General features: G+C 38.5%; 2 protein-coding genes across 6 annotated transcripts; one reads left to right on the top strand and one right to left on the bottom strand.

Annotated features, from left to right (window-relative positions):
* The first annotated feature begins 26,665 nt into the window (after positions 1-26,665).
* On the top strand, positions 26,666-32,715 carry LOC149833073 (protein yippee-like At4g27745). 5 transcript variants are annotated; one of them, XM_090012702.1, is made up of 4 exons: positions 26,666-26,793; positions 28,138-28,275; positions 28,541-28,764; positions 30,111-30,367. In XM_090012702.1, the coding sequence occupies exons 2-4, from the start codon at positions 28,183-28,185 to the stop codon at positions 30,163-30,165; spliced, it is 372 nt and encodes a 123-aa protein (XP_089868828.1). In that variant the 5' UTR covers positions 26,666-26,793; positions 28,138-28,182; the 3' UTR covers positions 30,166-30,367. The 5 variants fall into 5 exon arrangements, with proteins under 5 accessions (XP_089868828.1, XP_089868827.1, XP_089868829.1 ...); XM_090012701.1 differs by lacking the exon at positions 26,666-26,793 and adding an exon at positions 27,543-27,881 and having other exon boundaries at positions 30,111-30,368; XM_090012703.1 differs by lacking the exons at positions 26,666-26,793; positions 30,111-30,367 and adding an exon at positions 32,527-32,715 and having other exon boundaries at positions 27,652-28,275.
* Positions 32,716-53,742: 21,027 nt separating this feature from the next.
* On the bottom strand, positions 53,743-57,288 carry LOC149833072 (putative serine/threonine-protein kinase WNK6). Its single transcript, XM_090014880.1, has 7 exons — positions 56,582-57,288; positions 56,304-56,341; positions 55,981-56,208; positions 55,637-55,857; positions 55,387-55,544; positions 54,865-55,309; positions 53,743-54,731 (listed from the first exon to the last, which is right to left on the bottom strand). The coding sequence occupies exons 1-7, from the start codon at positions 56,684-56,686 to the stop codon at positions 53,944-53,946; spliced, it is 1,983 nt and encodes a 660-aa protein (XP_089871006.1). The 5' UTR covers positions 56,687-57,288; the 3' UTR covers positions 53,743-53,943.
* Between the last annotated feature and the right edge of the window lie 14,801 nt (positions 57,289-72,089).

Raw genomic sequence — 72,089 nt, 5'->3', positions numbered from 1 at the left:
TAGAGCATCTTGAGATTCGATTGCGACTAGAGCATAATATTAGTATTTGAGGTAAGAGATATTATAAGTAATTTTAGATGTAAATAAGCATTTTTACGTTGCATGTTATGGTTGTGAATTAATTTGATTAGCATTATAACTCTTCACTGTGAATATGATATGCATAAATTAACCATGCATGATATTATGGGATGATTGCATACATATGATAGTAGTGAAATATATGTTAGTTGTTATATGTCATGCATGTTAGAAAGATTATTTTGTGATAGCATATCTGTGTGATAAATTTTTAATAACATGCATTGTGATGAGATTATGTTTGGACTTAAGTTTGATTTTTATTCTATTAATATTGTATGAATGTATACATTGAGATTAACATGCATAACCCCTTAAATCCCGAAAGTTGTGACCTGTGATAAGGGCTACCTATTTCGCGACCATAGATAGCCTTCATGGTGCGCCTCTCCCCCTCAGTCGAGAAAGAGGGAGAGAGCAGCAGAGGGACGACGGAGAAAAACTTTGCAAGAGACTTACTAGATTCAAAGAAAAACTTTGCAGGAGACTTACTGGATTTCGGCGCTGGCGACGAGGTAAAACCCTCCTCTTCTTTTTCTTCTTCTTTGTTTTCTCCTCTTTTTTTTTAGCAAAGGGAGTCGGCAGCCATGGCTACCAGCAAGCTGTAGAAAAATGAAAAAAAGGGGATTACAAGAGAGAGATGCACAGTGAGCAACCAGCTCCTCTGTGTTTGTGAAGAAGGGGAAAGACGGAAGGGGCAATGCCCCTTCCGCCTGTGTTTGATTAAAGGGGGACTGGGTCAGTCGTGGAGTGACTCAGACCGAAACGGGTCGGTATGGATTGCACCCAGACCGAACCGAACTATATGGTCCTTTAAAAAAAAATTTGTCTATCGAAATCGTTCAGACCGAACCAATTTAGGTTGGGTCGTTTTCGACTGAACTGGTCTAAATCAAACCGGTTTGGATCAAAATGGTCATGGCCGAACCTGTTCAAGTAGAGTCCGTTCAAACTGAATCGGTTTGGATTAAACTGGGTTATACCAAACTGGTTTGGTCTGACTAGGTCTCAGATCCATATTGATTTGATGTGGACCAGATTGAATCTGGATCCAGTCAATCTAAATAAAGCTAGATCTAGGGAGATATGGGTCTAGATTCAGATTGACTATTCTGGATCCAGAACATAATTGAATCTGGTTTGGATCAGTTCTGAATCCAGATCAGTTCTGCATCCAGATCAGTTCTGGATTTGATTGAATCAATTATGGATTCAGATCAGAACTGGATCTGGATTCAGTCAGACAATTTGGAGATCAAGATAAAAAATGGATTTGGATTGGGTTATGATTATTTCAAATTTTAAGAACCATTTTCGAAATGACCAAAATGCGCTTATGAGTATCCAAGATTTATTTTAGTAAAATGGACATGACTTTGTACCCCAAACTCGAAATCGAGTGAGGTTTGGTGCATTGGACTCGTATCGTAGAGGAGAAATTACTTTTTGTCTTTTTTTGGTTAAATTAGAGGTACAAAAATTGAGGTCTCATGAGTCAATTCAAGAGGGATATTTTGATAATTTTATTAAAGTATAAGAACTTTTGTGCATTAATATGAATATGCTTGTGTAATGACTAGATTCTACTGTTAGAGTATCTTGAGATTTGATTGCGACTTGAGCACAATATTAGTATTTGAGGTAAGAGATATTATAAGTAATTTTAGATGTAAATAAACATTTTTACGTTGCATGTCATGGTTGTGAATTAACATGATTAGCATTATAGCTTTTCAGTGTGAATATGATATGCATAAATTAACCATGCATGATATTATGGGATGATTGCATATACATGTTAGTTATGAAATATATGTTAGTTGTTGTATGTCATGCATGTTAGAAAGATTATTTTATGATAGCATATCTGTGTGATAAATTGTTAATAACATGCATTGTGATGAGATTATGTTTGGACTTAAGTTTCATTTTTATTCTATTGATATTGTATGAATGTATATATTGAGATTGACATGCATAACCTCTTAAATCCCGAAAGTTGTGACTTGTGATAAGGGCTACCTAGTTTGCGACCATAGATAGCCTTCATGGTGTGCCTCTCCTCCTCAGTAGAGCAAGAGAGAGAGAGTAGTAGAGGGACGACGAAGAAAAACTTTGCAGGAGACTTACTGGATTTCGACGCTGGCGACGAGGTAAAACCCTCCTCCTTCTTCTTCTTCTTCTTCTTCTTTGTTTTCTCCTTTCTTTTTTGAGCAAAGGGAATCGACAGCCTTGGCTATCGACGAGTTGTAGAAAAATGAAAAAAAGGGGATTACAAGAGAGAGAGATACACAGTGAGCAACCGGCTCCTCTGTGTTTGTGAAGAAGGGGAAAGACGGAAGGGGCAATGCCCCTTTCGCCTGTGTTTTATTAAAGGGGGATTGGGTCAGTCCGGGTGCGACTCAGACCAAAATGGGTCGGTTTGGACATGACCCAAACCGAACCTATCGGTCTGGGTCACGCCATGACCGAGCCAAATTAAAAAAAAAAGAGGTTGGTTCGGCCCAAACCGAATCGGGTCTATCTGGATTGCACTCGGACCAAACCGAACTATATGGTCCTTTAAAAAAATTTGTCGATCAAAACGGTTCAAACCGAACCAATTTAGGTTGGGTCGGTTCAGACTGAACTGGTCTAAATCAAACCGGTTTGGATCAAAATGGTCATGGTCAAACCGGTTCAAGTAGAGTCTGTTCAAACTGAATCGGTTTGGATTAAACTGGGTTATACCAAACCGGTTTGGTCTGACTAGGTCTCACATCCATATTGATTTGATCTGGACCAGATCGAATCTGGATCCAGTCAATCTAAATAAAGCTAGATCTAGGGTGATATGGGTCTAGATTCAGACTGACTATTCTGGATCCAGAACAAAATTGAATCTGGTTTGGATTTGTTCTGAATCCAGATCAGTTCTGGATTTGATTGAATCAATGATGGATTCAGATCAAAATTGGATCTGGATTCAGTCAGACAATTTTGAGATCCAGATAAAAAATGGATTTGGAATGGGTTATGATTATTTCAAACTTTAAAAACCATTTTCGAAATGACCAAAATGCGCTTTTGAGTATCCAAGATTCATTTTGGTAAAATGGACATAACTTTGTACCCTAAACTCATAATCGAGTGAGGTTTGGTGCATTGGACTCGTATTGTAGAGGAGAAATGATTTATCATCTTATTTTGGTTAAATTAGAGGTACAAAAATTGAGGTCTCATGAGTCAATTCAAGGGGGATATTTTGATAATTTTATTAAAGTATAAGAACTTTTGTGCATTAATACGAATATGCTTGTGTAATGACTAGATGCTACTATTAGAGCATATTGAGATTCGATTGCGACTAGAGCACAATATTCGTATTTGAGGTAAGAGATATTATAAGTAATTTTAGATGTAAATAAACATTTTTACGTTGCATGACATGGTTGTAAATTAACATGATTAGCATTATAGTTTTTCAGTGTGAATATGATATGCATAAATTAACCATACATGATATTATGGGATGATTGCATACACATGTTAGTTGTGAAATATATGTTAGTTGTTGTATGTCATGCATGTTAGAAAGATTATTTTGTGATAGCATATCTGTATGATAAATTGTTAATAACATGCATTGTGATGAGATTATGTTTAGGCTTAAGTTGCATTTTTATTCTATTGATATTGTATGAATGTATATATTGAGATTGGCATGCATAACGTCTTGAATCCCGAAAGTTGCGACCTGTGATAAGGGCTACCTAGTTTGCGACCATAGATAGCCTTCATGGTGTGCCTCTCCCCCTCAGTAGAGCAAGAGGGAGAGAGTAGCAGAGGGACGACGAAGAAAAACTTTGCAGGCGACTTGCTGGATTCGAAGAAAAACTTTGCAGGAGACTTACTGGATTTCGGCGCTGGCGACGAGGTAAAACCCTCCTCCTTCTTCTTCTTTGTTTTCTCCTTTATTTTTCAAGCAAAGGGAGTCGGCAGCCATGGCTACCGGAGAGCTGTAGAAAAATGAAAAAGGGGATTACAAGAGAGAGAGATGCAGAGTGAGCAGTCGGCTTCTCTGTGTTTGTGAAGAAGGGGGAAAGACGGAAGGGGCAATGCCCCTTTCGCTTGTGTTTTATTAAAGGGGGACTGGGTCAGTCCGGGTGCGACTCGGACCAAAACGGGTCGGTTTGGACATGATCCAAACCGAACCTATTGGTCTGGGTCACGCCAAGACCGAGCCAAATTAAACCGGTTTGGATATGAATAAACATTTAGAGTATATTGAGATTCGATTGCGACTAGAGCACAATATTCATATTTGAGGTAAGAGTTATTATAAGTAACTTTAGATATGAATAAACATTTTTACGTTGCATGTCATGGTTGTGAATTAACATGATTAGCATTATAGCTTTTCAGTGTGAATATGATATGCATAAATTAACCATGCATGATATTATGGGATGATTGCATATACATGTTACTTGTGAAATATATGTTAGTTGTTGTATGTCATGCATGTTAGAAAGATTATTTTGTGATAACATATCTGTGTGATAAATTGTTAATAACATGCATTGTGATGAGATTATGTTTGGACTTAAGTTTCATTTTTATTCTATTGATATTGTATGAATGTATATATTGAGATTTGCATGCATAACCCCTTAAATTCTGAAAGTAGCGTCCTGTGATAAGGGCTACCTAGTTCGCGACCATAGTGCAACCACTATAAAAAGTTGGTCACTGATGGTTTAACGATGTAGATATCCTAAATCGTTATGTGCTTATTATGAGATAAGTGTAAGTCTTAATGTCATCTTGAGATTAAAGAATGAGATCTGTTGTGATCATTTCATTGGTATCACTTGTGAGAAAATTAGTGAAATATGAGTTTGAGAATGTGGTTGAATGTGTTGAACTTTGTTTATGACTTAGGGTTACACTCACACAGTGTTTGAGGACTCTAGATGATCAGAGATAGTTAAGAACTATCAAGGTTAGGATGTAGCATGAACCATACCAAGATTGAGATTGAACCTGACTTTTCGGCTAATTACCAGTGGGGTTTTCTTTTTGTTTCACTATAGTGCCTGGTGGTTCAAAAACCACTAGGAGTGTATGGTTCATTGTCTAGCCAACATGTAGAATTTGTAGGTTAAATTTGCACCTGTAGGTTAGATTTGCAAAAAAACTTACGAAAATCTTGGTTCCTACTCGTTTACATATTTCAGTTTTTCATATATATATACATACATACATATATATATATATATATATATATATATATATATATATATATATATAGTAGAGTGCTTAATGAGTTTTTCATAAATTTTTTTGTTTTATTTTTAAATTTGGACCATACATATGTGATCTATGTACTTGATTTTATAGGAAACAACTCTTGAACTGTTTGATTTTGACACATGGATGAGTTTTTAAAAGGTTTGAAAAATCAATAGTCCAAAATCTTCATAAATTTTTGAGGCTCCAAATATCAATTATTTTTTCAAAAACACATGATCCAGGTGTGGATTCCTCGTAAATCGAACATGCCCAACACATTTATGGGGCCAAAACTGCAAAAAAATACTGAAAGAGTAGAAAAACTCATTAAGCACTTACACTCTACTCTCTCTCTATATATATATACATAAAGGATGGGGGACCGTCCAACCAAAGGAAGGTCCAAAAATCTATAACCAACGATGATCGGACGGCTCCAATTCTCCAATGCTTGAGTATCTCAACTATCATACCTCATATATTTGTTTTTTATAATTTATTTAGTAAGAAATGTGCTTTGCATAAAGACTTTATGACATAGACATGTCTTCCTAACGTGAAAAATCGATGGCTCACAATGCATTTAAAACTTTATAATACAAAGTATTGTGAGCCATTGATTTTTAGGGCTTTCAAAAATACATCTAAACATAAAAAATTCATAATCCAAAACATATCGCTCACTAAATGATTGATAAAAATCCAATATGTAAAGTTTGATCGGTGAAAAACCCGATCGTTAGAAAAGGAACGTTGCCGATTATTATCGGTTATATATATATATATATATATATATATATATATATATATATATATATATATATATATATATATATATATATATAGATATAGTGGTGTGTATTTTTCGGACCATTTATCTCTCAAACGGTCTCAAACCTCTTTAAAAAAGAAATTCGCACAAGTTGTTTGCTTTATCCAAACATGCAAATGTGTTTATCATTGCCTATTTACTAAAAAGTCATGCTTTTGATTGAACTAATTTAACAACAATTCTTGATTTTTGGTTAATGAAGTTTTTGGTGTAATATATACCGTTGCTTTTTTCATTGAAATAAAAACACATCTAAACATCTAAAATTCTTAAACTAATATATTTTTTCTACGAAATAAAGTGTACAGATCACATCTATGAGTTTAGATTAAACAAAAAACACATTCAAGGATGTTTGTTTTGTAAAGGAGTCTAGGACGGTTTGGGAGATAAATAGTCTGAAAGATACGCTTCACTCTATATATGAGTGATGTGTATCTTTTAGACCATTTATCTCTCAAACCATCTCAGACCTCTTTAAAAAGCATATTTGCATAAATTTTTTCTGCTTTAGTAATGATATGATGCTTCTAGAGCACCTACTCCCACCTAATAAAAGCTTTAATCGTTTAAATTTGTTGTTTCTTTGTGTTGATCATATCCTATAGATGCGATCTCCATGCATTTTTTAGTAGGAAACATGTTTTATATAGTTTTTCTGAAATCTTCAAAAATCGATGGCCCACAATTTACCAAAAATTGATGACTTAAAAAGTCCTAATTTTATATTAAAAAAACATGATCCAAGACTTAATTATTATCAAATAAAATATGTTGAATGCATCGATGAAGTCCAGTTGAGAAGATGCAACTTACCTGTATTGTTTCTGTTAGGTGGGTGTAAGTGCTCCTAGAGCACCGTAAGGATTCTTCTGCCATTTTTTACCTTCTAAAAATCACAATTTTACATAAAATATGCTAGATCTGAACCATTAGATGTGTGTATCATTGTTTAATTAATAGAAAACATTTTTTGATTAAGGATCTTTATTAGGGGTGTCAATGAGTCAGGTTTACCAGTACCAAACCCTATAGGGTCCGGGTATGGTGATAAATAAGAAGATCCAATTAATACATAGATCTAGGTATAGTTTGTGAAATCCTATACCAGACTCGGGCCTAACCCAAGTTTGGATTATGACACACAATTTTTTAATATGAAAATAATAAAAAATATTATTTTTCTAGCTATGGCCCAGGTGTAGTTCATATAGTTCTTGTCTGGTCCGGGTATGGTTTCTCTTATGGTGGGTCCGATTAGACTCAGGTCTGGATCCGATACCATACCCAAAAATTGAGGTCAGGTTCTACCTGGGTTGGAACGAAATCCGACCCATTGACGCCCCTAGTCTTTATGCTCAGATGTTAAAGAGGTAAGAGGTAAAAAAATCAATAGTTGATATTATACTAAAATTTGATGTTTAAAATATTTACATTTTTACAACAAATCAATTTGAAACAAAACTTGCTTCTTAATCAATAAGAAATGATAAGCATGTCTAATAGTTCATATCTAACATAAAACACATAAAAGTATGATTTTTGGAGTCTTGACATTGACCTAATAAAAAAGAGGCATCACAATCTCCATATATATATATATGTATAGTAAGGGGTGGGTCCCTATGCTTTTTTGTGCCTACCGGGCTTTGGAAAGATTGTTTCTATTTTTTCTAAAATTTGACCAAACAGATGTTATCTACGTGTTTGATTCTGTGGGAATTGACTTTTGGATCCTCTGATTCCAAAGTTAGGTTTTTATAAAATTAAAAAATCAATGACCTATAATTTTAAAAAAAATCAATGCTTAAAAAACAATTTTTCTAAAAAAAACATGATCCAAGTGTGATTTCCTGGTAAATCGATCATGGATAACACATTTTATGAGATTAAAAAAAAAACTCTATCCAAACTCGATAAGTACAAAAAGGGTCATGCACCTACCTTTACTATATATATATATATATATATATATATATATATATATATATATATATATATATATATATATATATATGTGTGTGTGTGTGTGTCTTTGCCTGTCCGTTAACAGTGGATGTTAAACCCTACTCTCTCTCTCTCTCTCTCTATATATATATATATATATAGAGAGAGAGAGAGAGAGAGAGAGAGATGGGTAGGGTGCCAAATTGATATGTGCTAAATGAGTTTTTCTTTCCTTTTCATGTTTTTTGCAGTTCTGACCTCATAAATGTGTTGAGCATGGTCAATTTATGAGGAATCCACACCTGGATCATGTGTTTTAATGAAAAAAATGATATTTGGAGCCTTGAAATTTTACAATGATTTTGGACCATTGATTTTTTCAACCTTATAAAAACCCACCCATGTGTCGAAATCTAACACTTCAAGAGCTGATCCCTATAAAATCAAGTACATAGATCACATCTGTACGGTACAACTATCATTTTGCACCCATGCATTATATATATATATGATTGGTTTGTTAAGATTGGGTGTAGACAATCTTAAATCTTCATTTCTTTATATTTTTTAAATTATTTTCTTAGAGTCTAATCTTATAGATGTGATCTTTATGGTTTGTTGAGTAGATTCAACTCATAAATTATCCAATTATGACATCTAAGTAGGTTTTTATAAAGCATAAAAAATCAACGATTTATAATTTTTATAAAATTTTTAGCTTATAAAATCATATTTTTTCATCAAGAAAACATGATCCAACAACTGATTCCTATCAAATAAATTATGTTGTGGGGTCTAATTTGCAAAATATAGCTTGAAATATTAAAAATAATCAGTCCACGAGGAACCAATATAAAATATATATATACAAAAAAACTTGTATCATCACCGCACAATTAAAAAGGGCTTCTAGCAGTGTTTCTTGACTGCCACTAAAGACCTTTTTTCTGCACAGGTCTTTAGTGATGGTCAAGACTGCTGCTAAAAACTGTAATCAGCGCCCGGGTCTTTAGCCATGTTTTTTATTTTTTGAATATGTACTTGAAACATGACCTGAGTTGGATGAGTGAATTGTGTCATACCAAAACCCAGACAAACACCAAGTCCCGCTGGTTTGAATTGAGTTTAGTCCCAAAACGAGTTCAATCCAAGGTTGCCAAACTGGGATGCGGAAGCGAGAAATGATATGGGAAGCGGAATTGGGAAACAATACAAAAAGTGGAAGCGAGAAGATATGCATTTTAAAATGTACAGGAATCGGGAAGCGAGGAATAAGAAATAATAATATAAGAATTGAATGAAAAAAAAATGAAACACATAAAAACTAAAATAAAAGTTACTATTCCTAAATTTCATGATTTTTTTTGTGCAAGAATTAAATTTTTAAGAAAATCTAAAAATGATGATTGCTAATTTAGAAAAAGTACGTGGAAGTGAGTGAGAAGTGAGAGAGAAAACAAATAAAAAATATGAAAAGTAGAGTGAAAAACATATAAAAAGAATAGATGAAGCTTTTTAAAAAGCATAGGAGAAGCGTGGGAGAATAGCGATTCTCATCAAGTTTTAGAAGCGAGGAATATCGTGCTTCCAAAATGAGTTTTCGAGAAGCGAGTTTTCCACCTATCTAAGAAACTTCTGGTAACTCACTTCAATCTCTCAACTTGTTAACCTGTTTGAAAAATAGATCAAGTAGTTTTCTTACCATGATTCCATTACCTGTTGTAACATATTTATTGTTTTCAGACTCTGTTGTAATATTTTTGTTTTTGATAGTCAAGCTAGGGTTAGGCAGACCCTTACCCATTCATTAAAATAATAATTTTGTAGTATGTATGCAAAAATCATGCATTTAGCATTGGGTGCCAATCTGGGGTTCGATCCTTCCAAGATTGGGTCAACCCCTCTTGCTAGTTTAGCTAAAAATCTACATAAAAAATCAGCTCTACAATTGTTAAAGCTGATTTGAACCCCCTCAAATCTATACAGGATGTCTAAAAGCGGTTTGGGGATGTTAGTACCTGACTCTTGAATGGTGCTCATCCAGGACACTTTTTCCTCCATCATTCCTTCCTTTTCGAAGCATTGACTTTTACTATATTACCACCGCTGAATATTCTACATTCCACCCATCTTGGTAGCGCCTGTATATGTTAAATTTAACCAATTCCATGGCATGCATGTGATATAACATTTTCACATTATTATTTCTATTCCAATTTACACAATTATGAATACTACAAGAAAGACTCTAATTAGCAATAGATTTTTTTCATCACCAATTTGCGATGAATTAGCTAGAGAAAACTATTCATCGTTAACATTCAAATTATTTATGGACGGAAAAAAATCGTCAAGAATCCATCGCGAATTCGCGATGGATTCATGACAGAATAATTCCATCGCAACTTCGCGACGGCTCAGCATCAGAAATTTTTTGTCGCTATTCCATCGCACATTGGTAATGGCATTTGTGACGAAATTTTGCCATCGCTAATTCATCGCTAAATTTTTCGTAAATCCCTAATGCGAGTATCTTTTTCTTTTCTGTTTCGTCAATCGCCCGATTGTCGCACGTCTGCCTCCCATCGCCTGCCCGTCAACCTCCCGCCGCCTGCCCACCGCTAAGCAACCTTCCATCGCCCACCCGACCGACGACCTCCTGTCATCCGCCCGACCAGTGCTCGTTAACCTCCATTGGCCCGCCCGACACCCATCGACCTCTCGATGACCTATTCTCTCTCTCTCTCTCTCTCTCTCTCTCTCTCTCTCTCTCTCTCTCTCTCTCTCTCTCTCTCGTTGCTCCTCCTCTGAGCTTTCCAGCGAGCCCCATTCGCAGGTAACCCTGTCATCTGCCCCCTTCCCCCTATGGTTGTCAGAGGGCCAATAGAGGCCCGATCGCCTCTGCCAGGCCCTCCCCTTGCCCTTGATTTCTTTGGCAGGATAGGGGGATCTGCCCCTGTCCTTTTTTTCTCCATCATGATAGGGGGTTTCGCCCCTGTCCTTTCGAATGCCAACAGGGCCTCCCTGTCCTCTTGACTTTGTCGACAGGGCCCCCCTGTCTACTGTCGGAGAATGATCGGTAGGGAGAGAAGCCCCCTGCCCATTTGTTTTCCTTAGCATGGGGTGGCTTCGGCCCCCTCTCCTCGATAATTTCGACAGGGGGCGAAGCCCCCCTGCCCTTTGTATTTTTTGCCCGGTAGGGGGTGGATCCCCTTGCCGAAAAATTATGCCTCAGTAGGGGGTGAGACCCCCCTACCTCATGATTGATACGGGAGGAGGCGAGACCTCTCTGCCTTGACTTTACTGTCAGTAGGGGCAGCACCCCTGTCTATCTCGCTTTCACCAGAGAGTTGCGCCTTCTTGTTCGGGCTCATTTTTGACAGGGGGCATCACCCTCCTTGTTATCGGGTAATAAACTTTATTTTAAAACAGTGTCACTTACAGATTTCTCAACAGATCCTGCTTGTGCCCCGCCATCCATGGTAAGTAAGTGACAAAAGCAATGCAAATCGGGTAAATACCCGTGGTGAGTAAGTGATGCATGTGCATCACAGGTTATTTAATTTTTTGGATGCAATACTTTTCTGTTCACACACTCACTTAGTTGTGGATATCTAAGACTACTTTGATGAAGTTCAGAGATTATGTTGATCATGATTTTAATGTATGAAAATAGAAGTGTTCTTATTTTTAGAGTTCAGATTTCATGCTAGTCATAGTAGTAGTTAACATGATATTGAAGTGTGTTTGTTGCAGGTACATGTTTGACATTGTTCTGATATAAATGATTTGAATGTATTGCAATATTTGATGTGATTGTATCCATACTTGCATGAAGTTACTTTAAATTTGATTATGACTTCCATGTGAAATTGTATCATGAAAACATGCTTCAAATGAATGTATCGTGCTATGAATGAGTTTGCACATAAAAATGAATGATAAGTTATCAATTTTCAAACATGATTCGAATGAATGGTTTTGTACATGAAAATATTAAGTTATATGTGTGTGTGTGTGATATATATCAAATCATTATATCTACCACGAATGCATAATAAATTTGATATTTTCTTTATCATATCATTCTGATGATTCTCTTTTAACTGGTTAGGATAATATCCGTAACATCATACGACAAAATGACTGTAAACCGTGAATGGATGTACCGTAGGATAGTTGACAATGAGGTATCACTTGAATATATGAATGTTGACAGTTTTATTGAATTTACAATGGCAAATGTCAGTACAGTGGATCCTATAGGTCGGATTAGGTGTCCTTGCAAGATTTGTAAGAACAATTGATTTGCAGAATCTCATGGTGTTAGACATCACCTATATAAGAAGAGTTTTGTGAGTGATTATCAAAATTGAATGTTTTATGGTAAAGAATTTAGAAACAATTTTGACGCACGAGTAGATGTGGTGCACGATAATCTATATATGAATTTAATATTTGATACCGCAAGACTAAAACAGGGTTCTGCTATAGGTCCTAGTGATGTAACAATTGGGGTAGAGGAAGAAGCACTAAACGATGCAGCTAGTAGATTTTATGATTTACTTAGAGATGCTGATGAACTACTTTAGAATGGTTGCGAGAGTCACACTATCTTGTCTGCAGTTCTTCAACTACTGAATTTGAAGTTCGAGTTTAATTTGAGTCAATCATGTTTTTACTGTTTGTGCTCTATTGTGAAGAGTATGTTGCCCAAAGATGAGAAATTACCACAAAATTTTTATCGTGCGAAAGTTATGGTCAACGCTCTACGTATGGAGTATCAAAAGGTAGATGTTTGTCTAAATCACTGTATGTTGTATTTCAAAGATAAAAAAAATAGCAGATCATACTTGTCATGTGGGCATTCTCGGTTCAAGCTAAAGACAAGAGGCAATGGTAACACGAGGTCAAAAAAGGTGTCATAAGTCACTCTACTACTTTCCTCTTACCCCTAGATTGCAATTATTATATATGTCTTCGAGGACAGCTAAACGAATGAGATGACATGCAAATAAAGTTTGACTGAAGACAAGATCACACATCTTGTCGACGCAGAAGCTTGGAAGCACTTTGATCGTACTGATGAGACCTTCATAATGGAAGTAAGAAATGTTAAGCTTGGTTTATGTACAGATGAATTTAATTCATTTAGGGGTAGATCAACTCCATACTCGTGTTGGTTAGTATTTGTAACCTCATACAACTTTCCTCCAAGGTTGTGTATGAAGCGTCAAAATCTTTTCTTGTCTCTATTGATCCCTGGTCCGACTTCTCCGGGTTTAAATCTTGATGTATATTTAAGGCCATTGATTGATGAATTGAAAGTATTGTGGGATGACAGTGTTATCACATACGATGCCCACAAAAAACAAAATTTTAATATGAAGGTTGCTGTTCTATAGACAATCAGTGACTTTCCTACATATAGTATGCTATCTGGTTTGAGCACACATGGGAGGTTGGCATGTTCGTACTGCATAGAAGATACAAAATCTTTTAGATTAACGTATAGAAGGAAGTCATGCTGGTTTGATTGTCACTATCGATTTCTACCCAACGACCATCTGTTTCGACGATAAAAGAATGTGTTTCGAGTAGGCACAACTGAAATGAAAGGTCCACCCACAAAATTGGCTAGCATAAAGATTTTAAGAAGATTGTGATACTTTTCATATGGACTGACATATGTCTGTAGCCCGACGCCCTTCCTTGGATTTGAGAAGGATCACAATTGGACAAAGAAATCTATATTTTGGGAACTATCATATTGATCGACCTTATTGATACAACATAATTTGGATATGATGCATGTAGAGAAAAATGTGTTTGATAATGTATTCAATACAGTAATGAATGTGAAAGGAAAAATGAAGGATAATCTGAAAGCCCATATGGATTTAAAAGTAATATGTAAAAGACCAGATTTGAAACTCAAAGAGTACATTGGCAAAATACTGAAACCAAGGCAAGGTACATGCTTGAACCAGATCAAGTAAAGCAGGTATGTCAATGGTTGAGATAGTTGAGATTTTCAAATGGATACGTCTCTAATATTGCTCGGACTGTGAAGATAGACGAGAGACAATTATATAGTTTGAAGAGCCATGATTGTCATGTCTTTATGCAGCGGTTGATACCCCTAGCATTCCATGATATGTTAGATAAACCTATATGAGAGGTATTATCCGAGTTGAGTAGATTTTTTAGAACATTGTGTGTATCGGAAGTCATAGTATTTGAGGTAAAGAACTCTAGGATTCTGTCCTCACTACTATTTGTCAGCTAGAGAAGATATTTTTGTCAGCATTTTTCGATGTTATGGAACATTTGATCATACATTTGCCATATGAACTAAGGGTTGGTGGTCCTGTACAATATCGGTGGATGTACCCATTTGAAAGATATATATTTTCTTATATTTTTCTCTTCAATGCTATTGAGAAATTTATTGTAATCTGAGATGTATATAGTTGACAGATGCATGTTTGACAAAAAAAAGGTTCAAAATAAAGCAAGAGTAGAGGGCTCTATTTGTGAGGCGTACACTTTAGAAGATATTTCAAATTTCTTATCTATGTACTTTGAACCTCACATTCCAACACATTACACATACCCACCTCGTAACGATGATGAAAAATAATTTATTGTAGCTGACAAACTGTCGATATTTCAACCACTTGGGCATGCCTTTGGTAGTAGCCAAACAAGTCTCTTGGAAGATCGAGAGCAAGACATAATACAAATCTATATCCTTTTTAATTGCTCAGCGATCAACCCATACATCGAGTATGTATATGTAGACGCAACACAAATCTATATCCTTTTATGTTCTATATGTGCTTACATGGTTTGGTAATATAAGTATTTGTTAAGTGCAGACTATTTGATCTAGAGTTGCGAAGATAATTTTTACATCTCACTGATGCAGAAGTACAAAAAAAATGTGAAAATAAGTTTGTGACATGGTTGAAAGAGTTGGTAAGGATGATGACATACATTGCCTCCGTGTAAACAACAATAAGTCACTTAATTGGTTGTGATCATAGTCATTGTTTATGCTTGTAGGTCTGCCATGGTGTTGTTAAAGATCAAGGGATAAGTGATTTATAAAATGGTCTGACCAAAGTTGTGCAATGTTATAATAGGTATATCGTAAATGGTTATCGATTCTATACAAAAGAGTACAATGTAAACAAGTCAACGATGAATAGTAGCGTGTGTGTCAAGGGTAGCAGTTACGGTGAAAATAAACATGACTACTATGGTGTTATAAAATAAATAATGGAGTTGACTTACTTAGGTATAAATAATAGGGTAACTTTATTCAAGTGTCATTGGTTTGATCTCACTGCAACAAGAGTCAACAAAGCCTCAGGCATTGTGGAGGTGAATCATAAATCAAAGTTTGGAACATATGTTCCATTTATATTAGCCTCGCAAGCTCAACAAGTTTACTATACTTCATATCCGAGTACAAAAAAGTCAGTTAGAAATGAATGGTGGGCAGTTTGCAAGGTGAAGTCTAAACTATACCCCGAGTATGATCAGTAACAAGAAGACAAGTTAACTGAAGAGAGTGATTACTATCAATCAGATGATATGTATGACTTCTCTTATGATCACGATATCGTTCATGGTATGCATGCCATATCTCCATTGGTTGATGGAACATTCATGAAAGAATATGATCCAAATGATATACCAAGTGGATGGGTGAACAATGAAGAAGAAGAAGAAGATAAAGAAGAGGAGGAGGAAGAAGAATAATATGAAAGTCAAACAAGTGATGAGAAAAAATTTTTGAGCTAGTGAAATAAATCTTGTAATACATACCGCTATTTGATGTGAATGATTTGAATATATTGAAATGTATTGCAATGACTTTAATGTATTGCAATGTTTGAATGTATTATATGAAGTTATTTTTTATTTGATTTGAATATCTTATGTTTGAATGTATTGCAATAATTGATGTGAATGATTTGAATGTATTGAAATGTATTGCAATGGTTTGAATGATTTGAAGGTATTGCAATGTTTGAATGTATTGCATGATGTTTTTTAGTCTTTGATTATGTATCTTTGATACGTATAGAGTTATGATTTGAATATATTGTAACGTGTTTGAATGATTTAAATGTATTGCAATAATTGATGTGAATGATTTGAATTATTTGAATGTATTGAAATGTATTACAATGGTTTGAATAATTTGAAGGTATTACAATGTTTGAATTTATTGCATGACATTTTTTATTCTTTAATTATATATTTTTGATACAAATAGAGTTGTGATTTGAATGTATTGTAACGTGTTTGAATGATTTGAATAATTGATGTGAATGTATTGAAATGCATTATAATGATTTGAAGGTATTGCAATGTTTGAATGTATTGCATGACATTTTTTATTTGTTGGATTATGTATCTTCGATACATATAGAGTTATGATTTGAATGTATTGTAGCATGTTTGAATGTATTGCAATATTTGATGTGAATGATTTGAATTATTTGAATGTATTGAAATGTATTACAATAATTTGAATGATTTGAAGGTATTGTAATGTTTGAATGTATTGCATGACATTTTTTATTTGTTAGAATATGGCTCGTGAAGGTTACAGTGATCGATCACCCAGTGGTAACCAGTCTCAACCTCCATCTTCATAGGCTGCTTCGATAGGTATATTATTTAACTAATTGTATACTTGATTAGTTTAAATGCGTATTGCGTAAATTTCTAACTCATTTTTCTACAGATGATATTTCATTTGCACATAACCCACCTACAATAGTTGTTCATAGAAGTCACGAGACAACGCTGGATGCAGGGTCTTCTCAGTCTGACATAAGAAGACTCATTCAAATAGTGTATATCGATAATCGACCATAAGTATTTCATTTTCACTTATCCTATATTTATCTTATAAATATTATATATCGATAGTTAATGTATACCAATTCATATATAGCACGAGGTTCGAGCCACAAGAAGTAATACAAGAGATTAGGAATTCACTAGTTTAGCATCTACTAGGACCGATTGCTCAATAGAAAGAGTACCCAAAGGAGATGTTGGATAGATTGTGGTCATCATTTATGGTATACAATCATTTCTCATAGTTAATGTCTTTTATATTTAATTTTTTGTTATAATTATGTCTACTAACTTTCTAAAAATATTTGTAGGCTTTGAATCGCTTTACGACTACAATGGAGGAGCAGGACGCGAGGAAGTTATGGCAGAAGGTGGCTGCCAATCGATTTGCAAACATACTACATAATATGAAGACTGTAGAAAGAAAAGCATTTAGTGGGATAGATGATCCACTACACTGAAAGGGCCATGGACCTCCTACTATCAGGTCAGATGTTTGGGATGCAATGTGCGACAAGTAGGCGGAGCATGAATTTTGAAACCGCTCAGCGAAGGCTGCACAAAATTGAGCAAAAATGCCCGATGCTCATCTATACACAGGTGGATCTAGGACTTTTGGGAGCCACCTGAAGAAAATGGTAACTCATCAATATATATATATATATATATATATATATATATATATATATATATATATATATATATATATTGTCAATTTTATAAGTATTATTGCATACCTGTTAAATAATTTTTTTTATCATTTAACTTCGTAGGAAGCATAAAAATGAGGCATTGTGTCATACAAAGATATATTTGTTGAAACACATAAACGTAAGACTACGTAAGAGTATGTATCAGAGAAGGCGAGAATGACAATGGTATGTATTTATTATATTAATAAATATTATAATATATAAGTTATCATAAACATTGTAATTCGTAATTATTAATTCATACTATAATCATTACTTTGTAGGAGTTATATGAGCAATAGATGGTAGAGCGATATGGCCATGACTCCACTCAGCATCCACCTTTTGATCCTGCAGCATGGGTGACTATAACAGGTGAACCCAAAAAGGGCCGTGTTTAGGTTTGAGAGTAATATGAACACCTCATCAGTCGTTGCCTCCTCCGGTCATGGCTCACAAAGTTCTCCCGTCAGCATCAGCTTCAAGCATCTGACTGACCCACCTAATTCTTGGGATGGTGTACGCCAGCTTGTTAAGGACACAGTGCATGGTTATTTACATGAAGTCATTTTCGATGTCCGTAATGAGTTGTGCAACTTTTTTCGGGACAAGAAAACTTCGTCTGCAGGTGCCTCTTAGGTATGAAAGTTTCATATGATTTGTTTCATATCGTTAGATTTCAATCTAGTATATGCATGATTAGAACACATATTTGTATGATTGAATCATTATGAATTTTTTATGTTAACCTTAGAATACATCTGAATTTTGTTAATATCCTTCACTTTATTGCTAGCTAGATTATATGTAATTCACTCATGTTACTTTGATTGCCTTAACTTAGGTGCATTGCATATAATTTATTTCATTATATTTTGTTTATCAATATTAACCTTTCTTTTCTCTTGTAGGATGCTGAAGATAATCAGTGTAGAGGAGCTGGATGGGCAGATTGAGACAATGAAGAAGATGACACATCGAATCTTGACGATGATTAGATTCATGTGTTGAATTTATTGTACCTTTTTGTTGTTTCAAAAGAAAATCTTTGTAAATGTTCACTTGTAAATAATTAGAACTTTGCGAGGATTATAGTGGATAGATAAATTTTTTAGTTGCTTTTTATATGTATTTTTTATGTGTACTTTGTTTTTTATACATAGGAAATATAAATTGTACAGGAAACATAAATCGTATCACGAGAATTTTTTCTCAATATTTATGTTTTAAACAAATTTTTTTTTAATTTTTTTTATTGTTTATAATGGATTAGTGACGGATATTATCCATCGCTATTTAATATCAGCGTCCAATTTATCGACGGATTAGGGATGAATATTTATCCATCATAAAAGTGAATCGGCCAATGTTTTTGCGATGGATTTTAATTTATCGCTAATTTCGTCGCTACAATAGCGACGGATTTTAAACCATCGCCAAACCAAATCTCCGCATATTAATAACGACCTTGCGACAAATCGTGACATTCGCTAATTCGTCGCAACATAGCGATGAAACTTGTGAGAGATAGTTTACGTTGCTAATTAGCGACTAAAATTTTGCGATGAAAGTAATTCGTCGCCAATCCATCGCTAAACTGTTTAGTGACGGATTGAGGTCATCGCTAATCCACAGATTTCTTGTAGTGGAAGTTGCACCAGAGCTCAGTTTGATCAAGTACTGGTTAACCATTTTTTATTTGTTCATCGTTGATTAGTTAATGCAAATCTAACGAGGAAAAGACAAAGGATGATAGGAAGAAGCACTTCTAAAAGTGCCAATTGACTTTGGTCAAGCAACATCCTACTTAGCATGTTTGTTTAATTAGCCCCATGAAAATCATTTTCTTACATGAATGAAAAAATGATTCTCATATTGCTCTATTTTCTCATGTCTAAGCAAACATGAGAGCCCGTTTTCTCATTTCCTTTGTAAATGAAACTCACTTTCTTAGTTGCCATTAGAATCATTCTCTTATGTGCACCATGTGATTCTGATTCATGTGATTTTATTTCTCATTAGGAGTAGGGGTGTCAACGGGTCAGGTTTGGTTCGGACCTTGCTGAAACCAAACTTTAACCCGATTTTTGGGTATGGTATTGGGTTTGAACCCCGGTTTAATCGGATCCACTATAACAGAAACCATACCCAGACCCGATAAAAACTACATGAACCAGACCCCAACCATGCCCAGTAAAATAATATTTTTTAGCATTTTTTCATCAAAAAATTGCAGTCAGAACTTGTGTTGAGCCTGGGTCTGGTATAAAATTTCATATACTGTACCCAGATCCATGTATTAAATCGGACCTTCAGGTCCGAACACGGGTCTTATTATCACTATACTTGGACCCTATAGGGTTTGGCCCCTACACATTGACACCCCTATTTAGGAGTGGTCTTTAAAGTGGCAAGGCCAAGCAAACGTATCCATCATCTATTGGCCTCCAATGCATCAATGCTGGATAGCAGTATATTGTTGTCATGGTGAAAAGGCACTCAAGTGGATTATTTCTAATAGCAATATGTATTTGTCACGGTCATATTTCTATCAACATTGAATTTATTTTCCGATGAATCACCAACTTGTGGAGAATTCAGTTGGTCTCCCAACAACAGTTGAGATCCTCCTGAATAGGATTGTGATGCAAATCAGTTGCTCGATTCATGAAGATCTACCAAACTACAAGTTACGATGTACGCCTATGTTACCAAACTCCGAGAGAAAATGGTTTAGACTGAAAGAGAGAAGAGAATCAATTGAGTTTAGAATAATCAATCATCAAAACTAATTACAAAGCAACAAAATAAAATATTTATATATAAAACTACAAACCCTAATTAATCTAATTTGGATATAAGATAGATTCAAATCTTAACTAAAATTAAAAAATTAAGAAAAATCCAAAAACAACGAATGCATAAATGGATCTTGGACCTGGATAGGTTACAACTCCATCCTGCATCAAATTGGCTTGCACTGCATTAGACTGCTCCACATTCATAAAAGTCTAAATGCAGATCATATGCTGTTGCTTTCAGTAATCTCAAAATCCATTACTGGAGCACTTCAATAGAAATATGGGCAAACAAATCCTTTGAAAGCATTTTTGTACTAATGTCTATCAATAAGCTTACCCCATAGAGAAAACAATCCATTATTCATAGCTCCATAAACCAGTCTAGAAGACGTAACCAAACTGGTATATATGCTATTAGCGCGGAGCTAATCACGAATTGAAAAAATTCACTAAGTCTCATGAAGTCGCAGCCAGCTTCCATGGCATACCAGCTGGGTGCTGACTCCTTCGTCTCAGTTTCGAATCCCACTGGGTGTGCCGGTGCCTTTAACTGGTGGGCTTCGTAAGGACTTGGGTGCCCATGACCCCTCTATGGGTTTACAGCGTTGGGTGCCCATTAAGTGAGCTGGTTCTCGATGAAGGTTACTCGTTATAAAAAAATAAAATAAAAAAGAAGAATCCTAGTTAGATGATTTGATAAAATTAATGAGGTCTCATTCACCATGCCTATCCTATCCAGGGATTTGAATAGTTTCTAACTCATTTTGGATGCAGCCTAATTGGATTCCAAGTTGGTTCGCACTGAGATGGAGAAAGTCCTAGCCGAATCTCGACCAAATTAGCTATTTTATCCTAATCATATATGAGTTTGCATGTCGAGTCGAAGACTCCCTAGGGTCTAGGGGTAAGCACTCGAAGTTTTACGCTAATAGGACATCGACCCTAAGTAAGGCAGGCTGAGCCAGCACAGTTAGGTCTTTGTGCCTGGAGTGGTTTCTCCGAGCAAAATCTCTCTCTCTCTCTCTCTATATATATATATATATGGGTTTGCATGTGATCAAAGTCAAATCTTGTTGGATTTCAGACTCAAACATTGATTCAACTATTAAATACCAAAACCAAATTGACTACCGAATCAAAGTTTTAAGTTGGTAGGATTAGGGATACACACGAGCTGGGATAGAGCCGAGCTTGGCCTAACTCGGCTCGTGAAGAAAAATTGGTTGTTCAAGCTTGAATCGAGCTCAAGCTAAAAAATTTATTTTAAAAATATTGTTAAACTTTTTGAAAATTTATACCCATGCCACTTTTAAAGATAACAAATGACATATGCATTAAGGTAAGAACAAAATACATACATATGTAGAGTAGTGCTTAGGTGCATGACCACTTCTAAGGAGCTTGTACTAAGCTTTCATCGTGCGCACAATTGACACTCAGCGCAAGTTCCACAAAAAGACTTTTAACGACGACAAAAGTCGCTGTCAAAGTTATGGGACCTTTAGCGATGACTTTGGTCGAAAGGTGTATTTTGGTGCAAACTTGCATTGAGCATCCATCGCGTGCACAATGAACACTAAGCACAAGTTTGTTTTGGTGACGTTCGAAAGTGTTTATGCACCTATGCATTTTCCTACATATATAAATCTGATTTTTTTTTATAACTATGTGAACCGAGCTTATTTGAGTTGGACTGCCGGTTCAAGCTCGGCTCGTTTAAATGTACCAATCCTGACTCATTTTTTTTTTGAATGAGTTCGAGTCGAGCTCGAGCTTGCGCTTGCTTGGCTGGTTGGGAATCCTTGGTAGGATGCGTAAGACATGAGCTCATCAACATATGTCTACCGACAAAATTTAGGGTACTGAACACAATCACACCACATCACTACCCAAGCATAAAAACCAAGTGTAAGAATGAACGCCCACTTGTATAATTGAAAGGAGTTGTCACCCTCATCCACAGTAATTCAATTATCCTATCATGGAGCAATATAACTCCGCATGTGTATAACTGTTTAGTTATACACTGTCGGTCCCAAGCCCAGATAAATGAGGAGGGTTGTGGTAGGCCAGTGACAACCAACATAAAAACTTAGTCATACCCTATGAATATGAACCAATATGAGAATTTTGTTGGGGCGTTCCCTACTGAACGACACATTGTACTCTATAAGCCCGGAGGCAATGATAAATGGGCAAGGGTTGCTAGGTCATCGCCTAGAAGCGACGCGTCATACCGGCGCCCGGGTGTGGTGTCAAATAGGCAAGGGTTCCCTCACTTTGTTGGACGAGTGGGGGTAAAGAAGTTAGTCCAAGACCATAAAATTAGGTTAGCCACTTGGAACATAGGGTCTTTAACTGGTAAGTTGGTAGAGTTAGTAGATGTTTTGTGTAGGAGAAAGATTGATATTTTATGTCTACAAGAGACCAAATGGGTAGGTGAGAAAGCAAAAGTGTTAGAACCTTGGGGATATAAGATTTGGTATACAGGAATAAATAAGAATAAGAATGGAGTAGGGATTCTTATGAGTCGTGAGTTTATAGATAATGTAGTTGAGGTTCATAGGAAGGGTGATATAATTTTACTTATTAAATTAGTATTAGGTGTAGATATTATTAATATTATTAGTGTTTATGCACCTCAAGTAGGTTTAGATGATTTCATTAAGTGTCAATTTATGAAAGATTTAGATAGAGTAGTACAAGGGATATCTTATGGAGAAAAGCTTTTTATCGGCGGTGACCTTAATGGACATGTAGGCATTAGTAGGGATGGATTTGAGAGTATCCATGGAGGCTATGGTATAGGAGAAAGAAACGAAAGTGGTGAAAGAATTTTAGATTTTGGTTTGTCCTATGATATGATCTTAGCAAACACTTGGTTTAGGAAGAGAGAGTCTCACTTAGTAACATTTAAAAATGGAGTTAATACGAGTCAGATATGTTTTTTCTACTTAGAAAGAGAGATAGGGGTTGTTGCATCGATTGTAAGGTTATACCAGAAGAAAGTGTAGCTACACAACATAGAGTCTTAATTTTAGATCTTAGAATTAGACAATGTCGTAAAAGAGATAGACATAGGATAGATCCTAGAATTAAGTGGTGGGCACTGAAAGGAGCTAAACAAGGAATGTTTGTAGAGCAGGTAGTTAAGAAAGTTGATTGGTGTCTCGAGGAGGATTCAGAATCAATGTGGAATAAGATAGCGGGTGACATGAGAAAGGTGGCTAAGGAGCTATTGGGTGAGTCTAAAGGCGGTGCACTGCGATACATCATGGTGGAATGAGGATGTCAAATTAGCTATTAAGGTTAAAAGAGAGTGTTATAGAAATCTAAGTCAGAGTTGTGATAATGCGAATTTGGAGAAGTATATGATAGCAAAGAAGGAAGCTAAAAAAGTAGTTCGAAACGCGAGATATAAGGTATATAAGGAAGTTTATGACAAGTTAGATACCAAAGAGGGCGAGAAAGATATTTATAGGCTTGCAAAGATGAGAGATAGGAAATCGAGGGATCTTGGTATGGTTAGATGTATCAAAGATGAAACACAAAGAGTTTTAGTCAAAGATGAGGATATTAAGGAGAGATGGAAAGATTATTTTGATAAGCTATTTAATGGAAGTCATGCTCAGGATCTTGGAGACTTCTACATTCCTTTTTATGAGATGAATCGTGACTTCATACGCAAGATTCAAAAGAAAGAAATTGCAGAGGCTTTGAAGAAAATGAAATCAAGAAGGGCAGTCGGCCCAGATGGTATACCTATCGAGGCTTGGAAATGCTTGAGAGAGAAAGGTTTAGAATGGTTGACAAATCTTTTTAACAAGATTTGGCAGACAAATAAAATGCCTAATGAGTGGAGGAAGAGTACTTTGGTGCCTCTATATAAGAATAAGGGTGATATAAAAGATTGCACAAACTATCATGGTATAAAACTCATGAGTCATACTATGAAACTTTAGGAGAGGGTGATTGAGTATAGGTTGAGGAAGGTTGTCATGATATCGGAGAATCAATTTGGTTTTATGCCTGAAAGATCAACTATGAAAGCTATACATCTTCTTAGACAACTTATTGAGAGATATAGAGAGAGGAACAAAGATTTGCATATGGTTTTTATTGACTTGGAGAAGGCATACGATAGAGTACCTAGGGACGTTCTCTGGTGGACAATGATAAAGAAAGGTGTTTCTCTCAAGTATATTAGTATAATTAAAAATATGTATGAAGGAGTAGTAACCAATGTCCACACTTGTGGAGGGGTGACAACCAATTTTCCTATAACGGTTGGGTTACATCAAGGATCTGCTTTAAGCCCTTTCCTATTTGCTATAGTGATGGATGAACTTACGAGATCAATTCAAGAAAATGTGTCGTGGTGTATGTTGTTCGCTGATGATATTGTTTTGATTGATGAGTCTAGAGTTGGGGTTAATGCTAAGTTAGAATTATGGAGACAGACATTGGAAGCAAGAGGTTTTAAGTTGAGTAAGAGTAAGAGAGAATATATGGAATGTCGGTTTAGTAAGCAACGAAGTAGTGATGGGAGTGTAGTGAAGCTTGGTGAGCAAGAAATACCGGTGGATGATTGTTTCAAATATTTGGGATCTATCATTCAAAAGTATGGAGAAATTGATGGAGATGTAAATCATAGGATAAAGGTTTGGTGGATGAAATGGAAAAGTGCAACTAGAGTGTTGTGCGATCGTAGAATGCCATTGCGGTTGAAGGAAAAGTTTTATAGGACGACTATTAAGTTTGTTTTACTATATGGTAAGGAATGTTGGGCTCCCAAGATACATCATATTAAAAAAATGAGTGTAGCTGAGATGCGTATGCTTAGATGGATGTGTGGAAATACAATAAAAGATAAAATTCGGAACGAGGAGATACGTAAGAAGGTAGGAATTGCACCCATTGAAAATAAGATGAGAGAGAATCGTTTACGGTGGTTTGGACATATTCGGTGAAGGCCTAATGATGCTCCAGTTAAAAGGATGGAGGAATGGGAAAATATATTAGTTAAAAGAGGTCTGGTTAGGCCTAAGAAGACTTGGATGAAGATGATAGGAAATGATATGAATGCTTTGAACCTCACCGAGGACATGGCCTTGGATAGAAATGATTGTAAGAGAAGGATTCATGTGGAAGACCCAGAATGATTTTATTTTTTGGTTCATATCGCCGGCCCCAATTGTTTGAGATGAAGACATAGTTGTTATTGTTGTTTGTTGTATCATGGAGCAATATGATTTTATAAGTGCCACCCTCATATATCTTAAATGAGCGGATATTGATGCATGGCTTGTCCCAAACTAGGGTCCCAAACGGGTCGGATGTAGAAGGGAGGTTTTGCAATTTTTAACTTATTGAGATTCAAATGAATTTGAGTCTCCCATGTATTCAGCTGTTCCAAATCCAATCCGTTTGCATCCCTACACTAAACCCAAAATAAATGTTTCTTGCTGTTTTTTTTTTCTTCATTGAATAATTGGAAAAAACTGTTTGTCTGGTTTGCGAGTTCATTGATGAAAAAAAAAAACTTGTTTTTGCCTACTAACCTTGTGAAAAGGAACCTACATCCATAGGTTTTTAGATCATGATATTCCTGTTTGGTGACGTTCACAAGCTGTTCCAATCAAATGAATGGAGCTTTTGTGGGCAACATATTGCGCTTGTCTTGTCAATACGTCGAGTGAGAGTTCATTCTGATCTGACCTGAACCGCCTCAATACTAAAACTTGGATTGGATCAGCTGCTCCAAGCTAATCCAAATCCAGATTTTTCAAGCGAAACACTAATGAGAGGGTGCAAGTTATGTGAGAGCCGGGCGGGTGGGTCCCACATTCTGGGACCTCGGCTCAAGAGATGAGTCCATCCAAACTTAGGTGAGAGCCAAGAGCCTATGGGTGCGTTTGAATTGCGGACGTGCGTGGACAGGACACGGAACAAAAATGATTTTTTTAGTTTCGAGAGTGTCCTTTCTCCGTGGGACTGCACGGAAGAGAGGAAGACGTCAAATAACCGCCAGCAGAAAGCATCAATATTGCGTCTGCGCGTCCTGTGTTTGGTGGACGGCAATTCAAACGCCCCCGATCACTTCTCAAGCAGAGAATTATTATAAGTAAAATATTTTTGCCGATCTGACGGTGGGTTACTTTAAAATTACAATTAGGAAACGTCCCTCATCGTGCTTGGTCGGTGATGACTCTTATGGTAGCGGTTTGACTGACAGACGTTTTGCGTTCCCCGTGACTCTGCGTAATCCAAACCAAAAGATCAGGTTGGTTTCCTTCTTCTCTTGAGTATTGTATCGATATTTTTATGATTTTATTTTATTTTTTGTGTTTTATATTTCCTCTCTCTCTCTCTCTCAAAAGAAGGAGAGGAAGAAAGAAAAGGGTAGAAAATGGATGCTGGAAATGGATGGTCATGGCCTACCATCAATTTTACGTTTGGTGTTTGTCTTTGGATGATTTTTGGTTTTGGGGACGGGGTGGAGATCTCGTGATGGGTAGCGTGCATTTCGTCTATTTCGATGGAAACATGAAGGTGGTTTTCGTGGGTTTTGCGTTTTACGCCTTCTTTCTTTGGTTTGAGCCCTTCTTTTATTGATAAAATTATTTGGGTCATTGGGGATTGAGGCCTTTTAGAGAAATGAATGGCATGGTGGAGACAAACTTTTGTATGAATATTTTGCGTTTGCGTAATTTTTACGTGTTTCCCTTGTTTCTTTACTCTTCCTACCAAGATCTGTCTTTATCATGATTACCTAATAAGGGGGGTTTCGGCCGGTGTCTCCCTTCAGTGTTGTCTTTTCTCGCCGTGCCCTGGAACTATGCATTTGATGCAACTTATGGATAAAGGAAGATAGTTGGGGAATTTCGTAGAAGCAAGAAGGCGGGGTGGGGTCTCTCTTATGAAGGTTATGACTGAAATGTGTTTATAAATTTATGTTTGTCTAAGCAAATATCTGAGCTATGGTATCTGTCAAATTGATTCTCACAAATTTGTATGTGTGTTTGATCTAATAAGGGTGTTTAATCTGGCTTAAAATCTTGTATGAGTTCAACGAACAGTCATGGATTATTTGGTGAATTTTGAATTTTATGAAGATATGGCTTATTTTAATGTTCAAACTTAGTTTGTAGGGTTGTGTACTTGTAGGCATCAGTTAGTGGTTGGCATTGAATAACTGATAATTATCTCTTGGTGGATATTTCGTCTCAATTTTGCAAGTCTAATTAAGGTATGGGCTTATGTTGATGTGCATGTTCAAACTTAATTTGTAGGTTGTGCACTTGCAGGCATCGGGTTAGTGCTTGGCATCAAATAACTGGTTGACTATCGTTTAGTCTTGATGAATATTTGGTCAGTTTTACAAGGCTAATTTAGATATCGGTTATCTGTAATTTTGGTGGGCTTTTGTTTTTTTTTTCTTTGAGTTTCTTGCATATAATTTGACATCGATGTGCACTTATCCTGGATTGATTGGTATTTACTCTTGAATTATTAGTCTATCTTAAGTGTAAATTCTGAGACAGGTTTGTTGTTAAATAACGAGTTATGGGCTTGACCCAATTAAGCTTTAGCTTTTATTTTTTTATTGACTGTACATGTTGCTTAGTGGTTTTGACATAGCAAAGGATCTAAGTAAGGGGAAAAAGAACTGATGGCAGAATTGGTTGGGCCACGATTGTACAGTTGCTGCAATTGTCGGAATAGTATCGCTCTTCATGATGATATCATTTCAAAAGCATTTCAGGTGAACTTGCTTTTTTTTTGTTTCTTGATGAAACTGGGTTCTTTGATTTTCTTTTTCTCAGCATGTGTTTATGGGAACCCTTTATTTTATTCTGATGGTTTAGGAGAACCCTGGTTGACTAGAAATGCTCATCATAATTGCTTCTGTTCTGTTTTGCTGGATTAAAGTATTGGTCACTATTTTTCCAAAGTTGCATTTCTTTTCCGGTTTGTTTTTAGAAGTGAAGTAAAGCTACTTGAATGAATTGTTTGTAAAATTGTTCTAGGGAAGAAATGGCAGAGCATTTCTCTTTTCTCATGCAATGAATATAGCTATAGGGCCAAAAGAAGACAGGCAACTCATGACTGGACTACATACAGTTGCTGATGTTTATTGCTGTGAATGTCGGGAGATTTTGGGATGGAAATATGAAAGGGCTTATGAAGAAACACAGAAATACAAAGAAGGGAAATATATACTGGAGAAGTCAAAGATTGTCAAGGAAAATTGGTAACTTATGTCTTGGTTTGTGCAGACCTTTGTAGCCCCTGTTTACTGTTACTTGGTGGCTTAGTTTGGTGATGCATCCATGTGTTCATCATGTACAGAAATCTTGATCAATTGGAAGATTCAGCAATTGCTGATTGTGCATTCTGTGTTGCTATGACTGGGTCTTTTCTGATGTAGCATTCAAATTGTAATTCATCTTGATCGTTTGTGTCTTGTTCAAGTGACTGACTGCCAATTGTATATAAGTGGAAGTTCCAAATAAAGGTTGTTTATATATATTTATTTTGTGTGTTTCATCGACCTAAAATATAAATTCCCTTTTAACAATTGCTTACTTTTATGTACAAGCATTCTCTTGTTTGTAGAAGTGGTTACCATGTTCAATGAACATTTTCAGTGTGGATTGCTTCTCCCACAGTTTTCAGATGTGAATGTTGCAGCACTATTAAATTTTTTATTTCTTTTTTCTTTTCATCCAAGGGAAATTTGCTATAAGTGGTACTGTATGTCCTACTAATTGTCCCAGATATGCATATCAAGTTAAAATTTTCAACCTATGCAGAGACTAGAAAATGCATTAAGGGTGAACTGTATGTTTTCGTATGCAAATATATATTCTTCTGTTCTAGGATAACTGTTGGTGCTGATATTTTGATCTTCAGATTTTGTATATGTTTATTCTTCATCTGATTGTTGTTGTTGTTTTTCTCTTTTTTTTCTTTTATTTGTTTGTATTGGTTTGGTGTATTTGATGTTCATATTTAATCACTCAACAACAATTGTATTCTTTCTTATTTTGTTTCAGAAGCAAAGTGAAACTTTTAGTAAAAAGTAAAAACAAGTTGTAATAGGAAGTGATGAACAATTGCCAAATATGAAGCGTCAAGAACGTTATATTGCACCGACTGCATGTGAGATGACCTGCAATGGAGCCCATCTTGGCTGTGCGAATTTAAAAGTATCTTCATTAGGCTAATCAAAATTTGACAACATTTAATGTAATGAGTGTGCATAGGTAGCTTATTTGGAGGTTTTATCTTGCCATGTCTGTCTTCATCATGGACAGTTTTGGTGTTTTACATAATTGCAAAAATTAATCGTATGGATCAAATTGTTTTGCATGTAGGTAATTCATCTTGCTGTTGCTAATTGCTATAATGGAAAAATACATTTCCTGATATGCGAACAAAAGTTCTAGAAAACACTTATTGGGTTTTGCTGGTGTCTTGGCTTCTGATTCCAAAAATTGAGATATCTGGGATTTCTGAATTTTCTGGATTGAATAGCCTATTCATTTTGCTTTCTTCTCAATTAGTTTATTTGGTCCTTTTTCTGCTGATCATCAGCATAAAAGTTACAGTTGTAAGGATGATGGTGTGCATTGAAAATGTCATCTGTTAGATCAGAGTTGACACAATGACATCATGGGTAGAAAAAATGCATTTGGAGATAACGCTTGCATGAAGAATGAGAGAACTCAAGTTGTGGGATATTTATCACAAACTGCAGTAATGATATAATGTGTTTATTGGTTTACTATGGTAATTGTGCATCCATAGAGGTTGTAGAAAGGCATGATATATAAATGTTTTTCAAACGTTATTTGTGTTGGCATTGTCCACCAAGTGGATGGTTCAAAATGTTTGCTGCAGCAATCCTTATAACAATGACCTCGAAGCCGAAGAAGATGTGTAAAAGGCCATCGATTGAACATCTGTCATAACCAATAGATAGAAAATTAGGCTGGGGAGATCACTAGATGTTATTTTATGCTTGATGAGCATGACTTTCAAGATGTGCATTTCATCGGAATTCAACTTTTGAGTATCTGAAACAAATGAAGCACAGGATCTGCTCTGAGCTGTTTATTTTGAATGGAATACCTGAAGCAAATGCAGCACAGGATCTGTTCTGAGCTGTTTGTTGTATGTATTACTCAATGCTTGATCTTTGCTCAATATTTAGTTACCGTCCTGAGAAAGAAATGTTGTCATATGAAATGGAATGATAAATTGATTTCAAAATTCTGCCACTTGACATGACAAAATTCAACCTCCCATGACTTTTTTGTTATCCACTACGTTATGTGTAATTTGGACAACTTGTCTTAACCTTGTTTTTCTTATTGGTCATTTGGTTTTCTGTTTAGACTTTACCATGACCTATTGGAATTTTGTTTCGTTGCATTTATCATTTTGTACACTTCATTTGACTCAACCAAGTCTTCCAACCAATTCTCCAAGTCCTTGTTGTTTCCTGTAACTGAAGGTATGAGAGTTGGCTGTCTGAGTTGTCGGCACACTACTAGCATAACTATGGTAAGTCATCCTATGTCTCTAACTATATCAAAGCTACAGCTTTGTCGTCCTTTTGTGACACCTTTAAAGTCTTGCTGTGCTTGGCTACAAGGTAGCTTTCCTATGCTCTTGCTTACGTCTTGTCTGTTTACATTGCACCCTCCATAGTCTTATTCTTCTAATCCGAACTGGTTCAAAATGTTAGTCAAGATTTTGAAGTTTTCATATTGGTTCATTTTGTTACTCCCCTTTTTTGTTAACATATCAGAGGCATTAGAGGTTCAATTACATTTTTTTGTGAAGTATTTTACCGAGGAAACTTGAACCAGAATGTGGCCATGCAAATCATGAAAACTCGAAAGTCTTTTGCCATTAACTTAGTTCTCTTTTTATGTGTACTCAATTCTCTAGAATGTTTGCGACTATCATGTAAGCTCATTGCCAAAATACTTGATCATGAATCAGACCCCCTCATTTGCAACTTGTAGTCAAACAAGGAGATCCGACCCATGGTTAAGGTTGCTAGGATTATTCTAGTAGTTTGCCAAATCTTGTCACTTATCTTACATGGATATTCATAGGCTAAATAGCAATGGCAAAACAACTCATCTTTGGCTTGACTTAATAGGATGATTCCCAATGTATCCTTGTGACTTGTTATATTTCAACTAATTCAAAAGGCCTTGTGAAAGTAGTCCTATTTGTGTTACATTAAGCGTAGCAGTTAAAATATTTGTTGATGAAAAGGAAAACTTGCACACTGATGCCCACAGTTGTGAATTTCTGCTACACTTTGATCTTATTCTAACATATCAGAGTCAACAGCACTTTATCAATTAAATTTCTGGTACGCTTCAGTGTTAAGTAAAAAAGCTGACATGAAGAGATTGGAATGCCAGTCCAAGGGTTGAGAAGAAATAAATGTCATTTGCTGCACAGACTGAGTAGTGGATTGAAGCTACTATGTTCCTTGGCGTGCTGCCTCTCCTTGTGATTCTGTTTATCAATTCAAGGATTATTTATGTCCCTTATCGTCTGTTCTCCATGCATGTTTTGGAGGAATTCCAACTTTATGTTATTTTTTAAGCAAGAGCAGCCTTGTCACTTTGTTAACAGGCCACCTAACTTTAGGTGGTTCTAGAGAGAAGACAAAGTGCGTGAATAAAGAAAAAAGAAGTAAATTATTGTTTTGACATGCCATTCTAGAGGAAAGATGTCCTGTTAGTCTCTTTTGTCTTTGAAAGATGTCCTGAATACCGAGCTGCATATTGCACTGTGAGCAAAAGTTCTGCTCATTCTTAAGATTTAACAAGGGAGAGAGAATTTATCCGCATATGCTTGTTTAAGGGCATTTGTTATGCATGTATGAACAACATTTAACGTTGCAAACATCATATCTAAATTTTCCTATTTCTGAAGTCATATCTCTATCTATGTGACGTGTCTCTTATTTTATTATGTCCAGCATTGCTTTATCATGACTATCCTCATCACCGCAACATTGATTTATGCTCGATCTATTGACAATCTCTTCTTGTTAGAGTTGGTGAGTGTTTGCTCTCTTGAAGCAGACAGTGGAAACTGAAATAACACCCCTTTGCATGTGTATTGTCTGTGTTAAGATAAGTCGACCACTTTAAAGTAAAGTTTATTTAGTCTTAAGGTTGTTTTTGGTATTTTATACATAATGAGGGACTCTAATGTATTTTTGCTCTCTTGGCTAATCTCTCTTTAAACTTAAGGAGATTAGACCTAATTAAGTTTCTAAGTTCTTACTTTCTCTCTTTCTCGTTTCTGTGTATTCTCTGAGCCTTTCCATCTACATGGTATCAAAGCCGTCGATCTGGGGAGGGCGATCTCAAGTTCTGCGTCAAAGTTCGAGTGAAGGGTTTTAGATTACGTGAAGAGTATAAAAAAAAAAGTTCACGTGAAGAGAATCAGATAAAAAGGTGTGTCGTTCTTTTTCTCGAGTGGTACAGATCTGATAACAGATTTGAGGTCTGACAAAAGTCATGACTCAGATCTAAAAGTCGCATGGATCTATGGGTCTCTGTCGACCAAACTGAGTGGATACAAGTATAGGTCTTGTGCTGAAGTCGTGAAGTGGGTGACGGTAAATTTTTTTTTTGGTAGAGATTAAATGCAGGCCATTGTCGTGGATTTTCTTTGATCGTATGCTCTGGGTATTTCAGATCTGATCATAAATCTGAATGTAGTGGAGATTAAATATAGTTTTCAGTCGTGGACATGCATATTTTTGGTTTGGTTCGTTCAAATCTGGTTGTCGTGAAGAATATTCATATTAAATAGTCGTGTTTTTTTTTTCAGACCAATTGTTCTGGTTGGTTCAGATCTGATTGCAGATCTAATGTCGTGGTGAAGACTTATCATAGTAGTGGATTTGCATAGTGTGGAGCTGATCTCTATCAGTTTTAAAAAGTGTTTGTGAAAGTTTTATTGCAGCAGCACTATTCGTGGTGACTACTGAGGAAGTGTTATTCAGTATGGGTGACGTCTCGAAATCTGATTTCAAGAATGAGGCTATTGGGGAATATAAAGCCTTTGCAAATCCTTTCTCCTATGGGTCTTCTGTGAAATTAAATGAAACTAATTATGCACAGTGGTCCATAACTTTTATGATATCGGTGTCTGGACATCGTAGAAAACACATACTGTTGGAATCTGAACCAAATGATAAGACAAAAAAATACATTACTTGGGAAGAAGATAATGACATTGTTATGTCATGGATCATGAACATCATTGAACCTCATATTGCAGATGGCTTAATTTACTACAATACGGCTAAACAGATGTGGGACAATCTTCGAGATACGTACTCTCAAGAGACTAATGTGAGTGATATTCTCCAAGTTGAACAAGAAATATATAATTTGCAGCAAGGTGATCAAACATTGACTCAGTATTATGCCTCCGTCAAAGCTGCTTTTGAAAGACTTAATACTCATAGACCATTGTGTTGTTCAAAACAAAAGGATCATCAAGAACAGACTATGGTTGCTCGGTTCCTCACAGGACTATCTTCAGAGTTCTCAGTTGCTAAAGTCTAAATGTTAACCGGGACTGATGTTCCTACTCTTGCTGATGCATACAATCGATTGAGTAAACTCGCCATCTCTCTTCCACAATCTCAACCTGCATCTCAGTCATCTGCTTTAGTTGTTCCATCTAGTTATGGGAGGTAGAGGTAAACTCCAATGTACCTTTTGTGAAAAATCAGGACATTTAGAAAATCGTTGCTGGGATAAACATGGAAGGCCTGCTTCTCCATTGAAGCTGAATGTTCCAAAAGGCAATGATACTAAACTAGAGGTAACAAATGACACCACTTTCCCCAGTGATTGTATCACTCTTAGTCGTGCAGAATACGATGAACTGGTTGCTCATCGTCCTTCAAGTTCTTCTTCTCGTGTAGTTGGTGTAGCCTACTCAACTGGAGACCATCTTTCTCCTCGTGATAGTAAGTGGATTATTGACTCTGGTGCATCTAGACATCTATGTGAAAATTCTCAAAATTTTACAGATCTAAAGGCTATTACTGCACATCGGGGTGTCTCATTAGCTGATGAGAGTTCCTCTCCTGTTATTGGTCAGGGAAATGTTTATATATCTTCCTTACAATTGAACAATGTCCTTTATGCTCTTTCATTTCCTCAAAGTTTATTCTCTGTTAGTTGCCTTACAAAAGAGCTAAATTGTATAGTGATATTTGATCCTGTGTGTTGTCATTTTCAGGATTTGCTGACGGGGAAGAAGATTGGTGGAGGCTACGGAGAAAATGGAGTCTACTATCTACATCACCCTGTGGGTAACATTTATGCTGCAGTCGATGATTTCTCGAGTCCTGTTCAGTAGCATCATGTCTCGGACATCCGTCTTTGTCAAAGCTTCGTCGTGTCATCCCTCAAATTTCATCTACTACATCATTCCAATGTGAAGCATGTCAGTTGGGCAAGCATCGTAGGAGTTCGTTTCCTTCTAGTCAAAGTCAGTCCAATCATAAAGTCTTTGAACTTCTTTATGCGGATGTATGGGGTCCTAGTAAAATTCCTACCAAGACTCAATGTCATTATTATCTTGTTATTGTTGATGATTTTTCGAAGTTGTTTTGGTTGTTCTTAATAAAAGAAAGATCTGAAGTTCCTAGTATTCTTAAATCATTGGTTATTGAAATAAAAACCCAGTTTGAATCCGTTGTCAAGATTATCCGCACTGATAATGCCCTTGAGTTTAAAACAAAAGCACTGTTGCAATTTTATCGGGACCATGATATTCAACCTTAAACCACGTATGCCTATACTTTCCAACAAAATGGGGTGGTTGAGCGAAAACACGAGCATCTCCTTGATGTAGCTCGTACCCTTATGATTCAATCCAATGTTCCTGCTTCATATTGAGGTGATGCGGTTACCACGACTTGTTTTTTTATCAACCGCATGCCTTCATCATCCGTGGACGACCAAATTTCCTTGCGAATTTTGTATTCTAATGTACCCATCTTCTCTCTTTAGCCCAAGGTATTTGGGTGCGTTTGTTTTGTGCACAGACTCGGACCTGACCGTGATAAATTAGCCACTCAAGCCACTAAGTGTATGTTTATAGGCTATCCCAAAAATCAAAAGGGGTATCGATGTTATGATCCGATTTCTCGTCGGGAGTATGTCAGTGCGGATGTATCTTTCTTGGAGTCTATTCCATATTATTTCAGCATTGGTGATAAGAAGCAAGTTGATCAAGATGACTCATTTCCTCTTCCTATTCCTCATTTTCCTTTGGAATCAGTGCCCCTATCACCGAATCCAACTCCATCTTCCTCATGGTTTTCCAATCCTCCATTGGTGTATGTGCATAGAGCTCCAACCCCTCCAGTGCCTCTATCTTCTTCTTCTCCTGAGGTAAGTACTCCTGACAACAATGATATTTCTGTTGATGATAACAGGCCAATTGCTCTGCGAAAGGGGGTACGACAATGTACCTTATATCGTATGTCTTAGTTTGTGTCACATGCCAAAATTGGTAATAAGATGAAAGCTTTTATTTCATCTTTATCTGCTGAAACTATTCCTATGAATTGTCAAACAACAGTACTCGATAGCCGGTGGAAGTAGGCTATGCAAGATGAAATTGATGCTTTACTGTATCAACAAACATGGGATCTTGTTGATCCTCTATTGGATGCGGACATTGTTGGATGCAAATGGGTATACACCATTAAATACAACTCAGATGGTTCAATTGAAAGATACAAGGCCCGGTTAGTAGCAAAAGGTTATACTCAGACATATGATGTTGATTTCTTTGAGACATTTTCTCTTGTAGCACGTATGGGCACCATTCATCTTGTTCTCTCCGTAGTTGTTCATCGTGTATAGAGTTTGTGTCAACTAGATGTGAAAAATGCATTCCTATATGAGGATCTATCTGAGACAGTCTACATGCAACAACCTCCTGAGTTTGTGGTTGAGGGGGAGTGTCAGAAGGTGTGCAAATTAAGAAAGGCGATATATGGTCTAAAGCAAAGTCCTCATGCATGATTTCAAAAGTTGTTTGAAGTGATGTCAAAGTTTGGTTTTAATAGATCAACGTCAGACCACACATTATTTATTACGAAAACTAGCTCAGACATAATTGTTATGGTGGTATATGTGGATGATATCATCCTTACAAGAGATAACATGAAAGATATTGCAGCTACGAAGGCTTATCTTCAAAAACATTTTGTTACAAAAGACCTTGGTTCCCTTAGATACTTTCTGGGCATTGAAGTGGCGAGGTGCAGTTAGGGTGTAGTTCTGTCTCAACGGAAGTATGTTCTTGATTTATTAAAAGCAAGGTTGTTAAATGCGATAAGGCGAAGCGAGGCGTTGAGCCTGTTATGAAGCGAGGCGTACGCCTCGAGGCGTTGAAGCGTAAGCTTCATGATCAAAATAATAAAATAAAATATTTTGATCGTCGGTGGAAACACGACCAGTAATAAAAGGGGGCTTTACAGTTTACACGGAACAAAAGAAAGAAGGGGGGGGGGGATGCTACAAAACTCACAGGCGGCCTCGTTTACATTCTGAAGGTGAACCCAGCGAGCAGGACAGTGATGTTGAGATCAAACGGGACGCGATCCTCCTCCCTCTCCGCACATTCCCGGGAATCCTCCGTTCGGTCGAGTTCCTTCTGAAAGAAGAAGCATAAGACTTCACTCTACAACCTAGAACTCACGTACAACGGAGATCTCGAGAAGAATCGCCTCGAGTAGACGATCATCATAGAGCTCCGACCGTGGAGAGGCGGAGCGAAAGGGAAGCAGAAGCCACGCGGGAACAACGGCGAGAGTCGACAGGCGATGAAGGAGGCCATGGATGACGAGATTAGGGTTTCGAATGGCCCGAGAGTTAGAGATCGTCTCTGGTTCTCGATAGAAAAAATGGGAAGATGATGATGCGCTCCGCGAGAGCTTCCAGAGGCGTCGCTCTTCTTGTTCTTTCTCTTTTAACGACTTAAATTTTGGGGCAGGTTATATGTGCAAGTTGCAACCCCCCTGAACACGCAACACCCTGTGGTCTGGCAAAGCAGGTTATATGTTCCTATGAAAGAGAGTATACCTCGGGAAGGGGCTATGCTTCACAGCCTTCTGGTCGTATTTCCGCCATAGGGATGCTGCAGGTGAAGGTCATCGACTGCAGAGAAAGGGGAGGAGACTGGAGTCGGGTGTTTTTTGCTTTACATGATGCGTACGCCTTAGAGGCGAAGCACGCCTCGATGAGAGGCGTGCGCTTCACCCATGTGAAGCGTACGCTTCAAAACTCAAACGCCTCGGTACAACGCCTCAGTACCTTGAGCGTGCGCTTCGCCTCTGAGGCGTACGCTTCAGGTACTGAGGCGTACACCTCTCACAACACTGAGTAAAAGAGACAGGAATGTTGGGAGCTAAACCATCAAATATTCTCACGGATCACAAAGTTCATTTGTTGGATGAGGGGTCAAAACCTGTTGATAGCAGGAGCTATCGTTCATTGGTAGGGAAGTTATTATATGTGACAATGACTAGACCTGATATTGCTCTAGCTGTAAGCAAGGTTAGCCAATTCATGGACAAACCGACTGAGGTACACTGGAATGCTACAATGATGATACTCAGGTACTTAAAATCTTCTCCTGAAAAAGGGTTATTATTCAAGAAAGGGGGTACCCTGGAAGTAGTTGCTTACTCTGATGCTGATTATGCTGGGTCTGTAGAGGATAGAAAATCTACCACAGGATTCTGTGTATTTGTGGGAGGTAACCTAATCTCTTGGAGAAACAAGAAGCAAACCGTGGTTGCTAGGTCGAGTGTCGAATCAGAATATAGGGCTATGGCCCAAACAACAGTTGAATTAATGTGGGTTTGAACTGTGTTGATCGATCTTCAAGTGAAGGTTTCATCACCTATGGTGATGATGTGTGATAACAAGGCAGTTACATATATAGCCAATAATCCTGTATTTCATGAGAGGACAAAACATATTGAATTTGACTGTCACTATATAAGAGATATGGTTCAAGCTGAACATATCTCTACCAAACATGTAATATCTGAGGATCAAGTTGCAGATATTTTTACAAAGCCTCTTGCCAGGCCCAGTTTCTCAAAATGTTGTGGCAAGCTGAGCATGATTGATATCTATGCTTCAGCTTGAGAGGGGAGTGTTAAGAGAAGCCGACCACTTTAAAGTAAAGTTTATTTAGTCTTAAGGTTGTTTTTGGTATTTTATACCTAATGAGGGACTCTAATGTATTTTTGCTCTCTTGGCTAATCTCTATTTAAACTTAAGGAGATTAGACCTAATTAAGTTTCTAAGTTCTTACTTTATCTCTTTCTCGTTTCTGTGTATTCTCTGAGCCTTTCCATCTACAGTCTCTAGTTTAAATGAAAACATTATGGGTTGCCTGGACAAATAGCCTTTCTAACTCTTGCAATCCATCTAATAATCAGTTTCCAGATAAGTAGAGTTAAAATACCAAATGCATCTAATAATCAGTTCCAGATAAATAGAGTTGAATTACCATGCGCATTGTTTCAGATGTATGCTTCAGTTTTTACTTGCGGTCTAGTAATTTACATAATGAAAAGATGTGATGCCTTTGCTGTATGATGTAATGGAGCGAGCAGTAACGGTGGAATGAGATGAAGTTTGAAGAATAAAGCTGTAAGAAATCATAGTCAAAGGAAAATCAAGCTGGAAGAAATCATAGTCAAATAAAAAAGGATAGAGATTGAAACCAAAAGTTTACAAGGCATTGCCGGGCCAGAAAAATAAACGTGTTAAACACCATGCAACTTATTTCAAATGTCATCGTCTTTGTTCTACTGCCAATTGTACAAATCTGTGGAATATTTTTAAATTCTTATTTTCTTTGGGAAGTTTTAAAAACGCAGGTCAGCTATTAGCAATGATAAAAAAAACATTAGTTTTTGAAATTGTTAAAAAAACATGCCTATACTTATGCTCCCTCAATCAAACATTCATTTTTGTCAGTTTCACTTGGGTTATCGAAAACCCAAGTTGAATTTTGAGACTAAAAATTACTATTTACCCTCAAATTTTCTTTGTTAGGTGTTTCTAAATTTCTAATGCCCCTTTTTTGAGGTCAAAATGGTAATTGCAGCACAAACTTAACAGCAATTTTGATGAAAGTAAACTTTAGCTTCTTTTTAATTAGCCACGAAATTGTGTTTTTGAAAAAAATTCTCTTTTCTTTTTTAGTTTTTAAAGTTTTTCTCGATTAGTATGCAAGATTTCCTTTTGTTTTGGCGTATTCTAGGTGGCATTATCATAAATCTCATCCTCGGATAAATCTTGGTGGAGAAAATACCTTGCGATACTTTGGAAATTGTGATTTTTCTTAGAAAATAAAACATTATAAAAAATACTGAAAAACATAACATTATAAAAATATTACAAATTATTTGTGTTATGTTTAAAGCTATATTCTTCAGCATTATGTGGGCATTTAAAAATATCAAGATAAGCTCACACTATTTTCAAGGTCACGGATGTTTGTTACGTAGCTAGTCTGTTCGATACATATCCATATCCAACTTAATCCGAAACATTTACATCCTTAACTAAGTATAGTATGAACATCACTGCTTATAACTAGCGCGTGGTAAACATTGCGATGTTTTGAAAACATAGTGAAAAATTGAGATATTTTTAACAACCATTTTTAGCAGCCAAAATATCGCATCATCATATTTAGATGCAAAATATCAGGATTTTATTGTGATACATTTATTTCAACATACTAATAAATATTCAAATATCAAATTTCTTTTGTGGTACTTAGATTTATGTCGACATAATATTATAGTCAAAGATCTATTATCTTTTTTTTTTCCACAGAAGATCGATTTTCTTTTTAGTACATAATATTTAACGCTTTTGTTATCTTATATTTGTATTTCTCAACTTGTTTATCTTTTTCCAAGATTGTGCCAATAAAAAAAAAACCAAAATTTGAAAACATCCCGATATTTTCAAACATATAAAAGTCTGTCACATTGAGCCCTAAACTCAACGGGCAGAAACAACATACCGGACCGATTTTGTGTAAGGCCAAAAAATAAATGAATAAATAAAACCCTAATTTTTTAATTTGCCTTTCCCTCCCAAGAGGCCTAAGATCTCTCTCTCTCTCTCTCTCTCTCTCCACCATGGAAGATGGTGCAGCAACAAGAAACAAGGCACAGAGAAGCGACCCAATAAGCGATCTGCCAGAGACCATTCTGAGCCACATCCTCTCCTTCCTCTCCACCAAAGAGGCTGTGAGGACGTCCGTCCTCTCCCGCTCCTGGAGACGCTCCTGGGATTGCACCCCCCACCTCGATCTCGACCACCACCTCGTCCCCAATTCCGATCTCGATTACTGGCCTCTCGTCTCGACGCAAACGAGATCGAGATGGGAGGAAACCGCCCACCGAATCCTTTTGTCCCATCGCGGATTCATCGATAGCTGCCGGGTCATCCCGGCCTCTTCTCACGGCGCCAAGAGCTTCGCCCACCACGATTCCATTGTCGAAATCCTCGTTCAGAAGGGAATCCAGACGCTTGAGTTACTTAATTACGGCAATTTTGCTTACCCTGTTCACCCTTGCATGTTTCGCTGCGGGTCCCTGAAAAATTTGAAGCTCAGGGGATGCACATTCGGACGCAATTTCGAGTTCGGTGGATGCACCAATTTGCGGTCGATAACGCTCCAGAGCATCAAAATCAACTACGAGACGATCCGGAGGTTGGTGCTGGAATGCGGGTGTTTGGAGGATTTGGCATTGGATCATTGTTGGGGGAGTTCGTGCCTGGAGATTCGGAGCCCCAGCCTTGTTCAGTTGAGCCTGGCGGGTTTGAATGGAGTAAACAGGATCGTGGTCGAGGCCCCCAAGCTTTCGGATCTGGCGATGAGCTCCGGGGACGAATTACAGGAATTTGAGATTTCCGCAGAGAATTTGGATTCGTTTTGTGCATCTACTTATCGTCACTCACAGGCTGATTGCTGCGGGAATGAAACGATAGAGAAGACAGGCCGATGCTTGAGTATGATCATCAACAATGTGGTTCACGTTAGTACTCTGAATCTGAGTGGTTTTGAGTTTAAGGTATGGATTTGGCGTTACAGTTTTGAAGGCTCTGCTTAAATCTTGGATGTGACACAGTACATACTACCATGGCTAATTCCAAATACCAGGGGCAATTCTACCGTGGAATTGGACTATTGAGTGAGAGTTGTGGACTCGATCAGTTCACCAGAGTACCATTTGATCGTGATTTTGGAGTCAGCCGAGTTAGATTGATTTCCAATATTGCTAAGTTTGATTGCTGAGACATCCTTTATTAATTAGCTTCATCTCCAGTTTATGAAATTATGAAAATTTGATTCATTTCCTCTTCCCTACCAGTACAATTGAGGACAAACTCAACCATTGCAAATAATTGGGTTCCCTTTCTGTTCTTTCAGTGCTTGAGCGCAGGAAACATACCCAAGTGCTTACCCAGTACCTTTTGTAATATTAAGAAGTTGGTTGTGCAACTGATGCTGGATGAGAAACAGCGGGCGAAACTCCTCGTTAGATTGCTTAAAAGTTGTCCTTTGCTGGAAGAATTGGAGCTCGTGGTGAGCACTCTGCACCATTTTTTTTCTTTTGGTAGAATTGGATCAGTGAGATCATTATGACCATCTTTCCTCGTTTCATTTGTTTATTCAAACTGCTGTCAATGTGAGTATAAGTAAAAGGTTGGCAATCCCAATTATCAAAACATCAAAAAATGCCTCCCTTCCATAGCTGGAATCTAGCTTAGCAGAAAAGAAGCATGCCTATGTGCTAGCAAAAGGGAATCTGCTAATCATAGTTAACAGGAGATCTAACATGCCCTCGGAATATGACTATTTGTTTCCCATCACGGGTGCAAGAGATCCCTCTTCTGGACTTTACAAGCTCCTTGATTCATTTCATTGCCACACAAGCTATGGAAGAAATTCTATGTTTGGGATTGTTCTATGATTGCATTTAAGCTAGACTATCGGTTGAGAAGCAACTGTCAACTTGCAAGGGAGTATATGGGGTTGATTATCTAGGCATAACTGGCCAATAAATCACTTGTGAAGGAAAGATAGAATACCTACTGGACTGCTTCTAGTGATTTCTTCACAATCCTCTCGATGGTTCAGGCTACCTTTTAAGAAATGCAGAAGATAACAATTGATAGACTTAGAGAGCTTCTAGCACCACTTTTATTGAGGTTATCATATGAAAGCAAGAGACAGTGACCTTTCCAGCTGGAGAGTTTTCAATGGAGTCCACTTGCTAATTGCTAGCAGGTTCTGATGAATTATCCCCAAGGATTTAGAATCTAGATGCCTATTATTTTAATTGGAAACATTTCCTGTCCCATTGTTGAGTCCTTTGTTCAACTCTTTCAAAGATACGTGCTCATTGAAGAAAATAATTCATCATGATGCGATTAATGTACGGGTGAAAATGAAAGGCTCACCCCGTTTATTTGTTTATCTTGAAGGTAAAATTATACATTCTATGCCAGTCGAGTACACAATGTGGTATGGTCTTCCACTTTCCAGTTGAATCAAAGCTCAAGTTGGCTTGTTTCATTATTTATTAATGTTTTAATAAGAAGAATTACTGTTCTGACCTATATATAATGAATGACATCTTTTAGGTTGAAAGCATTTTACTTTTATCATCTCATGAACATCATTTGGTTACAGGTCACTATCCTTTTATTGGAGAATATCAATTTATTATGCTAACTTTGTCTGCAAATTGTTATATTCAAATGATGTTGGACTGCATATATTACATTGTTAGATTGATGGAACTGCTAGCAGGTAGTGGACTCGGTATGATGTCTTGCTTTTTCCTTCTCAGACCCTCCACGACTTTTCAGTAAAGAAACAAGCAAAGGACCTTAAGTTTTGGAAAAGACAAGGAAACATTCACAGTCTCAAGCATAACCTGAAAAGAGTACAAATGAGGACTGACTCTGGTGAATTCCAATTTGGGTTTGCTGCATTCATCATCAATAATGCAAAAGTTCTCAAAAGAATGATTGTTGGCGGATGTCGTTATCCAGATTATGCAGCAGGTGCAGCGAAACTGTTATCAGTGCAAAAGGCCTCACCAGATGCTCACATCATTATCCAATCTTAGCGAGCTTCAGTCTTTTGACATTGATGATCATACGCCTCACTAACCAGCACCTGCAGCAAAACTGTTAAGCTATGTCTCACTGAAAGCTGATCATAAGCTTCACAAACCTGAAGCTGTTATAGTACCATAAAACAAATATTTATAGTTTGTATAATTTATCCTCTTTTTGAACATATAAATTTTCTGATGCATAACGAGCTGTGTTAATAAACATTAATGTTTTAACTATGGAATTGCTAAGCTCATCCCCATTGTTTTCCCTGCTTCAAAACAAATGGGGAGAAAAGGTTCTTCCTCTCAGCACCCCTATCCAGTTACTTCTGTAGTATGTGACTGTTTTGCAGGATTTACAGTAGAATTTATAAATCAATCTGTTGTCAAACAGTCTACAAAAGGAAAATAAATTGTGAACGTAGAATACATAATCAGTACTCATAATTTTGGTTTACACAATACATCTATAGACTTGTCAAAACTCTGACAAAGACGGTCCCATGCAAAAACTTGTTGCCCTACAGCAACCCTGACAAAATTTGGGTGGGCTTAATCTAGTATAGTTTTTCTTGGGGTCTGTTTGTGCGTCATGATAACCTGGGGTTTCTGCGGAATGCATCCTAACACATGCGTTTCTACAGGCCCCCCCATGATACAAATAAAGCAGTTCCTTTATGTGGAGAAAGGGATGTTCCATTTCAGAGGCGAACATGGACACTGCGTCCGAGTGCTGCTGCAGGATGCATTCCTTAGATTTGCCCATGGCTATGAAATCCCAACCACTTGTGCTGTGAGAAAGCACCTCAAAAGGATCGATCAGGTAGTCCAATTGGAGTTCCCCATGTTCCCATTTTGTTGAAAGCTCAGAACATTCCATGGATATGTCCAAAACCTGTAGGCAACATCTTCAAGTCCAGTGGGAAATTCTGCTTGTCAGCATAAGTAACAAGGACGACTCTCCCTCGGCCAGAGTGCATACAATTGAGTATGTTGTAATCTGTAGCAGTATCGCAGGTAAGGCAGCGAAACAAACCAAGATGTTAGAAGCCCAGCTCAGTTCAACTTGCATGAAGTTCGTTCGTTCAGGCTCGTAAAAGTGGGCTTGGTGAAAGCATGCTAAATGAAATCTATGCGTTCATTTTTTTAGGGATCTAATCCTTCTCTTCTGTTTTTTAGTTACATAGAGAGACCCAATGCCTGGGAATGGGTAGATCATAGATCGACCCCCAAGAGGAAAACTCCGTGGCTAAGACCCTCTCCCCACAAGGCCTATGCTGGGCATCGGCTTGTGCAAAGAGGTGACACCCCACAGGGACGAACCTTAATAACCACCCGTACGATAGCCAAGGCCCATCCCCACTATGCCAATTGCCAACCCCTTAGGGACTAGGGATCAGCTCTTGGAACGTTTGATTACAAAACATAGTAGGTCTTTATAAGGCTTAAGGTTCGACAAATCGACGACCCAAAATTTTTATTTCTAATAAATCAATCATGCCTATATGGTGGGAATCTTGAAAATGCACCGGAAGAGCCAAAAAAACTCATTTAGCATGTTTTCATCACTGTGTGTTAAAGGGGTAAATGTTCATAGGCATTTTTACTATTTCTTTCTTTTTTTTTAATCTGGCCATACAAATGTGTTATGCAAGGTCGAATTAATGGGAATCAACTTTGGATTGTCCGATCTTGAGATGTAACTAGATCTTTTTAAATGTTGAAAAAGCCACTGGTTCAAAAAAATTTATATTTTAAACATTAAAAGATCATGTTTTTTTAGTTCCTAGTCTATGTAACACATCCATACAGCTAGATCGCTCGGAAATGGCACCTTTTATCATTGCATTCAGGTCCGAGGGTATGCGTACCTAATTCATACACACTTACCTCTCTCTCTCTCTCTCTCTCTCTCTCTCTATATATATATATATATATATATATATATATATATATATGGTAACTAAAATAAATAAACCAATCAAATATGTAAAATGATATGCACCAAGCTTTTCATATTTTTTTTTTTAAATTTCACCATATGGATGTGATCTAGATGCATGGTTTCATAGAAACGGACTATTGGATCATTATAAGAATGATCTTTTAAGGCTTGAAAATCAATGGCTCAAAATTTTTGTAAATATGCAATTATAAAAAATTACATTTCTTGATTTGATTAGAATGATCTAATAATCGATTCCATTCAAATGGCCCATGCCGAATGCATATGAAGTGTAAGATTTGCAAAAAAATCTATGAAAATCTTGGTTCATGCCAGTTTACTTATTTTGCTAGTTTAGATATTTCAATTTCCTTTATATATATATATATATATATATATATATATATATATATATATATATATATATATATATATATACACACACACGCACATGCAAGGAGTGCAGCTGTCATGACCATACGCTAGCCCCCTCATAGAACCTTACAAATAATCATATATGAAGATGTTTGCTGCTTTATTTAAACCTTTAGATGTGCTTTTTTTATATTTACACAAAGAAACCACCCTCAAAGATTAGAGACCTAGCTGCGCTGGATTTGTCTGCCATACTTATGATCACGTCCTGAGAGCGTAAAACTCTGTGGGCTTACCCCTTTCCCTGGGAAGTCGCCATGCTTTGGCTTGCACAAAGGGTGATGCCCATGGGATTTGAACATAGACCACCTACCTAGCGGCCTAGGCTCCATCCCAATACGCCGAACCCATTTGGGGGCACATGTAGATGTGCTTATCATGTTTATTTACCAAAAACTATACTTTGGATCATACGGACTTATCCAAAAATTTTATCATCAAATTTTGGTGTGATTATGAGAAGTTTGTGTTTTGTTGCACTTTGCAAAACGGATTTGACTATAAAAAATACGCATGAATAAACTACGATAAACACATTGTTCCCTTGCGACTTACAGTGTACAGTTGCGCTAGAGTCTGTTTTGCTTTTGTTGAGTCTGATGTAAGCTGCCCGGTTCAGGTGAATTAATACCCCGAAGGGGCAGCCCGTATACTTGAACTGTAATAGCCTGCGGGCAAAATTGTGAATGAATTAAATGCGTTGAGCTTTCTTTTGTTCACCCTCGTTGTGATTGCTTCTTGTGATTGCAACTTCTCTCCCTCTATTCTCTCTTGCTCTCTTGCACTCTGATCATAAGCTTCCGCGACCGGCAAGCGAGCTGACGAGTAGGCTTGCGGCGGTAAGGAAGGACCGTCGCGCCGCGCTGGCCCATTGAAGGAAATAGGCCCGTGACAAGTGGTATCAGAGCCCGTTCTCGTGCTGGGGAAGGGACTTCGGAGTCGGTGTCGACAGACACGCCGACAGGCTGCGATTTGTGAGCAAGACATCGTGGCGCCTTATCAACACTTGCGCAACACCAGAGGCAAGGCAGTTGCCGAAGCTGAGGAGATGGGTTCACCTCGGGGCCAAGAAGAGTTGGCTGCAACTGTTAACAAGTTGGTGGAAGATGTGACTTCGCATGATGAAGCGATTTCACGCGCATGTGAATCATTCAATGGATTGAATGATGTGGTGGCGAGCCTGCAAGAGCAGGTGAACTTACTAATGGGGCAGGTCACTTCGTTGACGACTACAGTGACCGATCTTGAGTTGAGGAACCGTACGTTGCAGCGGACGGTGACCCTGAATGGCGGAAATGGTGAGAGACCATCAAGGATTGATGTACCTAGACCCGCAAAATTCAATGGTTCTCGCGACAGCAAGGCCATTGAGAACTTCTTGTTCCAAGTAGAAGACTACTTGGATATCCAAAATGTGACCCTTGAAGATCTGAGGATCAAGACTGCAGCGGCCTTACTTGATGGTGATGCTATCGCTTGGTGGAGGCGGAAGCGCAATGACATGGAGAGGGGTCAATGTGTGATAGACACCTTCGACGACTTCAAAGTAGAGTTGCGCAACTACTTCATGCCAAGAAATGCGCAGAGACAGGCTTACCGAATGGTTCGTGAACTCAAACATACTGGTTCATTGCAGGACTATGTCTGAACGTTCCAGAAGCTTATGCTGGAGATACCTAACATGCCAGAAGACGACATGCTCAACTGGTTCATTGTGGGACTTCAACCATGGGCACAGTCCGAAGTGGAAAGGAGCAACCCCCGTATTTTGGAAGATGCATACGTGGCGGCTGAGCGCTTAGTTGATACTCAGCGCAAACCTTTCACCCCATCAACCAAAGTTGGGAAGAAGCCTGACCACGGAGGCAAGAAGGATGAGCAGCACAACGATAAAGGTGAGGCGTCGACACGCCATCAATCCGAAAAGAAACAGAACTACACAAAGCATAACAACAGCAACAAGGGTGCGGTTGTGACATGTTGGTTCTGTGGTGATAGACATATCGCCCGGCAATGCCCAAAGCGCCTTGTAAAGGACGACGGGCAAGCCAATGCTGCACAGGAAGAATGCAGCGATACTGAAGGCAGTGACACTGAGACCATGCAACCGAGGATGGGCGCCATGCGATCGATTAACGCAGCTAGAAGTTGCGCAGCTAAGAACATGCATGTCAGTAAGGAACTTATGTACGTAGAAGTCATTATGAATGGAAAGTCTACTTCGGCAATGGTAGACTCCGGGGCCACACACAACTTTGTCTCGCGGGAAGAGGCAGAGCGGTTGGGCTTGAAAACAGGGCCAAAGCAGAGGACTATCAAAACAGTAAACTCTGAGGCCAAGCCCATTCTTGGTGAAGCAAGAGATGTGGCTACTCAAGTGGGGAGTTGGGTCGGCAAAGCCAACTTCTCTGTGGTGCCCCTGGACGATTTCAAGGTGATTCTGGGTATGGAGTTTCTGCGAAGCCAGAATGTGATGATGCTGCCAAAGTTTAACACGTTGACGATCATGGGATCGGACCTGTCCCACACAGTGCAGTGCCTTACGCAGAAAGGCAAGTCTTCAGTGTTATCAGCAATGCAACTGAAGAAGGGTGTCAAGCACGGGGAGCAGACATTCTTAGTTGCAGTGCGTGCAGATGAAGGGAAGGTAGAAGCAGCAGTGCCGCTGACCCTAGCCCCTCTATTGGAGGAGTTTCGGGGGGTGATGCCTCCGGAATTGCCAAAGCGTCTTCCGCCAAGACGCGAGGTCGACCACAAGATTGAGTTGACCCCGGGAGCAAAGCCTCCCGCAATGGTTCCATACCGTATGGGGCCAGCAGAGTTGAAGGAGCTGCGCAGGCAGCTAGACGAGATGTTGGACGCAGGCATTGTTCGTCCATCAAAAGCCCCATTTGGTGCCCCGGTCCTTTTTCAGATGAAACATGATGGCTCTAAACGGTTATGTGTGGATTACCGGGCCTTGAACAAGGTCACGGTGAAGAACAAGTACCCATTGCCATTGATAGCAAACTTGTTCGATCAGCTAGGCAGTGCCCGTATCTTTTCCAAGCTAGATCTGCGATCGGGTTACTGGCAGGTGAGGATTGCCGAAGGTGATGAGCCGAAAACAACTTGTGTCACCCGCTATGGTGCTTACGAATTTCTAGTAATGCCATTCGGGTTGACAAATGCTCCAGCCACGTTCACGACTTTAATGAACCAGATTTTCTACCCTTACTTAGACAAGTTTGTGGTAGTCTATCTGGATGATATCGTGATCTACAGCAGTAACATGGAGGAACATGTCGGGCACTTGCGAACAGTGTTTCAGGTGCTGAAGAAGAATGACCTCTGTGTTAAACGAGAGAAGTGTCTCTTCGGGCAAGAGGAGATCAGCTTCCTTGGCCACGTTGTGGGGCGTGGTGTGCTGCGTATGGATGGGCAGAAGATAAGGGCCATCCAGGAATGGGTTCCGCCAAGCAAAGTGCCAGAATTGCGGTCATTCCTCGGCTTGGCAAATTATTATCGGCGTTTCATCGAAGGTTATTCCCTCATTGCTGCGCCCCTCACAGATTTGTTGAAGAAGAATCGGGTATGGCTCTGGACAGGAGCGTGCCAAGATGCCTTCGAGGGCTTGAAGAAAGCCTTAGTGAGAGAGCCAGTGCTGCGACTGCCTGATCATTCGAGACCCTTTGAAGTCCACACTGATGCCTCAGACTTTGCCATTGGCGGGGTTATTATGCAAGACGGGCATCCGATCACATATGAGAGTCGTAAGCTGAAGGATGCAGAGAGGCGGTACACAGTGCACGAATGTGAGATGACCGCCATTGTGTATTGCCTCAGGACCTGGCGGCACTACCTTTTGGGTGCCGAGTTCGTCGTCAAGACGGACAATGTGGCCACGAGCTATTTTCAGACGCAAAAGAAGTTGACGCCCAAGCAAGCTCGATGGCAGATGTTTTTGGCTGAGTTCGACTTTGCCTTAGAGTACAAGGTTGGAAAAACCAATGTTGTGGCGGATGCTTTGAGCCGTAGGGCTGAATTAGCTGTTGCGCGCGCAGAGCCTTCTGAAGTGCATTTGGAGGGTGCATTGCTGATTCGCATCCGCGAGGGTACACAGCAGGATCCGACCGCACAACACCTTGTTTCTCTGACGCAGGCAGGGAAGACTCGACGATTTTGGCTACAGGATGGCATCCTGGTAACAAAAGGGGGACGCATCTTTGTACCACGGTGGGGAAGCCTTCGCCGAGAGCTACTCAAGGAGTGCCATGATACACTATGGGCCGACCATCCTGGTCAGGAGCGGACCTTAGCACTCCTTGAGCGCGGCTACTATTGGCCGCAGATGAGAGACGATGTTGAGGGGTATGTGCGGACATGCCTCATCTGCCAGCAAGATAAGGGGACAAACCAGAAGGCTGCCGGTCTCCTTGAGCCTCTACCAATTCCAGAACGTCCTTGGGAAAGCATCTCTATGGACTTCATCGTTAGTCTGCCAAAGGTAGAGGGCCTCAGTTCTATTTTAGTCGTGGTGGATCGTTTCTCAAAGTATGCCACCTTCATCTCAGCTTCCAAGGAGTGCCCTGCAGAGAAGACTGCAGAGTTGTTCGTAAAGCATGTGGTGAAGCACTGGGGCATACCAAAGAGCATTGTGAGCGATCGCGATGCTCGCTTCACGGGCAAGTTCTGGCGTGAAGTATTTCGGTTACTTGGCTCTGATTTGCTGTTTTCAACAAGCTTCCATCCGCAGACAGATGGGCAGACAGAGCGCATCAACAGGATACTGGAGCAGTACCTTAGGCACTTTGTTAGTGCCAATCAGAAAAATTGGGTGAAGCTCCTTGATGTGGCACAGTTTTGTTATAATCTGCAGAAGAGCGAATCTTCAGGCCACAGCCCGTTTGAGATAGCCACGGGGCAGCAGCCACTGACCCCGCACACTCTTGCCGCACAAGAAAAAGGAAGGCCATCCTTCGCCTATCAGTTTGTTCGCGACTGGCACGAGCAGAATGAGTTGGCGAAGGCATTCTTACACAAAGCGGCGAAGAGAATGAAGAAGTGGGTGGACAAACACCGTCGGCCCGCAGGGTTCCAAGTTGGGGACCAAGTGTTGGTGAAGTTATATCCTGGTCGCACAGGCATCTTCCGCGGGCGGCACCGCGGACTACTCAGAAAGTATGAGGGACCCTTCACCATCACAAAGAAGGTGGGCAAGCTGGCATATAAGTTGGAGTTGCCCCCAGACTTCAAGGTGCACCCGGTGTTCCACGTGTGCAACCTCAAGCAGTTCCATCCAGATGATGGAGACCCGGAACGCAATGTGCCGCAACGCGCTCCCATCATGCAGAGGGCCCCGGCAGCACAACGGGCCGAGAAGCACCTCAGTCAGATCCTTCGCCACAAGGTCAACTACTTGGGACAAGCGAAGAAATACTTGGTGCAGTGGGAGGAAACAGCGGAACCAACGTGGGAGCCTGCATTTCGAATGAACAGCCGCTACCCGGCTGAAGTCAGGGCTTACCACGAAATAGATGGCGCCGAGGACGGCGCATGATTTGAAGGGGGGAGCATGTTCCCTTGCGACTTACAGTGTACAGTTGCGCTAGAGTCTGTTTTGCTTTTGTTGAGTCTGATGTAAGCTGCCCGGTTCAGGTGAATTAATACCCCGAAGGGGCAGCCCGTATACTTGAACTGTAATAGCCTGCGGGCAAAATTGTGAATGAATTAAATGCGTTGAGCTTTCTTTTGTTCACCCTCGTTGTGATTGCTTCTTGTGATTGCAACTTCTCTCCCTCTATTCTCTCTTGCTCTCTTGCACTCTGATCATAAGCTTCCGCGACCGGCAAGCGAGCTGACGAGTAGGCTTGCGGCGGTAAGGAAGGACCGTCGCGCCGCGCTGGCCCATTGAAGGAAATAGGCCCGTGACACACATGTAGGTTCAAATAAATCAAAAGACACAAACGGGCATACACACACAATTGCAATTGGGAGGTCCCTGGTTTCATTTTCATGTCATAAAAACACGCGTACACAAGCTAGCTGGAGTTCTGCTTTTGGCTTGGGTGCGAGTCTGAGCTCAAGCTAAGACTTAAACCTAAATGGGCAAAAGCCTGAACAGCCTAAACTTGTGCCATTTGGATTGTTTACGAACCCTACCGGATGTAAACAATTCTGATTAAAGATGGATGTGGCCAATACCAGATCCGACTAATCGGATGTTGGCTAAACAAACTCGGATTCAGATTCATATCGTAAAAACTCATACCAAATATCTGTCAAATCCATATCTGTTGGATTCAGTATCAAAAAATCAAAACCATATCGACATCCAATTATAATCAGATATGGTTTTGGCTTACCAAATCCGACTAAACAGAATCGGATGTGGTCAGATATCTCATTCATACTGCCCCATTGATATCTCTAACAGGCCCTAATCACAGATACCCAGATCAGAAACGGAGTTGGGACTTTATTATGTGGTATCAGTCAGATCCCCAGCATGACCCAGCTCATATCTATCCCGCATGCATCACTACTCTCTCTCTCTCCGAATTAAACTAGATGTAGTTATTGGGAGATTAAGCTTCTCATTTTTCTTCTTTTTTTAATAGGGAAGCTGAGGTTAGGCAGATCCCTACGTGTATATTGAAAGATAAAGTTACACATCAAGGAGTAACGGACTCCAATTAGCAGTTTATCTTTCCACCAAGGATTAGGGGACCCAGAAAGGCCATATGAGCTAGCATCATTCTTCGGAAGTTATTGAACATTTTTGGCACATACACTATTCTGAAGCGTCTGAATTGATACAGAGAATTAAGAATATTCTCTGCAATTAGGACCTGGACGCCATCTTCCTTCAACATGGTTATCATAAGACGAACTAAATCTCACCTGCAACTTTCAATAATGATTTGCTGTTGGGCACTTAGCAGGGATAGGATATTTGGCCAAAGATTCCACTCTCTATGTTGAAGTGAAAAGTCGCCCCATGTCCAACCTGCTGTCAGAAAATGACCTTGATGATTTCTTACTGTGAAGCCTAGACGCCAATGCTGATGAAAAAGGCTGTAAAAATTGATTTTCAACTAGTCGTGTAGGAGGAAACCAGCGCCCTGCAGTTACCACCTAAGGGAAATTGGATGACCACTGTTCTTAAAAACAACTAGAGATAATCCGAGTTGGAGTTGCAGGAGTTGGCTTAAAAAGTTTTATTGTTTCCAAGAGCTGCCAGAAATTTTTATCAAAAGATAAAAAAAGAAACTATTGAGATGGCTGAATTACAGCTTCCTTATCAATCAGGAACGTTCTGACCACCTCCAAGATCAGTCATCAACGATTGTTGGTTGTATCACATACGTTTTTTTTCCTTTTCTCCATCCCAAACACGAGAACATAGGTTGTTGGAACCGATGCAACAGTGAGACTTCTTTTCTTCACCTCTTTTCCACCCAAGTCCACTGGTTGAGAGGCTTTTGTGCAAAAATACAACAGATTATGCTTACGAATATTAGAGAAAGGAGGCACGTCCTAGAGGCTTGTAGATACTCTCTTTTTTACATATTTAATGTACGAACATGGAAATGCTTTACACCATAATTCCAATGTCAAAAAAGTATATAAATACCTTGTCATTATATCACAAAATCTAAAAGACATTGGGCTCAACTCAAACTGGCTTCACATCTCATTGAAGAAAAATCCAGTAAAATTTAGAGAAAATAAGCAATGGTATTCTTCATCTAGGAAAAAAAAAAGAGGGCAAGGAAAAAAAGAAAAAGAAAAAAGAACATCAACGCGAATTTCAATCAAACACCGCTCACTTTCTTCTTTGTTATGCATCTCTTCCTTGCCTCCTCCATTGCTTCCTCTCGCTGCCTTGAGAGTTCCTGAAATAATTGTTGATACCGTAATTCAATCATATGCAACTCCGACTTCAACCCATCTTCCTCCGACGGCAACGAGGCATTGGTTCGCAAGTTTGAAATGTTGGCAAGATCACTTACATTACAGACAGACAAATCTAAATTTGTCACAAGAACATCCCCACTGCCATGTTTCCTCACTCCGATAGCAGCTGAATCGATGACATTACAATATTCATTTGAGATTCCAGAGACAAATGAGACAGGAGAATCTTGGTCCTCTCTGGTGTCCAAACTCGAAGGCGAATCAAAGCCACCATGGGACATAGCATCATCCAACTTTGTAAATAAAGTAACCTCACTAGGCAGTACAGATCCCTCAATGGAATTCAGATCAAGGCAAGAACTCCCCAAGTCTGACTGCGACAGAACATCCTCCGCAATCCTGACAGCCTTGCTGCCACTAACTGCATCCCATGAATAGCCAATGGAGAACCGGTCATGCTCAGGGTCTTTAGAATCTGTATAGATGCAATTTGTACCATTCAATGACTGAACCATGGAAGATGGTTTCCACTCCGGAACCAATTTCATTATCAGGAAATCAATGAATTCAGCAATAAATGTCACATCCTGGTCCGAGAGGTCCAGTTGCTCCATCATCTCGCTGGCAACCGAAAGTGCAGTGTCGCTATCAAGGTAAAACATGAAATGGACATTCTTCACACGTCCTACAGCACGAGTAAATCTAATTAACACAATTAAGGCTTCAAATGAGGTGCATCCTAGCATAACACAACAGGCAGGCAAATCACTCTACAAGGTAATAAAGTTCACACACTTTGAGCCGGACAATTCACTTACCACAAGGATCAGCTATCCGCAGAATTAGTGATATAGAATTAGCATCACTTTTCTCCACCTTCAACTTGAATTCATGGTTTTTGTTAGATCTCTCGAATTCCAAGCACGGCAAATGTTGAGCAATGACACTACTTTCTGGATTAGGACTCATGGAAAGATGATTGTAGTCATAATCTATATCCATGGACAACGGTCCAGACTTGATCTGAGCAACTGACGTCCCATCAGAGAGAAGAGAGGAGCCACCTACATTTAATGTTTTAGGCACAAAATTGGGAAACTGTAGAGGATTGCGGACTTGCTCTTTTGGATCAATGCACTGAAGAAATGGATCTTTCAACAGTTCCCTTGCAGGAGGTCTTTCTGCTGCAGGAGCTAAACATTTCTCAATAAGTATCTTTACCTGAGGGTCTTTAACTTTGCCTAAGGCCGCAGGTTTGATTCCCTGCCAGCAAAACGATAGATTAAAAACAACAGCATATACAATCACATGAATTTTACCTAACATGTCAACAAACTTACAGAAGAAACTTTCTTATAAATCTGGGCAGGATTCTTGCATTCACTGTAAGGGTATTCAAAAGTGACCATCTCCAGCAAGCACATGCCAAAGGAATATATGTCAACCAGTTCATTGTACTCTTCCTCGTAAAGCTCTGGAGCCATGAACTCAGGAGTCCCTATTGAAAATACATTACATAGAGGTAAAGATTGATAAGCTCAAACCCAAAATCATATTCTCTACCCATAAACAATTCAAGCTATTTATTACCAATCACACTATGGGCACTTGGCTGCTGCATAACAGTTGCCAATCCAAGATCTCCAATCTTCACTTCTCCATGATTACCATTAACGAATATGTTATCACATTTCAAATCTCTGTGGATAATGGGTGGGTTATGCCAATGAAGGTATTGCAGTCCCCGAAGAATCTGCCTTGCCCAGTTCTTTATAGCCTTCATGTCAACATGTTTGTGCTTTTTACGATACCTGGAATGATTTCGGGAGTTGTTACACTCGCAGACTTGATGTAGAATGTTTTTACCTCTTTCAAGAACCAATACGCTAACACAAGTTACAAAGGAATAATCAAAGGAGGCGGCTCCAACTTACTGACTTAGACTCCCAGAAGTAAACAACTCTGTTATTATGTTGATGGTCTTCTTCTGATCATCAACCCAAGAGTTAAAAAATTTGATGACGTTATCGTGTTTAAGCGACTTGAGCAAATGCACTTCTGAATACAGTCGCTCCAAGTCCTCAGGCGACCGCAAGACATCACCTATTCTAACTTGGTTCCATGCCACTTCTATTCCATCAACTTCGTCAAAAGACCTATATCTAAATACAACTGGTTAAGGGTCCGATTCCAACTTGTTTTGTTCTTCCTTAAATAAATCATGAGAAGTAAATAAAAGGAGATTTTTAAAGGATACACTGTCTTGAATGCTCCTCTACCCAGCACTTCGTTATACTGCTCAATAAACAATATCCACCGTACAAAAAAAATTGCATTCAGAAAAATTCAGAGAGAGAGAGAGAACCAATAAAAATATGCAGCAACATAAAAGAAACAGTAGCAATTCAGTAAAACTTCTGCCCGAACCAATCTGAATTCTAAACCCAGAAACAAATTTCAATTCTTTGCGTATGCCAAAGAGTTCACGAATCACAAGCTTGCAGTTCTCAAAAAGAACGCGGGATCTCGACGTACCCGGATGTATCTACCAGTAGGGTCCGTTTCGGCGATCACGGCATCGGGCGGCTCGGACTGTCCGGAACAGCCATTATCCAACGGCAAGCCATTCATCCTATCCATCCGCCTCAGGCCCGCTCCCAACCACAACCCACCACCTCTGAAGCCGCTTCCCCACTCAAAGACGAGCCTCAGCCATCTGACCGCTCTGAATCTGGCTATCCATGTCTGAAAACGCTTCGGATGCGACGGAGAACGAGCCAAAAGCCGATCGGAACCGGAACCGGCACCGGAGACCAACTCTACCGCTCTGCGACGACCACAATTTCATGGCGCCTCCTCCCGATCCTTCCATCCCATAGGCACCCCTCATCCAGGGAGAGGAAAAAACCTTAACCCTACGTGCCTTGCACCATGCCGTCGCCGCCGCAAACCGGTCGAATCGGACCCCCCGCCGGCCGAAAACCGAAAGAAACCCTAGAATTCAAGCCCTACCATCAGCACCAGCGGAAGAAAGGATGAAAAAGAAGAGGAACCCCCGATTAATGGGGATCGGAAGCCCACATCGATCAGAATCGGGGAGAATAGGAAAACCCTAAAATTTTGGGGAAGGGGAGATAATGGGGCAATCTAGGGATTTGGTGGTGCTGTGGAGTGGCGATGGGCCGAGAGAGATGGCCGGATCAAACACCTGTATGGCACACAAGAATTCTCTCTCTCTCTCCTAAAAAACCAACCTGCCTTTTATATATAATCTTCAATAATTTTCCCATTTTTTTTCTAAATAAAGTATTTATTATTATTGGTTCCTTAATTAAAAGTTAATTAATTTAATTAGTTAATTACAAAATGTCTAGGACCAGTTTCATATCCTATCGAACCACAATGGCTCGACTTGATCCAGTTCGGTAGTTGGCTACTTGGCTTGGTGAGTGTTGGCTACTTGGCTTGGATGTTTGATTCTTGAACGGCTCGCACAACCACCATTAGGTTTATTGGCTTATGCTGAAACATGACTAGGCATGGCAAGGAAGTATGACCTTGACTAGGATCAATTGGTCGCGTTGGAAATGTTGTGCTTTGTGACCAGTCAAGCTAGCTGGCTCGGTTTGGCCATGACTTGGGATGGGCCCTGAACCGACTAGTCGCGTGATCACACTCATGTGGACTAGAATCGATTGGGTATGTGCCGGGAAACTAGTTGGTTGCAGATGGGCTCAGTTGGTCTTGGGAGTCAAGTCAAGCAGGGCACAAAGTGTTGTTTTTATCTTGTGTGACCATACCCATGATAAGAATTAATATAGCTTAACCTAAATTTTCTCGATATTTTCTGCTCCCAAAACCCCCACCTAAAACAGGATTGCCATGCTAAAAACACTAAAGTTGAAAAAATGGATGAACATTCTCTCTTTTTTTTTGGTAACTATCGAGTTTTTTATACATTGAGTTAATGACATGATCTATTTATAAAATTTGATACACCTCAGTGCAATGATTGGTGTAAGTAGTGATTGTAAACTTTTGGGTCATTTATGTTGTTGAAAGAAAGAAGATAGTGTAAGATGTTATATTTTAAGATGTGTACTATTAAAAGAAGTCAAAAAGGTATATTGGTTTTTTTTAGAGAGTTTGAGGCGTGTTGGTTTTGTTTTGGGAATCAAATGGTGGAGATTTTGGCAAAATTTGGGCAGAAATCAAATTTTGAATTTTGGGAAGAGGGTGTGGATGTTCACGTTGGATACGTTAATGAGTTTGAGGTTTTAAGTGTGTTCTTTGTACAAGCAGACTCCGAGTTGACAAAAAAAAAAGTACCGCTCTTCCTTTGAATGACACCTGGTTCAGCTCAAGAATCAGTCAGATATTTTTTGGGGCAACAATCTGAGCCAGAAAGGTTCACCTTAAGGACATGTTTGATGCGCCGTTCCCAGCGGGATTCAGACGAAAATCCCGTTAGTAACAACCTAATCGGACAAACCTTGGACGCGGCAGACGGCATTCTCTGCGTTCGCCGCGTCCATAATTATATGTAATTTTTTATCCACCTCTCTCTCTCTCTCTCTCTCTCTCTCTCTCTCTCTCTCTCTCTCTCAGTATGCAAGGGCTCCGCTGGAGCGATGGGTGGCGGCACCACCGCCTTCGGCGCCAAGAGGGGGCATCCCTTCGGCAGCAAAATAGTGGCTCCTCCTCCTCGTCTGCCGCTGGCCACGATGACGGTGCTGCCCCGTCGACCTTTCATATTGATTTTTTTATGCATTTCTTGAGTGTTCCTATGATGCGTTGTTGACCGAGGTTGACTAAGGCATAGAACTGAGAAGAAGTAGACAGATCTCCATATCTTTCTAGATTTTATTGTTGTTTCTGTGAAACGGAGAATCTCTCTTTCTAGATTTTGTTGTTATTTCTGGGAAAAGGAGAAAGGGAAGAAGAAAATGGAGTGTTTGTAGCCATGAAAGAGGAAGATGGAAGGTCTCTTTAGAATGAGTTTCTTGCCATTTTGGATTTTGCTTCTTCTTCATGCCGTTCGAGCCACCACTGATCAAGCGGACGGTAATTTCTTCCCGGCTCTTGCATTTTGTAAAATAACGAGCAGAAGAGGAAAAAACCCTTTTTTGTTTATGCATTTTTTTTTTGGTATTTCCCGGATCAAAATCTGGTTTTTCTCTTTGGTTGCAATGGAAGAAATGGATATCCTTCCCTGCATTTTCTGACTAGTGTTTTATTTATGTGTTAAAGAAATGAAAAGGAGAAAATGGTTTTATCTGTTCTTCTACTTAGTTGCAGTTTTATCTGTTCTTCTACTTAGTTGCAGTTTGTTCATGTCTTTTTGCCATTTGATGGTTTGCTTATCACTGTTGTTAGGGATGCATTTTCAGACATCACCACCATCAATGGTAGATGAAGATGGTCTCTGGGAGAAGTTATAAAAGTATAATTTTGGTTTTGGTATATGAGTTTTTGTACCTATCAATTTATGATTAACCATGAGAGAAAATTTCATGTTTGATTTTGGAAAAAATAGTTCTTTAACTATGTAGGATTCTGAAAAAGGGCATGAAAAGGTTCATTAAAATATCCCATTTCCGTTGACACCTTACTATTTATTGATCTTCATCTGGTTAGCATAGTTAAGAACACTGCTTAACTATAAAACATGCAGTAATCTCCCAAATGTTAAAATTCCAAGTACTATTTACCAGGAATGTCGCTTGTTTGATGTGCATAAATAATATTGGTTGTGGAATGTGTAAGTCTTGACTATAAAACAAGAATGCAGTTGAATCTTTTTCATCAGACGAATGATTCTATCCATTGCAGCTTTGACCGTTTTTTTTTTTTGTTTAATCTATGGTACCAACCATCATCCCTTTTTGTTTAGTTCAAGCCCTTCAAGTTATATACAACTCACTGAACCAACCAACAGCGAGCAGAGGTGATCCATGTGGGGAATCGTGGATGGGAGTCTCCTGTGTGGGGTCGTCAGTTGTATCCATGTATGCACAATTTTCCTGTCAATGAGTCTTTGAAATGTGCTTTGATGCTCTTTCAACAGATTTTCATTGTTTTAATTGGACCCATTATTCATGACTGTCCAAGTTGTTCGCACATCGTCATCAAACAACACGGACATTTCGAACATAGCATTTGAGTAGGGTCCAGCCAAACGTTGGACTTAGAACAGTTGTTACAGAACGAACATAACCAATGCTTTGTTCCGTTCTTTTTGTTCATTTCTTCCAACCTTGGACAAACCATCAAACATGCCCTAAAGGGATGGGCAGCACAATGTTTTGTGAAACGCACATGTACGTGAAAACCTTATTAGAGTAATGGGTAGCTCAGAGTTAATTTCTCTCTCTCACAATCCCAAACCCTTTTAGAAAACATATTTGCATGTGTTTTTTTTTAATTTAAACCAACATAATTTTTATATTTTATTTAATACAAAACATATATTAGTTTAACCACTTTTTATGTTTGGATGTGTTTTTAAGTCAATGAAAAAATCAATAGTATATATTGCATTGAAAACTTCTTTTTACTCTCATTGATTGACCTCCAGTTGGTAAAACCCTTGCCTATAACCATAGAAGAATACACCCAACTTCAACCTCGCAACAAAGAATGCCACATGGATTTTGAAGTTGTGACTGTTAACTTGGTGACATTCACAAGTTGCCCTTACCAGAAGCCCTTGTGGGCTAGTGCACCAAAAACTTGATTAACTAATTTTTTTTTTTTTTTTGTTAATTTGATTAGATCAAAAGCATGTTTTTAGTAATTAAACAATGATCAACACATCTACAAGTTTTGATTAAGCAAAAATCTTATGCAAATATGTTTTTAAAGAGGTCTGAAATTGTCACAGGCCTATTTCTTCAATAAGCCAGTGCAACACGACGATCATTCCTTACTACCGCAAGTCTTTCAGTCGCTCACTTGCAACTAATTTGTCATGGGCAAAGAATATTTCGCAAACTCGCAATGCACCAAACTATCCAATCTGACCAGCCTAACGGTCAAATGCCGGGCACCAACGCTTTTTCATATGCTGAATCATTTTCATTGGCCCTACGCACCACCTCGTACGTAGCTGCCTAGCAAAAGTTGATCAAACACATCTCCAGATGTTTTTTCTATGTAGTCCATGTCACTTAGTGCATAGCCATCACATACCAGCTATTACTTTCAAAAAAGGCATAAACTTTTCTTAGCCTTGCGTGACATGGAGCGTATTGCAACTCTATGTGCATGCTACAACAAAACCTCACCATTAAAGGAATAAGACCTTGTTGCCCTCAGTCCAAAGACTAGTTGATGATTAAACACGATAGCGAAAAGCATCACTTAGACTCATTTGTCGGTGCCTAGGCATTCACTTTCCTAGCCCCGAGTTACCATACTCAATTGAAATCACTTAATGTGATCCTTGGAAGAATTAGCCTTAACCCACACGTACCCCCGTGCATCCAACCGCTATACGTGGGAACCCTGCAAGCCTAGAGGTCATTAACCAAATTTCTAAAGGCAACATCTCCTGATTCAGACACTGTTTAACATCAAAGAATTTGAAATCCATATACTTATTAATAAAAAAACTTACGATTTCCTTCATTCTTAGTTTTGTACTTGCTTTCAAGGGCTTCCTACAACTTCTTTACAGTGCTGACTTCCGAGTAAAGGTCAAACAAGGTGTCGGAGAATGCATTTATTATATGTTCGTGATACATGAAGTCATCATTCTTCTACTTTTGTCTTTTGCGATTTTCAGCAATGGTTTTGTCCTCCCGTTCTTTAGGACAATCCTAAGTGAGCATGTATACCACATTTACAATTGTGAGGAAGATGAACACCTTGTGTTTCCATCATTTTAAATTTCTGCCATCGAACTGAGTTAACTTGAGCAGCTCGTAGTTTCCAACTTTTACAGTCGCCATATGCAAGAATATCATTTGAAAAATGTTGAAAACTTTACCTTAACTTCAGTGGGTCAGGCAACTAAGATTGAACCAATGAGCTCAGAGGCACGTGTAAACACGCTATTTTTCAAGAGATAGTTGCTCCACTTAGAATCAAGTCTTCGATGCAATGAGTACTCGTGCAACTATATACCCAAGATACAACCGAGTTTTCACCTACTCGCAAAAACTTGGTCCACACCCTGTACTAGGTGAGATAGATAACCTCGATATGAACTACCTTGAATAACCTCTTGACTAGGATGGGAAGATCTAGGTTCAAATTGGATATGGATCCTAAGTTTGGATATAGATCTAAACTGTAAGTGGGTATGGATCTAAACAATAACTGGATCGAGATCTTAATAATGGATCTGAATATCAATTGGGTTTGGATAGCTGATGGATCTAAATCTGAATAATACCTGGATCTAAATCCAAACAACAACTAGATGTGGATTGAAACTGGATCTAAATTTGATTTAGATTTGGATTATTTTTTTTTAATTATATTTCCTGTCACATACATATAGCAAATACAAATATAATTCAAAATACAAAAGTAATTTAACCAAAGAGAAAAGACCAGCAGTTCTTACAATATGAATTGGAAAACAAATATAATTGCAAAAGAAACTAGAAACCACCTAAGCTAAGAGATGAGTAAAAACATTGTCCAAAAAACCTGGGATCATAGTTCTGAAGTATATAAATTGCATCCATACTTGAGGTGTTTTTGCTAGCAATTAAGCTATAGTTTGTGATATTTTCTTGCCAGCAGTTAAGCAATAATTAGAGTTGTTTCTGAAAATGATGATCAATACTAATCTTTACCGTGTTAGCCTTGAGATTTTCTTTTGCCTAAATGCAATGGCAAGGAGAATCAAGCTGTTCAAAAGATGCAGGAATTGGCAAGACCAAGCTAGATAGAATGACTTGGCCTCACCTGCCCCAACCAAAAGCATGTATCTTAAAATCAATGCATCAGACGTCATCAAGGTTGTTAGATCTTAGATATGTTATGACACAAGAATATTATCATAAACAATCAGTAGAACAAAAAATAGGACTCTTTCTGGTAACCAATAACCAGCCCCATAAAATGTGGTAGCTTGCAAGATTTATTGTGCAAAGTGCTGTCTAGATAGATAATATTGGAGAAGCCACTAACCAGAAATTAACATGTATGAAAAGCCAAATCTTCAATAACACAATCACATGATCAATCTTAGTCCACAGTTTCCAAGAGTAAATAAACAAGGAACAGAGAAACCAAATGTGGATACTCAACCACCAAAATAAGCCCTGAAACTTTGCAATTTTACATAAACCAAACAGCCTCAAACACCACTCTTTTACTGAGTATCAGACCTCAGGACTAGAACTTTGTAGAACAATTTACACAACTAGGAAAAGTTTACCTTCTCAGCAGAACACACCAAGGACCCACCTGTTCACCTCCTCCATTATGCATGAACCACCTTCTCTGCAAATTAAAAATCAGATATGGATTCTACATGGAGTCTTTCTTACATTTGAATCCAAATCCATATTTGACAGATATCTAAATCCAGATTTGACAGCTACATACACACCGGTGCGCTAGTGGGGTTTGATACGACGCCTTCATCTTAGCACCCTCAAAACAACCCAGAAATACATCATAACGGGTGTTTTGGACCCGCCCTGCCCCGCTTTAACCCTTTCGATTTTGAACTAGGGTTTCTCTTCCCCTCCTTGAGGCAATCGGCAGTTCTCTTCCCCTCCCGCTCTCGAGTCTCCCTTGCCTCGCCTCGACGGCTTCATTCTTTCAAGTTTCGATGGCATCGCCCACCACCACAGTTCGAGTTTCGGTGCCATTGCCTTTATCTTCTGTCGAACTCCCCAATCCCCTCCCTTGTGCGGTGGTGCCTCCCGGTTTTCAGCAGTCCCACCACCACCTCCACCATCACCTGTTACGTTGTGCTTGGGCCACTAGCCACCACCACAAAGCTTCTCCTGCCTTGTGGTCATGATCTATGGTTGTGGCTTCGGTTCTCCTTTTATATCTTCAGCTTCAGCTCATCCATTTCAGCTTGAGTTTTTTTTGTAGGCCTAAGGGATTTGTGGTTCCAAATCACCACTCTCGCTTTCATTATGTCACGTTTCGAAAGTAGTGTGATAATTCTTTTTTCTTCTAGTTCGAAGGCGATGTTGCATCTTGTGAATATCTTTGAGTTTTATTTGTATTCTTGAGTATTTCTATGTTTCTTTCGGGTTTTTTTGGTTCATTTGTTCACTCAGATTTGACCATCTATAGCTGGGTACTCAGTTGGTCTCAAACACACCCTTATTTTTTTTGGTTTAGTGGCCCACTCAGGTTTGTGTATTCACTTTATGCAGTCTTCTTTGTTAAAATTGCATGGAATAAAGCTTGAGTTAGGAGGATTGTCATAAATAAATCTAATGGTTGTTACTAATTTTTCAGAGATTTTGATCTTAAAAAACATGTATGTTATCATCAATGTGTTGTTGATACTGTGTATATTTTATAAAAACAATATTAAATATTTTTATTGCATTTGAGAAGGGTTTTTCTTTTTTTCTTTTTATGTTTTTGAGAATCTTTTTATTGCATTGAAGTTATCAGTGATGTATGTTGTGGCTTTTTAATTTCTTGATGTGTATAAGCAATTAACTATTTATACATTTTATGTGGCTGTCACTCCAATTTCAAATTCCTTCATTTAGGCATGGTTCACACCATACCTATAAACTGTTCTGTAAATTTTATTCATCTTTATTTTCGTGTGCACTTTGCATTCAGTGCAGACTAACAGTGCTATTAAAACAAAGTGGGCAAGGTCACTCGGTCTCCTTTTTGTTTACATCTGATAACTTGGTTGATGGTTATAATTGACTTAAGAATTTTGCTATGTTAAATTTTGGGGTATTGTTATTATATGCCACTTTTCGCTGTTAGTGCTATTTTGTTAGTAAAAATAAATAAATAATTGCCGGACTATAAAATTTGGTTGTGAAAAAAAGGTGCGGCAACTATGCTTCACCACTTGTAAAGTGATAGTTTATTTTATGCATGTCAACTCAATTTTTTATTCTTTATGTGCCCTTACCATGAAAAAATGTGCTTACTCACCCACATTCTTCATCACATGTAACTTAAAGAATATATATATACCAAAAAAACAAAATAAAAATAAACCCGTGCATCTCATATGATTCTTGTGCATGTTTAGTGGTGCATTGATGTTTGTAAATTGGTTTTCTAGTTTTTTTTTTTCTAGTGAATGATTTGATGTTTTGTTGTATGGTGGTATTGTAATGAATTCTGTAGTGTTTGTTTATAGTAGTGTTTGTTTGTTTATGTCAAATATTTTACAAACAAATTGAAAATATGATCAAAAGAAGAAAGATATACTGCAAAAAGAAAGCAGCCATTGGGCCAAGAAAAAAAAAATTTAACCCATCTTCAAGGTAGAATTCTAAAGAATTGTGTCAATTCTTTCACCTCAAATGTTTGCAGTTGATCTTAGGGCACAACAACCTAGTAAACGTTCAAAAAATGAGAACTGAAATAGCTGAAGCAAGCACATATCGAAACAACTTGCATCAGTGAAATCTCAATGAGTAAGAAGATAGGTATGACATACGAGATGAGTGGAATCGATTTGCTTGGAATATACCACTTATGGCTTTGTGTTTTAGAGTCTTGCACCTCCAATAGTGTGAAAAACAAATTCAACTATACAAATGAATTACCTTATATATACAATTCTTGGTGTTTGTTTTATAGCTTTGTGTTGATAAGATTTTAGCAAATCCAATAGTGTGAAAAGCAAACCCAACTACCAAAAAGAAACATCCTATAAATTCCTTATAAAGTTGTTGCCGGCCAACTGTATCTTGAGATAAAATAGTAGCTGTGTACTGCAAAAATGTTAGAATATTCTACTGTTCTTTTTAGAAGAGAATATTCTACTGTTCATGTTAGGGCATACATACGTTTTATTATGAAATAAATTATGCTTAAATTGATATACATCCCATTCTAGTGTGTCCAAAAGTCAAGTCCCTTTGTTTGTGTGGAAAATGACTTTGGTCACCCAACTGTTGGAAATTATTGCGTATGATGGAGTAATGAAGTGACCTAAAAGCTAAAACCCCGTTTAGAACACAAGGGACAAAAATGGGGTTTAAAAAACTTTGATTTTGTTCTTATTTGATTGACCAAAAACTAACAAAACTTGGTTTCTGATTATTAAAAGCTTAAAAGAATAAAAATAAATAAAAAAATAACCATTTCCAAGTATTGATTTGACAAAGCAATCTAAAAAGGATGCATTTTCAGCCATTTTTGAACTTTATGAGATTGATTTGAACTTTATGAGCCAAGCATGAGCCAAACCACACTCGTTTCCCAGCCTTATCCTAAAGTTTCACTTTTTATTATTTTTTTTTTATATAATATAAGGGAAAAACCCCATCACCCACTTCACATTAGTTGGCCTTCGGTTGATAAAAGTCCTGTCACCTAAAAGTGCACCCAGCTTTGATCTTACAGCAAAGGACACCGCCCACAGGTTTCGAACTTGTGACGTCCCGTCAACTTAGTAACATTCACAAGCTGCCCAATGATTGAAGCCCTTGTGGCCCACTTTACAATATTTTTGTTATTACTATTGTTGTCATACTTCTTCTGTTTGCAACAACTGAACCACAAGGGTGACTTATCGTCACCAGGATTTTACTACTGTGCTACTTACTATTAACATCATCCTTTTATTTTCATTAAAAAAAAAACAGCAGATCCATAAAGATTGGTCCATCTATCGTTCACAAAAAGATTATGATCAATGTTGTGAAAAGCGTTGAGGCAGGCGCTCCACCAAGAACTGATGCGTAAGCTTCAATTTTTTTTTTTTTGAAAACTTAAAAAAACTATTAAAAATATTTAAAAATACAAATAAATAAAAGAATACTTTATTGATGAAACAACAACCAATAAAAAATAGAAAATCTAAAATAAATACTAAACATATGAGATTAACATGTAAAAGTAACTGAGAAACTGATTATATAATTGAGAAACTAATTATATAACTGTGAAAAAAATACACAACATAAAACTGATTAAAAAACTATAAAATTAAAAAGTCACTAAGAATTTTTTCTTCTTAAAAAAAAAGTATATATATATATATATATATATATATATATATATATATATATATATATATATAAGTCACTAAAAAACTCTTACTCTTCTTCTTCTTCGCACATGCCTTAAGCTCGTGCCTTGAGACGCAGAGGGTCTCACCTCAAGGTGAGGCACACCTTTTGTGCTTCAAGTCACATGCTTTTAACAACACTGATTATGATAATAAAGCTATGTGACAAGATTCTTGATCAAGACATGGCAACTTTTAGCAGTCTACGCACCCAGCAAGCACACATTGATTATAGCCAATATGTTAGCCAAGGCCATGACACCCAGCCCGTGTGTGTTTTGAATGGGCTGGGATGTGGCCGCATTTTTTAGACCCAGCCTGGCCTGAACCGATTTCTGAGAATCAACCTGAAACCATTTGGGCCGGGCCACCACTATTCTGAAACCTTAGACACACTCCACAACATTGGACACATGCAATCTAATATAGCACAGCCTGGATCAGCTCTAAATAATGCCATTCTCATGCCCACATAGGCCTTAAACCGGGCTGCCTGTCTTTTGGTTGACTCATTTGGGTGCATGCAGTACCCTTGACTCATTGGGGTCTCGTTATTGGATCTGTTAAGCAGATACTGGCTGGCACTGGTAGATACATGTAAGCTACTCCAACAACCCAAACATTAGTAGTAGTTCAAAGTCCCAACGAAAGCCGTAGTTTAGCGGCTTGGTTCCAGCTTGAGATTCAACAGATGGGCTTGAACTATAGAGCTTCATCCTAGACTATGGACTTTCATTGACTCATCTGACTCAGTCAAGTCACATTCAGGAGTAAGTTAGGAATTCACCAAATCTGTTCTAATAAGTAGATACTGGGGTTTAGATTGTCAGATTCGGATGTGTGAGCTTGATTGTCAGCTATCCAAGAATCGACAGTTAGAAATTCACCAAAACTTGGCAAAAAAATTTGTCAAAAAAAAAGATGACGCAAGGGTTGATCCCTAACAAATTTCCCATGATAAACTTATCCATGGGGTGAACTCGAGTAAAAACAACTTCCACCATGAGCTCATAGGTTGTTTGTATCCGATCCTATGCAAGTGTGAACATGATTTTCCAGCAATGCAAAAATCAGCAGTCATGCATGCACCAGAACTTATTGTCACAAAAAGATGTTTTTTGTAAAAAAGAAAAAAGAAAAAAAACACAATCCAAGGGCCGATCCCTAACAAATCGGCCATATATACTGAATTCATCTGGGAAGTTTCAAAACAACTTGCAGTATGAGATCCTAGTTCGATCATATATACAAACAACTTGCACTTACTGGCCTGTTCGGATTCTGTAGGTAACTAGTACCAGACATTGTCATAATACGTTGGTCTCCAATTGTTTGTGAGCTAATCTAATCCTAATTATTTCATCATAATATAATGCGCTGATATTGATTGGTTTGGTGTTGGAAATCTGACGAACTAGACATATTGATCGATCACAACCTCACAGGACCACTTCCAGTGCTCAGGGACTGGGGGCCTCGAAAAAATGCCAACTTGTCGACAAGAGCCAAACCTACAAGCAAAATAAACACATCAACCTTTATCTCCTATGATCTACATCACTTCTCCATCGACCCCACAAATGGTCCCAACTTTTCAGTTTGAGCACCAACCCCCAATATGGGTGGACTCAGTTTCTCTTATCATATCGATTATGGTGACTTTTATTTTCAGATGAAGTGCTGATATATATGTTCAAAGTGAAAGAAACTGAAAGTTAATTTACATGCACAGGCACAAAGATGCTGAGGAAAAACATAACCAGAGGAAACAAAATCTTTTTTCATTATGGATCCCATCCATCTCTACTATGGACCATCAGTGTTCCCACTGGGTAAACCAATTTCATATAATCACAAGCCCCTCCCCTCCCCCTTACATACAAGACCAATTACTACAGTTACACAACAACCCCGCACAGGAAACTGTTGAAAACAAAAGCAACCGAATATCCTTCGAATGATTCCTCTACTGCCTTTCTACATCCCGATGTCCAGACCCTGTTGCATAGACAATATATATACTCTTGTAAAGGCCCAGCAGACAAAAAACAATACCAACACCAGAAAACTGCATGAATCTTGAATGATGCTAAACTTTACCTAACTTATGCCACCCTCTGTTTTTTGTTTAATATTATAAAGGTATGCCAAGTTGCTGGATGAGAGGTTGGTAATAGTGTGCCACTTGAAAGCAAGACAAGTTTGAACAGGAATATTGCTTGGTTGGAATTATGAGTAGAATTGATTCACACACACACACACACATGCATGCATGCCTCTACTTTATATGCACACACGCACAAATATGCAAGCAATCCAGGCACTTACATGTACAAAAATACACAATTAATCCAAACTTGATGCTGTCAGAATGCCAGTCATAGCTGAAACATAACCTGCTCATGGCACCTTCTGTGGATGCAGCTAACTATTGGAACCTTTCTGCCACTCTAATTGTGGGTGGCACCGCAGTTTCATGAAATGTTGGAAAGCTTGGTGTTCCATTGCCATTGACCCCTGATGGCAGACCGCATGGGCTTGCATTACTCATCATGGTTTGATCCAGCAGTTGTACCAAGGACATGAATATATCCATCCTAGTAACATCCCGATTTGCCTGCATTACATGTTGCGATGGTTCCAATTCAGCCAATGCAATGGTGGAGAAAACAACTATCAATGAACGGGGTAATATCATAAAGCTTCCAGTTCATGAAGCTACCTCAACCATGAAGTGAGCCCATATCTTTCCATTCCGCGCTTCCATGAATCCCTTTAGAATGGTCAGACCAAAACCTTGAATTATGTCTGCTATTTCTAAGAAGAAGCCTCGTTCTTCACATAGCATCTGCAGAGAAAAAGCCAACGGGCATCAAACATTCCAATCCATAATTCTATAGAAAAATATCGAGCATAAGCTGCACTTTGTGCATCACCAACTTCTAGTATCATAAAATAAATGAGCTCTGACCCCAAAGGAATCCACCAGTCACCATAAATATCATCGGAATCTGTATGCAAGCAGATTTTACCTCGATAAGCATTTGGCCCGGCTGATTGAGATCCTCTACTATAATAGGTGATACTACGGATTGACGCCCAAGCTCAACTGCCCATGTTGCACCAGTACCACCCTGAAAGTTGATGCATGAAGTCAAACCAGTATCTATGACAATCTTATGTACAGGGACACGCTCGTAAAAAAATATTAGTTCGATAATCACAGAAAAGCCTCAGTTCTTCAACTGTAGCTTTAGTATGTAGAACACAACCAATGTGAGCAGAGGACATCTCTCACCTTGGGCTCTCTTGTTTGTTTTAGCTTGTCAGCATGCTTTGCAACACTCTGTAAGAAAACCATGTGTTTGATGGTACGGTCCAAAAGAGCATCAATGCTACACTGCAAAATGTAGTCATTTCAGCATACAATCAGAGAAACAAGAAGAAGAGTAATAGAAAAAGCACCTTTGCTCCATTGGGGACAATCTCCCGCAATTCCTTCACACGGTCTTGAATCTGTTGACGATCTTTAGGCCGAGGACGGGTACTTTCTCCAGGTCTAGCTCTTTTTCTGTTTGTCTTGAAAGGTTCATCAGCCTTCTTTTCAATCACAGAAATCTCAGCACTAATGGTATGGCTACCTTCAACCCATGAGCTAAATTGGGAAATTGAGGGCACACCATTTGATGAATAATGAGGAGCTGTTTCAGCATTGATATCAGATGGAAACTGTGGAGAAGCTACGTTTTCTCTCACAGGAGAATGACTTCCATATTGTACCTGATAGTTGTACATAGACGTACTGTTTGCCTTAGTAAGGGTGGACTTTGATAGCACATCATCTGGATCTTGATCAGAAGTAGTAGAACAGATTTTAGCAACAACAGCATCTAATAAATCTTCAGAACCAATCCCAGAATAACTTTGATCAAGGTTCAGCAACGAATTCACATCCAACTCTGACACGCATGTTGAGAGGCTAACATCAAAGCTGGCAGAGTTGCCATCTCTTGCTGGGAGTAAGCTATCATCCCAAAATGGAAGCCAATGGTCACGCTTAAAATTCAAACCCAAACTATCATACAGGTCCTCACTTGCAGTCAATTGCAAAGGCATGTTCAGCATGTCCATTTTATCATCATATAACATGCTTGCAGAGTTAAAGCTTTCTCTCACAGTTCTAGAATTACAAACCTGAGAAAATGCAGACTTATTATTTATTGGGACACCTCCAAACAAAGTCTGAGCCTCTGCTCCAACCAAACTAGATGATGACAAGCCAATAGCTAGTGCTTGTGAGGCTTCATTATTTGGTGAACCCATAACATTGTCGGATACATATTCCAATAGGGGGGCACTCCATGCATTCTGGTCATGCATAATATTTGTTTTGGAAAGAGTACCACATGTTAACTGCCCGGGAACCATAAGAGAGTTTCTCAGTTCATTTTCACTGCGAGGAATAGAAAATGCCTCTCTAGAATGGTAAACTAAAGAAGGTTTGATACTCATTGATCTCTCCCCTCCATACTGTGAGCCACTATCAGCTAATTTGCTTAGACCACATGATGGACCAATCAATGGTGAAGTTGAAGAAAACAAGTTGGCTTCTCCTTGAATACCCAACTCTGACAATAGTTGATGCTCCATAACATCCAGTGATGAAAAGCCACTAGCAGATGAGCCCATCCTGGGAAGAGAATGCTGGTTACCATTCCCAGAAACAGGATTAGAACGTGAGACTAGCGTTGGTAACTGTAAGGTAGGACCATGAATGGTCATTTGAGCTTCTGTAACAGAGGCTTTGCATTGGTTAATGAGGGGATGTGAGGAATTCAGGTA

The sequence above is a fragment of the Nuphar pumila genome, chromosome 7, assembly GCF_984573655.1.
Source record: "Nuphar pumila chromosome 7, dmNupPumi1.hap1.1, whole genome shotgun sequence".
NCBI lineage: Eukaryota > Viridiplantae > Streptophyta > Magnoliopsida > Nymphaeales > Nymphaeaceae > Nuphar > Nuphar pumila.
This window is presented reverse-complemented; position numbering and strand designations above follow the sequence as displayed.

What these genes read in the sequence shown, in the direction of transcription:
- LOC149833073 (XM_090012701.1), top strand. Translation starts at nt 28,183, where the DNA reads ATGGCAGAATTGGTTGGGCCACGATTGTACAGTTGCTGCAATTGTCGG. An exon ending in TCATTTCAAAAGCATTTCAG is followed by an intron (nt 28,276 to 28,540) that starts GTGAACTTGCTT and finishes AAATTGTTCTAG; the next exon opens with GGAAGAAATGGCAGAGCATT. An exon ending in AAGATTGTCAAGGAAAATTG is followed by an intron (nt 28,765 to 30,110) that starts GTAACTTATGTC and finishes GCTGATCATCAG; the next exon opens with CATAAAAGTTACAGTTGTAA.
- LOC149833072 (XM_090014880.1), bottom strand. Translation starts at nt 56,686, where the DNA reads ATGGATAGGATGAATGGCTTGCCGTTGGATAATGGCTGTTCCGGACAG. An exon ending in AGAGGAGCATTCAAGACAGT is followed by an intron (nt 56,209 to 56,303) that starts GTATCCTTTAAA and finishes AGTTGTATTTAG; the next exon opens with ATATAGGTCTTTTGACGAAG. An exon ending in TTTATAAGAAAGTTTCTTCT is followed by an intron (nt 55,310 to 55,386) that starts GTAAGTTTGTTG and finishes TTTTGCTGGCAG; the next exon opens with GGAATCAAACCTGCGGCCTT.